General features: G+C 45.5%; 1 protein-coding gene across 4 annotated transcripts; it reads right to left on the reverse strand.

The window, feature by feature from the left end:
• Positions 1-2,187: 2,187 nt before the first annotated feature.
• Positions 2,188-53,053, reverse strand: MGAT3 (beta-1,4-mannosyl-glycoprotein 4-beta-N-acetylglucosaminyltransferase). Of its 4 annotated transcripts, none has more exons than XM_028745590.2 (2): positions 51,887-53,053; positions 2,188-9,833 (listed from the first exon to the last, which is right to left on the reverse strand). In XM_028745590.2, the coding sequence occupies exon 2, from the start codon at positions 9,830-9,832 to the stop codon at positions 8,327-8,329; it is 1,506 nt and encodes a 501-aa protein (XP_028601423.1). In that variant the 5' UTR covers position 9,833; positions 51,887-53,053; the 3' UTR covers positions 2,188-8,326. The 4 variants fall into 4 exon arrangements, with proteins under 4 accessions (XP_028601423.1, XP_077791081.1, XP_077791082.1 ...); XM_077934955.1 differs by lacking the exon at positions 51,887-53,053 and adding an exon at positions 33,914-34,297; XM_077934956.1 differs by lacking the exon at positions 51,887-53,053 and adding an exon at positions 33,715-33,869.
• Positions 53,054-53,812: the final 759 nt, after the last annotated feature.

Genomic DNA, 53,812 nt, shown 5'->3' on the forward strand with positions numbered 1-53,812 from the left:
CAACCCCAGAGTCAGTCACGACTGGACTTAATGGTCAGGGGTCCCTTTACCTTTTATACTTATTCCAGAAAAATTGTTCTTTATATTCATAAGCCAGTTCTGGTGTTGGTTTGCTGTTCAATTATTGTTATAACACCTGATACTTTTTGTGTATACTTTTTACCTTTGTATTGGAGGTGTTTTCCTTCGCATGCCATGTCAGAACTGTCCCTGCTTGTTAGAAGCTTCCAGAAACAAATGACATTAGTCTCCCTCCTCACAACAGTGGGAGGGATAGGAAGATAGAAGCGCCTCCTTCTTTATGCTACACTGAGAATGCTTTGTGATATGCTGTCTCAGAAGGATCAAAATAAACTAAAGGCACTGGTGACTTCACCAGTAAGCCAGTTCAGTCTTACTTGCTTCATCAGCTCCTAGAGTGTTATCATAAGTTGGGTAGTAATAACCACTTTGGCTGTTATACAGCATGGAATTGAAACCTATGATTTTTAAAAACACTTTTCCTAAATGCCCAAGCAATATTGAAATAATTTCTGTGGAGTGTAAAATATCGAGCTTATTTTATTTCATAAAGGAATAAGCACAGTGCAAAAGTTTAAAAATGCAATTAAGATCCCAACTGGCAAAGTTTGCCACAGAAGCTGTTAACAGGTTGAATATTTACAGGTTTAATAATGACACCAAATCCCTTTCTCTGAAGTTGTTACCTACAAACCTGGAGCTGAGACAGTGAGCCATATAATCAAAAGCTTTGCAAAAAGAGGAAGCAAAGAGAAAATGTGAACCTTCAGTTCTCTGGGGATAAGATCTATTGTCTGGACCAAAAGTTTCACACTGTTCCTCTTTTGTCACTGCTCTTTTCCTCCATCAGTGGAGTCACTTTAAGCTGCATTTAGGAACATAGGAATCTGACTTATACCAAGAGAGTCAATTGGTCCACTTAGCTGATTATTGACTACAGACTGGCAGTGGCTCTTGTCAGGCAACAGTCTCGCCCAGCCCCTACCTAGGCTTTGTACCCATAGCAGGTATCTATGATTGAATCATCTGTACACACCAACATTTCCTTACCTAGTTGTATTAGATTGAAATCCTAACCTCACTGAATTCAATAGGGCTTACTTCTGAGCAGTGGTCCAGATGGCACTGCTACTTGCTATGCATAGCAAAAGATAAACTAACAACATTTGCAATCCTACATGAAGGGGAATTGAACCCATGTTATCATTTTCAGAAGTGAGTAAATTGCTCCATGCAGGACACTGGGCAATTCATACTATGAAGTAGTGTCGGGCAGCAGAAAACATGGCATAGAATTGTTCTTATAAGAGGGAGTTCATGCAAGATCACCTATTGTCTGTTAACTGAAGTTTGCTTGAATAGGTTGATCTATCTAGGTGCTTCCTAATCCTTCTCTCATTAATAACCTATGTAAACAGTTTTGTGTGATTTAGTTGACCTGAGAGTTGATTTAGAGAGGTACATGGTGTGACGGAAGATGTTTGTTCACTCAGTTAATTTTAATTGTATATAAATAGTTGCAAAACTGATCCGGGGATTGAAGGGAGAAAGAGGAAGGGAAGTATGCTGGCGATGAATGGGTCCTAACAAATAAGCAGGCATTTACAATAGGTGGGTTATTTGCAGAGGGAAGGAAAAATGTTGCTACATAGTATGAACTTGTCCTATTTTAAGACTGCTGTTAAGTAAGCCTTCAATGACTAACTGAACTTTTAACTAAAGACTGCATTAATTCATTATTTATTCATCTGTGTGTATATTGTCATTTATTACCACATATTTTGTATTATGTCTCATTTGCTCCTTCTCCTATCAGAGACAGTTGAGATGGATGCATGGCACCAAATCTCTCATTCCTGTTTGTCTGACAATTCTGCGTGGAATATTCAGGGGAGGGGTATACATGTATATATCCAGTTGGGAATCATGTGGTTGAAAGTGGCTACATACTCTGCTATATCCTGCTATGGAGAAAACACAAAATATCTTTAACTGTGCATAGGCTTCCTCAGTTGACTGGGCAATTGTGCTTTCAGGCTAAAGGGAAGGAATATACAAACACAGTCAGTTCCAAGCTGAAGGAAACAAGCAAACTCCCCTCTCCTCTTCCACGAACATCTTCCAGTTTCAGTTGGAAAATAAAACCACCACACATGCTCATTTCCCTTTCATGGTTTGTAATTTGTTTTATTTCTTCCTTTAAACATCCCTTTAAGGGTGAAATGAAATCCAACCATTTACAGAGAAAATGATTTCAGAATGTACACTTTGATTTTTCCCTTACAAAAAAATTATTAATAATTGGTATTTATAAATTAGACTTTAAAGGGCTTCTTCAACTTATTTGGCAAGTCCCATGTATTCCTTAGCCAACAGGGGGCACAAAAGCTATTTCTTTGTGCTGGGACAAGAGATCCCGTATCCTTTCTTTAAGAAATGAGCTATTTTCATTCAGGACTTTCCACGGTAGAATACTGCTCGATTATTCCCTCAGGAATCATGCTGGATAGTGGTGTGCACCCTTGTTGCAGGTTTTTCTTCATATCTCTTTTAGGCTAATTTACCAGCCTTGTTCCCCCCACCCACACCTATGAGAGAGTTCTGCATCAAAATTCTCTGTAGCTTCTCTATGGCAGGGGTGGCAAAGTCATAGCCTTCCAGATGTTATTAGACTACCACTGCCATCACCCCAGACCATTGGCCATGCTGGCTGGGGTGGCTGGTGGTTGACTCCAACATCATGTGGAGGGCCACTGGTTTCCCAGCCCTAGGTTTATAGCGTGGTTATGGCCCTTAATGCCTCCCTCTCTTCCCCCCAACAAAACTCATCAACTCCATATTTTCCCTTTTTAAGATCCTTCAGAGTTTGAAAAGCGCTCCAAAAGTTGAGTGGAGTACCATTCCTTTTTTCCAAACCATTCAGTTTAAGGTCTATAAAGCCATGGCACCTTGTCCCTTCCAATCCAATCCAGAGTGTGACTACTTCCACGATTACTCCAGATCTCCACCAGTAGAGGACAGACAGAGAAATGAAGTTCGGCAACTGCCTAGGAGCAGGCAACGAGTGAAAATTAATAGTAGTTCAAGTCTGAGCTCTAGATTCGCAATGAAAATGCCGTAGTTTCACCAGAAATGATTCAGAACATCCTTATGTGCCTGCTATAGAAAAGAAGTTATGAATCTTCCAGTTTTCCTTTTTCAGCAGCTGAATACCCAGTCTTAATGACAGTATCGGGAAGACAAGGAGCTACACAGCAGAGAGAAAATATCTCTTCCATACAGAACTAAAAAGAATAGCCTATCCAGCTCTCTGCGCAGTGCCAACTTTGTCCCTTGTAACTGGATAAGGTGTGAAGTAGCCCCCAAGGTCACAGAGAACATATGAACATGAGTAAGAATTAGTACAAATTGATAACCAGTCACATAAGTTGCTGCCTGTATTGGTCAAGGGATGAAAAGATCCTTACAAGTAGGTCAAAGGAGCTGTTCTCTAATGCTTAGTTCATATAAAGAGCAGATAAGATGGGGAAACTGTTCCTGGACCATACCCATTATGTACTGCAGCTATGGGATCTCATAGCGGAGTGCTATTTCATTGGTGAGGGTGGGTAGGAATCCCTAGAGACACAAAACAAACAAATCATGGAAAAGTCTATGGTGGCTATAATTCTTCTCCCTCACATCTTTCCCTCACACAGGGAAGCTAGTTTTGTTTTCAAATAAGGAAAAGCATTCAACCCCCCACACACCTTGCAACTTAAAAAGAGGTAGAGTCAAAGACCAATTTCACAACCTCATTTTGTACAAATCAGGTTTGAAGACAGAGGAATGTGGCACTATGGGAGACAGAGCTTCTCTGAACAAAAGGGAAGTTATCCTCTAAATCCTGTCTACAAAGTGGGCACTCTCTCCACAGTTACTGGCCATAGTTGCTGTCACTGGCCATGACAATACTTCTGGAGGTCTACTAGGGATAAGTGAGGTGGGTCTGTTGTGGGGAAAATGGGAAAGAGAGACTCCCCAACTTCCCCTAGCTATTCATGGAGTGAGGAGACTCAACCTAGCTCTGCTACAAATTATATGCTGGCATTCATGAGGATAGTGCATCATGATGCTTATAGTACATACTATTGGAACATTTGCAAGTAGCAATTATGCAGCACTATAACAAAGACTGCTCCAAACCTTTCTGCATAGCAGGAAAGAACTCTGCTAATACTTTTAAGTCAGCCCACCCTTTGCCCATTTGAAGTGGCATGAGTTATTCTAAAAATCAAAGTTCTTTCCAAACACTCATCAATACAGTTAAGACACGACGTCACTGCAGCTGCAATGCTGAACACAAATTCTGTGTATACGTTAAACTGATGGAGGGGCAGGCACTAAATATCCACTTGCACAGCATCAGCTACTCGTTAGTATGCAGCCACTGGCACACTCCAAAATGAGGCTGGCTTTGCCCACCAACCACACCAAGGGCTCATCCACACTTCTGTCTGCCCCACTGCTTTCTTATGGGAAAACCCATAGTTTAGTGCTGAATTGGAACAAACCACAAGTGGCAAAATCACTCAGACCTCTGGCTAGAAAGCAGGGGACAAGAGGAAGTGGGGACAGACCCTTAATTACCTTTGTAATGATGTGCAAGGATCTCAGATTCTCTACGTGATACCAGCTGGATACAGTCTTGTTACAAGATGGAGGGTGTGCACACCCTGATTTTTCTACATCGGTTCCTCTACAATTGTGCCCAAAGGTTCTTCCATTAGGGCAGGTTCTTCAATCATCTCAGAGCTCTCCTCTTCTACCTGTTGCATACACATTTAATATTTGACTTACTCATTTTCCATTGACTCTGCAAGTCAAGGGGTAAAATTAGGTGCCCAAATTACTGGCTTGCCAAGATACTTCCCCAACGTTGTTTCTCCTTTAGCCACTGTTGGCCACCCCCCACCGGAATGCAGAAGTCCAAAGGCTTTTCTATTAGTGCAAAGTTCCTTAATGTGGGACTCTGTTCCCACTACATAATAAATAAATAATAGAGGGTTCTTAAACTGGAAATGTTAAAAAAACACACCATCATACGCAAAAGGCAGTCCTATTTTTTAAAAAGCAAAGCTTTTACTGTAAATTCTCCTTTTCTTCCCCTACCCCCAACCCAAGAGGTCAGTTTCAAGTTTCACTTTGGTGCAGTCAAAGAAGGGGGACCAGAACAAAGAGTTCTTTCAGCGTCCCAAAGGAATTCAGCGCTAACTTATCCAATTACAATGGGATCTGTTGCTTGCACACAACGGGGCGGGGGGGGGGACCCCCCCACCCCAAGGAAGGGGGAGAGTTGCAGAAAGTATAACGGGGCTAGGAACAGCCTCGCTGTCTGTGTGTGTTGCGCTTTTCAGTGACAGATGGAGCCTAGAGACAGCAGTGATGGGAGTATTACGAATTCATGAGCAGTAATTGTGAAAGCCCTAGATGTGCACAAAGCATGCCCTGTAGAGCAAGTGCAAGGACTGAAATGAACAGCGGGCTGGATTGGAGGAAGGAGCTCGGTTTGCAGGAAAGCAGCACAGTGCTGAAGATATGGTGAAGTCATCCCCTTGGTCCTCATTTCTTGACGGGCTATTTTTCTGAATTTTGTCCCAATACGCTGCAGGCTCACAACCAAGCACTGCAGCATCGCCAAAGCTCACATTCTCCATGTCCCAAGAGCTGGAGCCCATCTCTCCCCCCTCCCCCTCCCTTGCCTCTCAACACACATCAGTAGTGAAGGAACATACTGCAAGGATTGTGTTAGGCAGGCTGGGTCATAAGAGCTGAAGGTCAAAGCTTAGATTCCCATTTCCTCCCAAGACTGAAAGAAAACTATTCCCTCTGTGTAGTGGGCCTTTGAATGGCAGTACTGGGAACCAATGGTGCTTAACTAACCTCCATTAGTCACCAGCAACTCCTTTGCTATTGCTGCACATTCATTTTGGAATAGCAGCTTGAGATCTGCTCCATCAACTCTACACCCCACTGTGCCCGCTGTACCCAGTATGCTTCAGGATCCCTCTCCTTTAACCCAATGAAGATCTTTTCAGAGAAAAAGCATGCAGCCCATTCCATGGGTCATTTTAGTGCAGCCTTCCCAAACAGTGGCCTCAAGATGCTTTGGACTGGAATTCCTATCAGCCCCAGCCAGCATGGCCAATGGTCAGGGATGATGGGAGTTAGAATCCAACGATACTTGATGGACACCTGGTTAGAGAAGGGTGGTCTAATGCTTCAACAGAGAAAGGAACCATGTACAAAATCTAGCATTGCCTTAGAGTGGTGCACAGAGTTAGGTTGGCAGCACCAGCCAATCCATTCACCCATCCAACAAAAAGAAAAGGGGCTTCAAGCGAGCTCAGCTTTAGGCCGGAATTTCCTTCATTTTAAAGGCATAAAGGTCAATTCATACAACCATTTTTACATGGCACAGCTAAACGCAAGAGGACTTTGGTTGGTACAGGGAGCCACTTCTCCCACCACCCCTTGGCCAGAAAGTTTGCCACTAGAAGAGGTGCTTGAGCTATCCAAGCATTCACAAGACCAGCAGCTGCACCAAAAAAGAAGAGTCAATGCAAAGAGATTTCATCACATGAAAATGGTAGAGCATGAACTGGCTGAGCGCATCATGGAGACAAAGCATTAGGAGTGATGCCAAAGGAAAACTATAAAGAAGACACAGCACTTTCTGTGTCTTTTATAGGGATCAGGAATAATGCATTTGAAGGGCAGGAAAGACAAAGGGAACGAGAGAAAAAACACACACACCACACATCAGAGTAACATACTGTTCCAGTGGCAAGGAACCTGTGTGCACCTCCTATTGCTGCACACACATCACCCATTTTTTGCAGTTAGCATAGTAGCTCACTGTTTAATATATTTCCTTAGCAGCAAACATAACATGGGGTTTACAATACATTTCACCCTGACTCCATATAGTAACTTAAAAGAGACAAAGTGGAGCCCCTTCACCAAAGGAGAAAGGATGCACACCGTAAATGGAATACTTAAACGCTTGGCTCTTACATCAGCCTCATCCGCCACACACCCTGTCCCCTCTCTACTTGCCTATGCAAACCATATTATAGGCGTGCAAGTGCTAGACTTCCAATATAGCACTGTCCTCAAAATGGTGGCATCATAGAGCCAAGTACCTTTACACCTCTCCTGTTCCAGAAGTAGTAGGATGGGCGCTGTAGCTTTAGCATCCTAATATCCCCTTTCCTTAAAAGCAACTCTAAGCATGACATGCACACTGTTTTAATTGAAAATGTAAACAGCAGATTTTGTTGTGGAAGAGAGAAAGTAGGACCTCAGTGGGCATTCCCTTTGCAAGTCTGTGGGCTACAGCCCTACTGTCACGTTCCTTCCACATTAGAGACTGGCTACCAAAACTATCAATTTAATGAGCAAAACCAGACAGCTTTTCAACCTCCATAGCCTGCCACTTTGCAGAGAGTTTTTCCCTGAATGTTCATCATCATCAGGTGGAAAGCAGAGTTCTTTGGTGCTACCGTACTCCCAGTTTGTGTGCATACCCACACTCAAATGTAACAAACACACGTGGCAAAATATACATATCCTAGACAGACATGACTCCTGGAGTCACCTACAAAAATTCTTTCACACTTATACACACATTTCCTAGTGAAGCTGCCACCCACCTGTTCTGGCTCCAAATAAAGAGCATTGTATCCAGGGACACAGTGCTCTTTGGCCAAACACCACCACATGCTCTTGAAACGACCAAGTCAAGAAGAGTCCACACATCTACCCTGACCTCTGTCCATAACCTCTATGGGCTGAACAAGTGGCAATATGCTAGGAGAGCAGAACTTAATTGGACACCCATTGGTTTCAAATGACTCAGATGAACATTGGCTTTTAGCAATGGAGTTTGACATCACGCCCACCTAAACTACAAAGACTCAAGGCTTCTGCACCCTCACACATCCAGCTGTGTGCTCCTTCTCATCTCCATGTCACACTACCTGTCTTAAGAGTTTTCTTCCATCCCACAAGAGAGGTGAAGGAGCTGTACCTCCTGCTGGTTCTCAGGGCCAGTTCCTGCATCCTCTGGTCCTTGCTTACATGGTTTGGAAACTCCCCCACACCCAGACACACCCAAGTATATTCTCTGGGATGGGGCAAACAGAGGCTGGAGAGAACACACACTTCTCCAAGAGGAGTGGGTGGGGAGGGGGGGGGAAGAAAAACAAAAGACGTACCCCACTTCCCCCTTTTTCCATAAAGTCCCATGCAAGCCCCACTCCCCTCACCCAGCCCCCTCTGCTTTCTGGTAAGGGTTCTCCAATAAGTAACTAAACCTCTGGTAGTTCTTCAACAGATATTTGGGGGCATACATTTGTTCTTTGGGGTCCGCAGCAGGGTACTCTTGGGTGGTGCCATCAAACCACCCGCCAGTCCGAATTAGCTCCCGGATATAGTTAAGGTCCCGCTTGTCCTCGTAGTCACCCCAGCGGGGGAAATCCCCATTCTGGGCTGACACCAGTTTGAAGTAGATTCCTTCTGGTGTAAAGCACCAAGAGCAGTGCCAGCCAGCAAAATGGAGCGGGCTACCCAGTGACCACTGCACCAGGATGTGACCTGTGCTGTTTTCATACTGCCGAAAGCCTGGCATGGTGTAGTACTCCCTCCGGCGCAGGCGAATCCCATCTGTGGCGTAAACAGTTTGGAGCATCCCCACCGTGCAACCAGAAACCACCTCCAGGGTGCCGGGCTGCTTCCAGAAGAATCCGTAGAGGGATTTGCGCATGTGGAAAGCAAAGGGCTCCGTCCAGCCATCGTAGAGTTTGAGAAAGAGCACGCCATCGCGGGCCGGGATCTCGTCGGCGTCGTCAATTATGAAAACGTCATCGGGCCGCAGATTGCGGAAGCGGGAGATGCCATCCCGAGTCAGGAAAGTGCGCAGGTAGTCATCAGCAATCCAACCATCCTGGCGCCCGCCTGGGGGGAAGTGATCCAGGAAGACATAGAGCAGCTTGTGGCGGATGTAGTCAAAAGAGCCATTGAGCAGCATCTCGCGGAACTTGAGGGGGCGTGGCTCACCATATGCAGTGAAGTTGGACTCACAGACCACAAAGGCATCTACCACATCGCCCAGCTCGTGGAAACGCACGTCCAAGAGGTCAAATTCGTGGTTGACGTTGATGGCATTAATGACTCTCCGAGGAACCTCCCGTGGGGTCAGCCGGTCTTTAGTGGGGAGGTTCGAGTACTGGACCACGGTGGGCACCCCGCAGCTAGGCCCATGCCAGCCAGGCAGACACACGCACTCCACCCACTTGCGCCGCTTTGTCCCATTGGTGCTCAGAGGTTTCCGACCTGTCCGCCCCGAAGCAGCTCCTTCTATTTTCTCCTCTGGCCGGCCCGCTAGTGGCTTTTCCAACACCTTGGTGCCTGGTTTGAAGCAGACACCGCCAGCTTTGGTATGCACAAAGTATTCCGCCGTGTCTTCAGGCAGCACAAACTCGGCTCTGTGCAGCTCTTCGCCAGCTCTGCTTGGGGAGAGGGGCTGGAGCAGAGGGGAGTGGGAGTACAGCGGCGTACGGAGGAACTCCGGGCCCCCAGGCTCAGGGCTGACCTGAGGTGTGACGGGTGCATTGTTCCAGAAGAAGTTGGAGACCAGGTTGGGGCTAAGCGACGCCAGCTCCCTGGGGAATGTGACATAGGAGAGGGCCTTCAGGAAGTGAAGGAAAGAGATGAGGCAAAGACCAGCCATGCACAGAGTCAAAAAGAGTTTGTGGCGTCTCATCTTCATCCTGGGATGGGAGGGAGGGAAGACAAAGGGAGAGAAAGAGAGAAGTTGGGTTAAATATTTCCTAGCCCACAGAGATTGTTTAATCATTGGTTGGGTAAAAGGCAGCAGTGCCTTCAGGGGCAGAAGCCAAGCCCCACCACCACCACCCCACTCAGCAGAATGAGCTAGAGGTCCCCCTGTTGTAAACAAAAATTGCCCTTTTCCCTTATGGGGTATCCAAGAGCCCATATAGAGTCCTTACATAGGTTCCCTATTGGTAGGAGAGAATAACAGAGGCCAACCAGAGAATATTGAGAAGCAAAACAGCTAGTAAGCTTGATTTTTATTGATCTGTTGCAACAGGGTGCTCCCCTCACCTGCAGGAGAGAGGGACCCAGAAAAATGGCATGCAAGGCCTTATAAAGACTTTTGAAATTGCCACCCTGTAGATCAAGACCACCCCCAGAAACATCATACATACATCACAGAAGGAGTGTAACCTTGTCAACTTCGCCTTTGAGCCAGTGCCACCGACTGGGCTCAACCTCTTCAAACCTAAGACCACCCCCCAGATACATCATACCTACATCACAGAAAAGGCGGTCTAAACAGAAATTTGAATGTTGTTTTTCTCTCTCCTGTCCTTGTTTATCTCCTGTCTGGCAGGTTACTTGATTGGATTGCCTGGGGAGCCGGGCCATTCTTTTGTAGTGATAAATACTTAGTTCCTGGGCCAGGTCACAGGCTCACACCCTATTCATATCTTAAATGTGCCCTTAAGACAGGATTTGTGAGGAAAGAGACAATGGGAGGTTTCCCACTTTGACCTTGCGGAGAAAACATTGGCGCAGTTTAGGAATCAAAATGGTTCCAGGTTGGTCTTCCTGTGCTGATCTATGTACGTGCTTGGTTGGTACACTTATGAACATTACCATATATCTAAGACCATATCACACCCCTAACACATGAGAGCTGGATTACCACATTTTGAAGAAAGTGAAGGAATACAAGTTTATGATCTAAAGATGGAGCCCTCCATAAGACTATTAAGTCCAGAGTCTAAAATTACTTAACTGCACCACAGTTAAAATGTTTCAGGATGGGAAGCATAACCAGGGTTAGGTTTTTCCTCCTCACAGATTTAAGCCACAAAGGTTCAGCAAAGGGCATGAACTGAGTCCCAACAATCCTGTAGAAATGTACAGCTCATGAAATCAATCCTAGGGGAGATAATAATTCTGTAGAAACTTACAGTTCTTGCAGCTCTCCTCTACCAGTAAACCACAACCCAGAAACCTGGGCTTAGCTCGGTTTCCAAAATAGGGCGAAGCTTATATAAAGTTCTGCATTAACAAAGACCACAATGCACACCTAGCTGGCAGGAAAGTCCATTCATAAATAACAGGCTTAGCTTTTAGTTCAAGCTCAGCGTAGGCTCGGCTTAGGTTTTAAATGCAGCTTATTAGCTTAAAGTGTAGGTGCAGACCTCAGTTGGAAAATCAGCCTACAGTTTCAAATGCTAGAGTGCAAGTATTAAAAACGAGGCAGGCTTACAGTGAACCAAAGCTTTGCCTTCCAGAGGGACTTGTCTTTTTCATTCCGGTTTTCATTCCCTTTTTCATTCCTGTTCACTTTCTATCCCCAAGGGACTCACCTGATCAACCCCACCCCCCATTAGACCACCATTCACTACAACAACTCCTGTAGTTGAACTACACACCCTTTTTTTTTTAAAAAAAAAAAGAGTCCCCTAAGACTATTTGGCTGCAGCACAAATTGGGGAAAGCTAGCCAGGTATATAGCAGTGAAGGCAATGCTCACAAGGAGCCTAGTTCTCTGGGCTCAGCCCTACTACAAGAGAAGCAGGAGTGGGAAAGGAATGAGAATAGGATGTTACCTACTCATTTTGTTTTACTGCTATTTGGCATTATGAGCAACTGGAAGGAAAATCGATTCTGAACTTATTTGTCTTTGCCCTTTGATAGGTATTTTATCTGGTTGCTGTCAATCTGTGTAGATAATGTTTTCCTGCCCTTTTGTCTTATTCTGATGCAGTTTATCTGGCTAAGTTTGCAGCTCACAATTAGCTACTGTTTCTGTTTTATCTAGCTGAGGGGGATCAGCCTGTGTCCCAACAATTATAATGATATTCATGTGTGTGAGTGAATCAAGCAGTTCTGGGCAGGGGGAGAAAGAACAGCAGGGGTAGGAGCTTCATGTCTTGCTGTTCAGTGAAGTGTCTTCAGTTGTATATGTTTTCTTTTTTAAGAAGCGCACTGCTTAAAAGGTCTTGTAATGAAAGGCAGTCTATATCCGAACTAAAGCTTTTTGCTGTTGGGGGCAGATACCAAAACAAATGATCTAAAATACTTTTGGTGATATCTAGGGATTGCTATGCTGCCATTTTGACCTGGATGTGATTATTCATGGTTTAATAATATCAAGATTTGACTCCTGGGACATGACTTACACAGCAACGGCCCTGAAAAGCAATGGAAAATGTAAACTGATATAAAATGCTACCCGCCTGGTTATTCATTTGCGATAGGTGCTGTTTCTTAAACTTTTCATAATCTGCACTGACTTCCTGTTTCTAGGTTCAGCTCCAAGTGCTGGTTCTGATCTTTGCAACACTTAAAAAAAACTTGAGATCAAAGTAGTTTTAAGGTCTGCATTCCCCCATATGTACATCCTTTTGTACTCTGTCCAGCATCTGAGTACAGTGGTGCCTCGCAAGACGAAAATAATCCCTTCCGCGAGTCTCTTCGTCTAGCGTTTTTTTCCGTCTTGCGAAGCAACCCTATTAGCGGCTTAGCGGATTAGCGCTATTAGCGGCTTAGCGGCTTAGCGCCTATTAAAGGCTTAGCGGCTTAGCGGCTAAAAGGCTATTAGCGGCTTAGCGGCTTAGAAAGGGGGGGGGAGCGAAAAAAAATTGCAAGACTCGCAAGACGTTTTCATCTTGCGAAGCAAGCCCATAGGGAAAATCGTCTTGCGAAGCAACTCAAAAATGGAAAACCCTTTCGTCTAGCGGGTTTTTCGTCTTGCGAGGCATTCGTCTTGCGGGGCACCACTGTACACTGGCCAAAAGACGTGTGGAGAATACATGCCTACTAAGAACAGGGCCTCCTTGGTTGTGATGGCAGTTGTATAGTTTGCCACCAGGCCCAAGCACTCTGTTCCTAGAGTTCCCAAACTATACTCCAGGGACCATCAGCAGCCCACGAGCTTCATTTAGGCAGTCTCCAGTGTCTGTGGATTTGTGGTTGGAGACGGCACTCCCATCGCATTAAATATTCTTTTAATTGTATTTGATTTCTTAATATTGTTGGTGTTTTATTGTATTATAATTTAGTTCAAATTGCAGTACAGTGCAACATATCATAAATAAAGAAAAAATATAATTAAAAACCATACAGTATCTAGCACAACAAATTACAATTTCTACAACAGGCGGAAAAGTCATTAAGTACGGTAGTCTGCCAAGACACTCAGCAATCTTCAAATAGTCTGTTGGGGTGGGGAACCACTGATTTAGTTTTTCAGCTTTGATTTTTTTTTTACTAGTAATAATAATAATAATTTATTTATATGCCACCCATCTGACTGGGTTGCTTAATTAAAACATTAAGCGCAGTAAAACATCAAACATTAAAAGCTTCCTTATATAGGGCTGCCGTCAGATGTCTTCTAAAAGTCAGTTGTTTGTTTCCTTGACATCTGACAGGACAGCGTTCCACAGGGTGGGTGCCACTACTGAGAAGGCCCTCTGCCTGGTTCCCTGCAATTTCACTTCTCGCAATGAAGAAACTGCCAGAAGGCACTTAGAGCTGGATCTCAGTGTCTGGGCTGAACGATGCGGGGTGGAGACGCTCCTTCAGGTATACAAGTCCCAAGCCATTTAGGGCTTTAAAGGTCGGCACCAACACTTTGAATTGTGCTTGGAAACGTACTGGGAGCAAATGTAGGTATTTTAGGACCGGTGTTATATGGTCCTGGTGGCCGCTCCCAGTCACCAATCGCCACATTCTGGACTAGTTGTAGTTTCTGAGTCACCTTCAAAGGTAGCCCCACATAGAGCGCATTGCAGTAGTCCAAGTGGGAGATAACCAGAGTATGTACCACCCTGGCAAGACAATGCACAGGCAGGCAGGGTCTCAGCCAACATACCAGGTAGACAGCTGCCCTGGACACAGAATTGACCTGTACCTCCATGGACAGCTCTTAGTCTGAAACGACTTCCAAGCTGCGCACCTGGTCCTTTAGGGGCCCAGTTACCCCATCCCTTCCCCATTTTGTGAGCTGCCTCTTTTTCAGTCTTAAAATAGGATAAGAGTTTAAAATCGAGGGTACTGCTTTTGCTGCTGGGGACTGATACTGCAGTAAGGTTGATACTGTTCTTCCAGGTGTCAGAGAGAAAATTCTGTCTTTGAAAGGACAAGAACAGCTCATGCAAAAGAAGAGCCCGTTTCAGATGTCACCACATTTGCAGAAACCGCTATTTGCAAGAACTACTATTTGCAAAAATTGCAGGCCAGCTGCAGTGCAGAAAAGACAATTAATGTGAAGGACATCAAGGCTAGTTTAAGGATGCTCATCAGTAATTGGAAGGTAAAAAAGGCCTTACTTTCTATTTTTGGTAATGTTTGCAGGATGTGGCTGAAGATGGAACAAAACCCACAAAACTAGTTCAGTACACCTGGGACGCTCCCAGACTCTAACTGATATTCATAATATTGGATTTTAAGTTATTATTGTTATTATTATTTATTAAATGTGTATAGCGCACTTCATCCAAAGATCAAAAATAGAAAATGAGAACACAAAATACATAATAAAAGCAATAGAAACAAACCAACAACCTTCCCCGCCCCCACAAACATGCTTTTGCCTGCTGCCTGAAGATATGCAACGAAGGCGACAGTCAAATCTCCCTGGGGAAAGCATTCCACAAACAGCAAGTGTTGCCACCCTCCAAACCTCTTGTGCAGGTGGCACCTTAAGAAGGGCCTCAGATTATGAGCGCGGGGTCTAGGTCAGTTCACTTTGAATTGGGCCTGGAAACTAATTGGCAACCAGTGCAGTCAGGCCAGGATCAGTATAAAGCAGGCAACTCTTTATTTGCGCATGGATTGAATTTTGGACATTCACACCCGTCAGTGGAGTGCACACAAGCACGTTCTGCCCTCTTCCAGGTCCAAAATGACCTGTGCATCGGTGGTTGTGTGTCAATGAAATACATGCAGAATGGTCACCACCTGTATGCTCAAACCATCTTGCCTCCATGAGCAATCTGGCTGTTGAATTCTGCACCAGTGGAAGTTTCTGAATCACTGTAGTTTTAGTCATTGAAAAATTGATCCAGGAAGTGGTCAGCTGATTCTTAACCTACCAGTGGAGTGACCATCCTATCTATATCTAGAAACTGGGTCCCCATGACCAGTTCATGATTTTTAAAATTAACAATCATTTATAAACTTCTCTTGACAATATTAGTCTTTTGTTATGGGGTAACAGGACAATCCTATGCAGTAAATTCAATAGAGTTTACTTCCCAGTATGTATGCTTAGGAATGAAGTTGTATTGTATGAATATGCTTGGCTAGACATCTACTGGTTATTCTAGCAACATATTTTTATTTTAAATGTCACTGAAACATTTTATTCAGAGATTTCTTTGTTTAATCAGCATATCTCTTCATTTTATGTGTAGCCCATATGAAATTCTGAATTATTGTTGTTGGCGTCCATCTGTTGGGAGTGCCACGTAATCTGCCTAATTTAGAGGCATCTTCCTACTTGCTCTGGTTCATGGCTCAAAAGGCTTTGGGAACAGCAGACAATCTGGCAAATAAGAGTTACGTCAGAGCTTCTGCTGGGTCCTATATCACTTGTGGGGGTGAGAGCTCTTCTCCTTCCAGCCTGGTGAGTACTTGAAAGCCTCTAAGCTTTCTAAAGAAAGGGAATAAATATAAAAAGCATAATACAAAGACTATTGTTTATCTTCTTTACCTCCTTGGACTCTTCACATCAGTGTTAATCTGATGACGGAGACAGGCAAAATACTGCAGCAAAGGGTCTCAATATATTGTGGATAGTTCTTCTCTTAACGCTGCTTAAATTGGATTTTGGTTTTGGTGTGTTTTGCAACAGTTTCACATTACTGCTGACTCAAGTTGAAATATTTATGCACTGGCATCCCTGGGGCATTTCCCAAACTTTTGATACCTGTGGAACAGGGTTTTAATTCTTTCGTTTTTCTTTGATCAAAATTGAATTTCCATCCTAAAACTTTAATAAAGGGTAAATGTATACATTGTCTTAATTTGATCCCAGAACCATGGGCAGGAATATTGCTTGGATATTCAGTGCATTTCATATACTGTTGCCTCTCATCATTCAGGGACAGGGCCATGATTTCTAGTGATGCTTCTAGAATTCCCTCATACCCTCCAGGTGTCACATGGCCTGCACTGGGGAATTCCTGCCAGTCTTTAACACTGGGGATGAGGAATGTGTGGCCAACGGCTGTGTTTGCACTCCAACTCCCATCTGCCCCAGTCAATATGGCCAGTGGTAGGAGATATTTGGAGTTACAGCCCAGCAACCTCTGAGGCGCCACTAGCTCCCCATCACAGCTTATGCCCGACTTTAGATGAGGTCGCCCACTGCCCATAAAGTGGCAGAAAGGGTAGTGAAGGAAACTCTGTGGAGTCCCTGTCTACACAAAGAGGAAAAGAGTGATGGATGCATCCAGGAATGCACCTTAAACTACTTAGGAAATATGCTCTGACTCCTCTTATGGTACACTAATGGAAAGGAGGGGCCATAGATCAGTGGTTGAGCCCATGCTTAGCATGCAGAAGGTTCCCAGTTCAATCCCTGACATCTCCAGGTAGAACTGGAAAGACCACTCTCCAAAATCCTGGAGAGCCAGCCGGCCAGCAAAGACCAGAAAAATCTAGATGGACCAATGGTCTAACTTGGTAGAAAGCAGCTTCTACATGTTTACAAGTGATGCTAAGCTACTGCCACTTGGCTCTTTACCTTACACATGTTTCCTGCCCTTTGTGGTCAAGTCCACCTTTCTAAGATTTCTAAGAAATCGTTGCAAATGGCTCTCATTTTATTTCAGCCACAATGTCATACAAACTATGATAGCTTAAAGAGCAAGCAAGCTAGCCTGCCCACTTCGACACTTTCCTCCCCATCTTCCTTGCTTGGAAGCATCATGCAATTAGAAATTAATAGGTGCAAGAATCAAAGAGATATAAGCAGAACCGATAATTTTCCTCTTTTATCTGTCTCTCCATGACTTGTTGCCAAGAAAATGAAGCAGAAAGAGCCAAAGTCCACCAGCTCTACTCAGGCAGGCAGCCTAGGTTGCATTCTCCCCAGGATCAAAACGGCCTGCTGTTAATGGGTTTCCATCTGATATCTTCTAGTCAGGAGTTAGGCACTATCAGCAGGAGTTGCCGGAAGATAAACAAGGAGCGATCTTCAGAAGAGGTTATGGCAAACCTCCAACAGTGCAATCACAACAGCCCTTGGGACTACGACCTAGTTCTCACTGAGTGGTAAGATTTCAAGTGGGAGAATTGTATGACTAAATGATCCTCCATACAGTAATCCTGTGAGCCCTCTGCCTTCAGTGGTATACAGTACTATACAATACTCAGACAAGGGGTTTTACCACTGCAACAAGGCCTAAACATCCAGCTTTCCCGACAACCAGATTGTCTCCAAATCCACCCACTAGGAACACACACACCTTCCTCCTTAATACTGTTGCAAAAGTTGGGTACCATCCCCACCCTCTGCCCAGTGATAGGAAGATCCCAGGGGGTTCTAGGCATCCCCCTCCCAGTCTGTGTTCCTTTGGCGAATCCCATCACCTCAAACAGACACCCCAACACCTTGGCAATATGTGTCTCCCCAGGCCAAATGATTCCCTTCAGATGGCCCGTCAGCACCTTTTGTCATGTTAACAGATTTGCTCTTCACTAGACCAGTCAGGCTGGTTTGCATAAGACAGGAGGAATTCCTTGTCTGGCACAACTTGTAAAGGTAAAGGTAAAGATACCCCTGACCATTAGGTCCAGTCGTGACTGACTCTGGGGTTGTGGTGCTCATCTCGCTTTATTGGCCGAGGGAGCCGGTGTACAGATTCCGGGTCATGTGGCCAGCATGACTAAGCTGCTTCTGGCGAACTAGAGCAGCACATGTAAACACCTTTACTTTCCCGCTGGAGCAGTACCTATTTATCTACTTGCACTTTGACTTGCTTTCGAACTGCTAGGTTGGCAGGAGCAGGGACCGAGCAACAGGAGCTCACCCCGTTGCGGGGATTCGAACCGCCGACCTTCTGATTGGCAAGTCCTAGGCTCTGTGGTTTAACCCACAGCACCACCCGCGTCCCAAATCTCAATTAATGAAAATCCTACCATTTACTAATTTCTAGGGTTTAGGGGGATCACCCCCCAAAATCTATAACAATACTCTTTCCACTACATCTGCAGGCAGAGAAGGGTTCACTACATTCATGTATTAACTTGAGGGAGGCCCAAGAACTATGGTGATTAAGAAGATACTCAGCATAGGAAAAGACAGGTAAAGCATCTGCTGGGAGAGACTCCTGTCTGAAACCTTGCAGAGCGGTTGCCAGTCAGTGTGGATAATTCTAAGTTGGAGTTTTGCCCTTCAGGCATAGATGTTCTTCAGCAGTTTTTAAGATGAAGGAAATTCCTTCATGTCCAGACACAATTATCTATGCCTGAAGAAAAGAAAAACAACCATCTAAATTTGCAACTAGTAAAACTTATCAAGTGGAAAGCATTTAATGTATCCTATTACAAAGGTTTTTTTAGAAAACAAAACAAGAATTTGCTTTAATAATAAAAAGGCAGCAGCTTGAAGTAGACCCAGACAGAGGTTATCAAAAAAGGCCAGAAAACCTTGTTCTGTTTCTTAATGCTTGTGAAACATGAAGACCTTTGGCAAAGTGCATTCACAGCTATCCTAGTAGGAATACACCGGGGCCATTAAATTCAGAATGATTTTCAGAATGACAACCCTGGGTATCAACGGAAATGCAGACCAAAATGTTCCAGTGAAATAAATGCTGCTTCCAAAGTAACTAAAGGCAACAAACCTATGCATGTGCGTAGGCAACTTCCAAGAAAGGCTCATTGACTTTAAAAGGAGAGACGTACGATCCAGTAAGTGTGCATAGGATTGCAGGCTAAATGGATTATGTCAAATTAAAACCATAAATCAGTAGAGATCTCTAAGATGTAATAAGTTTCAAGCCAGAGGGTGTGAGGCTGCTTATTTAAACTCCAGTTCAGGAGTCAAGAACAAGTTGCCAGAGTTCCTTTCGAAATTTTTATGCACGACATTTAATTATGTGCATAATGTGCATAATTATGTGCATAATGTGCATAATTATTTTTATACACAACATTTAATTATGAAGGCAGTGGACAGTATGGCGAGGTCTATGCAAGCTAGGGGACAGGGCAGAAGATGACCAGCAGAAGCAAAGACTAAAGTTATCTTACATCTCCTTCCTCTACCTTATGAAGCAATTCATTTCCAGATAAAAGAGAAGTAGCATTGCACAGCAAATAGAAGTCTTTGGTTTGCCTCCATTAAGAACTCTCTAGACAAGGCACTATTTCTTCCACTCAGCTCTCCATTGGCAATACAGGCATAAAACTGGCCTATCTTACAAGGCTAGCATAGGGCTGACCAAGAATGTGTGTGAAAAAGTGATCTGAGCTATATAGCCGGTTATTATTGAAAACCAAGGACAAAGTTTCTTTCCTGAAGCCAAGACAGCTAATGCCAGCAGTTGTTTGTGTAAGTAGCATTGCCAATAAGAACAAGACTGCCTATTCACCTAAAACCGCAAGCCAGGGGTCAGCAATCTTTTTCAGCAGGGGGCCAGTCCACTGTCCCTCAGACTATTTTTTTTTTTTGGGGGGGGGGGGAAAGAACAAATTCCTATGCCCCACAAATAACCCAGAGGTGCATTTTCAATAAAAGCACATATTCTACTCATGTAAAAACACCAGGCAGGCCCCACAAATAACCCAGAGATACATTTTAAATAAAAGGACACATTCGACTCATGTAAAAACCAACTGATTCTCGGAATGTCTGTGGGCTGAATTTAGAAGGTGCTTGGGCTGGATCCGGCCCCCAGGCCTTAGTTTGCCTACCCATGCCCCAAGCTTTGGGGAATCCTTTGGCTAGATGGCCTTAGCAGGCTTGCCAGCCCAAGTAGCCCTATCAGTGTTGCTGCTGCCCATTCTCTTGCTCCGTGCCTCAGCTCAGTCTGCGCCACTGCCCAAAAAGAGAAGGCAAGGTGGCACAGGCTGTTTCTCCTGGCGGGACCCATCAGAGGACAAGTGAACCAACAACATGAGCAAGGAGTAGCAGCAGAATCAAGGGACTGCCAGTTGACTCCTGCTGGGATGTAAGCGTCGCTCGAGGCCACAGGCTTCCAATTCTGGCCCTGCATCTAACTATTAGATCTACTTGCCCAAACACAATTTATCTCTGCCCATAGCTCCTCTTGTTCAGTCTCCTACTAACGAGGTAGCAATAGCACCGCGCTGTTTCTGTCCACCCAAGTGTCCCTCCTAATAACCTTTCTCATTCCATGCCACCAATTAGTGATATTCCTGCGCACACAAAATATAACCTCACCCGAGCCACCTCACAGGCCAAGAAACATTGCTTCCAAGAGTGCACACAAACCCCTTTGTTCACCAAGGCAACATATTAAAGCAGGGGTCAGCAACCTTTTTCAGCCGTGGGCTGGTCCACCGTCCCTCAGACCATGTGGTGGGCCGGACTATATTTTGGAAAAAATAAAGAACAAATTCCTATGCCCCACAAATAACCCAGAGATGCATTTTAAATAAAAGGACACATTCTACTCATGTAAAAAAACACTGATTCCCGGAACATCCGCAGGCCGGATTGGGAAGGCGATTGGGCCGCATCCAGCCCATGGGCCTTAGGTTGCCTACCCCTGTATTAAAGCCTCCCAGAAATCATCTTTTGGGCAGAAGAGTCTGCCACATTCTCAGTCTGCCGCTCAGCTATGAAGGGGATGAAGGCCCATTTTTCACTTACAGCTAGCCGGTCCAAGCAGAGAAGCCTTGATGGAGCTCCACTGGAAGGCAGGAGTGCTGCTCACATGACACCAAGTAGTTCTGGTGCAGGAGATGAGCCCCCCCTTAGGTTGGTGGTGGTTAGGCCTCAAACTTTCCCCACAGTTTCCTTATAACTACAACTGGGCCTAGGCCTGTGGATGTCACATTGTGAAAGACTCTTTTCATAGCATCCTGCTTGCAATCTTTTTTTGTTAAAAAGTTTGAAGACATTGGGAAGCACAGGAAAGCAGAAGCTTTCACAACTTGGTAGCAATAGTATCTCACCCTCTGTTATATACACATATACCACAACGAGGACTTCTGAAGAAAGCCCAGAAGTCCCTTTTCACAGCCGCAGAATTGAACACTACTGATAATAATTTTTATTAGTTTTCAATCACTATCCAATAATAGCCTCATTATAACAATACCAATTTATAATACAATTACTAATACCAGTCATTCAAATACTGAATTATAAAATTTAGGTGTCCCCCCGCATGCTAGAATGGATGGTTTGAGGATTTTATTTCTGCATTCCAAAACATTGAACACTATTATGGGTCATGACTGTTGAAACACTGGTCTAAAAATATGAGGCAATCTCTCTCTCTCTCTCTCTCTCTCTCTCTCTCTCTCTCTCTCTCTCTCTCACACACACACACACACACCATTTTACAACACATGAGTAGAGACCCTGGCCCAAAGAGGATTATTTGATGAGGATACAGGATTGTTCAAAGAAGGGCCTGCTTACCTGCCTGCTAACAGGTTTTTGAAGACTTGAATAATCATGGGCCTGTGGATAATTAGAAAGACAGAAGCACAGCACTAAAATCCATAAATTGGCAGTTCAGCTTGGGGTTTATTTAGATATAGGAGCCCCCACTGATAAGCCCCCCCAAAATGCTTCTGCATAGTTGGTGCCATTTTTCTAGAAAAAGAGGTGCCAGGACTCATCATGAACGCCTCCCTTGTTCTCTTATGATGGCAATGGTGCCCACCTGAGAGGTGCTGGAACTGAGTTATGGCTGAAAAAAAGCCCTGGGACATATACCTCACACTCTTAACTAGGGCTGCCATACGTCTGGAATTTCCCGGACATAGCCGGGATTCGTCCGTCAAAAATGTTGTCCTAGGCGTAATTTCCGGAAATCGGCTCAACAACTTTGCCAAACCTTTGTGTCCGGATTTTCACTTTGTGAAATGTGGCAACCCTACTCTTAACCATCACACAAGTTCTCAAAGAGAACTTGCCTGGTGGGCAACTTTGTTGTTAAATCTGAATTCACCTCTGAGAGTATATAGCATGTAGCACACACTAGAAACCTTGGTTTCTAATCTGGATTTGACCTACCCACTGGCAGATGGATTCATATCCAGTTGTCTCTCTCCCCTGTGGGAGACATCACTGCAATAAAAAATTCTTTCCTTGGGGAAACTTGAATTATAGAAACTATTTGTCATAGCACCCCAAAGCTATGAAATTAAGATCAGCCTGCCCTGCTCCTAACCACACACAGAGTCACCTCTGCATCCTCACATACCAGAGATTCCTCATCTCAGAGAGGAAGAAACACTTGGCCTCTGGGTGGGCTGACATTCTGTAGCCTTCTCTCCCATTTTTCCTTTTTCCATTTCCTGAGATTAACATTGCAATGCAAGAAATGCCTCTGAATTGCAGGCGCGTGAGGCCAAAGTTCATCCAATGAAGCAATCAACAAATTTCTCCTTCGCCCACAATTAAGAGAAAAACAATGCACAGGTGGAAAGGAGACAACAGACCGCAGGGCTAGTCTAAGTCACTTTGTTGTCTGAGACAAAGGAGATGGTGCCCTTTTCTGTTCCACACACAGAAGCTGACTGGTCTGCCAGCTGACTCTTAATTCAACACTGGTGATGGGGTAGTGCACGGGTGTCAAAAACAAGGCCCGCGGGCCGAATTCGGCCCGCCAGACCTCATCATGTGGCCCGTGTAGCTGCCGCCGGCCGCCAGCCTTCACCTTTTATTCTCGCTTTTTTTTTTTTTTTTTTTTTGGACACAAGAAAGCCGCCTCTTCAGCGCATGCGCGGCAGCCTACAAGCCAGAGAACACCTGCCCTCTAGCAGCGCCGGCCGTTCTACACAGGAAACCTCCACTTTACATTCATGTAACGTCCTACAGATACAACCGGCCCTTTGAGGGTGACCAAACTGCTGATGCGGCCCCCGATAAATTTGAGTTTGGCACCCCTGGGGTAGTGCATCTAAAGCAATGGGCTAGAATAGCAGAACCAGGACATGCCATGTAGTAGTCAACCATTTCCCCTCCGTTGGAGGACATAGCTGTGTAAGGGAGGCTTAGGGAGATCGGAAAAGAGGCTGCCACCATTGCCTCCAGCAGCTGCTGCCTGAACCCGAACCAGTCCTGACAGAACGTATGAAAATCAGAGAACTTAAAGGATCTTCCCACCCCAAAAAATAACTATGGAAACCAGAGGTCTCCAATAACACCTAGATGAAACTGCTGAGTGGGGTTATCTGAAGTTTTGGAGTACATTGTCAGCAATATGATGACAACACACAGCTCTACTTCTCCTTTACATCTGCAGGTATGGATGTGCTGGACCTATGTCTTTCCTTGGTAATGGACTAGGATGAAAGCCAAACTGAAGCTCAGTCCAGGCAAGACTGAGGCACTGCGCCCCTATCTGGACAAGGATAACCTAATTACTGTTATTTATGCTCTGCTAACAGCTTGGTTAGATTACTGCAACACATTATATGCAAAGGCGGCCAGGTTACTCATGGGGGCAAGATGGTTTGAGCATATTATATTGGCTGCCAATTATTAATTATTTCCCTTCACCATGGAGGTTTTGGGGTGGGCTACAATTTTAAAAATGCAATTGTTAAAATAAAAATCAGTTAAAACAAATAACAGAATAAAAGGGTAGGTCCTAAAATATGGGACGCGGGTGGCGCTGTGGGTAAAAGCCTCAGCACCTAGGGCTTGCCAATCGAAAGGTCGGCGGTTCGAATCCCCGCGGCGGGGTGCGCTCCCGTTGCTCGGTCCCAGCGCCTGCCAACCTAGCAGTTCGAAAGCACCCCCAGGTGCAAGTAGATAAATAGGGACCGCTTACAAGCGGGAAGGTAAACGGCGTTTCCGTGTGTGGCTCTGGCTCGCCAGAGCAGCGATGTCACGCTGGCCACGTGACCCGGAAGTGTCTCTGGACAGCGCTGGCCCCCGGCCTCTTGAGTGAGATGGGCGCACAACCCTAGAGTCTGTCAAGACTGGCCCATACGGGCAGGGGTACCTTTACCTTTACCTAAAATATACATGAGGTGTCAAAGGCTAAGGGTAAAGAGGCACATCTTCAGCATTCAATGAAAACTCCATAATGATGGTGCCAGATACACTTCTGTGAGGAGGGGGGATTCCACAGTTTAAGGGGTGCCACAAGGGTTGCCCTCCCCTGAGCCACCATCACCTCCAAACTTCTGAAGGCAGTAGAACTACCAGAAGGGTCCCCTCTGCCTGTCTTCAAACAAGTGAGCCTGTGGGGAAGGCACAACAAGCCCCACAATCAGCAAAATATTACTAGTTTGTGCTGTGGTGAACACTATGTTCAGATACATATGTCAGGTCAACGATGTACTGAGACAGTTTCATGGTTGTCATGAAGTCTTTGCCCATCCTCAGAACAAATATTGGAAGTCCCTCAATACAATCATGAAAGCGTTCTCCATCACCACATTCAATATTACATTCTGCCAGCTTGGTGAAGGAGTTTGTAGTACAATAAGGTGGACAGTGCGCTAACAACATCCCCTTTCTGTTTCACTGGCCACAAACACCACAAGCCATCACTTGAACCCAGACACAGTGTGTATCAGTCTCATAGTGAGGGAGATGGATTTTTTTTTTTAATGGGTGATAGTGACCTCCCTTTCCTGCCTCTCTGACCTATCGAGTGGTGTTGTACTGAGCACCCAGGCAGAGACAGCCGGGTTAGAGATGAGGAATCTGTGGCCTTCCAGATGTTGGACTCCATCATCCCTGATCATCATTGGCCATACTGGTTAGGGCTGATTTGGTTTAGAGTCCCACAAGGAGGGCCACAGGTTCCTCATTCCTGATTTAGTGATTTCAGCATGTAACAATCAACTGAGCCAATTAAGAGATTAGAAATCCATGCTTTTTTTTTTAGGTCAGCAATTTAATGAGCACCTTTTCCTGCAGCAGAATTTTGATTGCTAATAGTATAACACAGTCCTGTTACCTGGTAACCAAGAAACAGAAGTCAGAATTAAGCTACGGCAGAGAAGAGTCTGGGTTGTTTCCCAATGACTTCTATGGGACACAAAATAAACAAACCTTATGGGAGGGGCATGTAATTGTTTTTGTTCATTACTATGTTTTGTGTGTTTCTATTGTAAATAAAATGCAGTGATCCTTGGATGAAGGGTGGTATAGAAATTGATTAAGTAAAAAAAATAAAAATGTAAGGAGACTGGGAAATGAGAAAACATCCTCTCCAACTTCAAGATACTGGGGTCACCAATTACAGGGAGCAGATTGACTTCTCCAACTAGCATCCCTGAATGCATCCTTGGTTTTCTTTCCCACTTAAGTCAATGGTTCTGGCACTTGAGACATGGTCAAGGTAGGACAAAGCCTGCCTTCTACTTGTGACACTGAGTCCCACTGAGTAGGGCCCTTCCAATACATAGATTCACTTTCCATCATACCCTTTCTAGTATAAGTAGCCAACATGGTGCCCTCCAGATAACCTGGAACTACAACACACATCAACCACAGCCAGAAAGACCAATAGGGATGATGGGTTCTGTAGCCCAAAAACATCTGGAGGGAACCATACTGACTACTCCAACCAACATAATGGCTGGTATTCTGCTAGCTGCTATTCCCTAATAATTTTTCAAGAAACAAACTCTTTTCAAATTATTACCTGAATTAAGACACCTAAATCTCCTTCTGAAAATTAAACCATTTTACGGGTTCATTCAACAGACAGCTGTAATTTATTTGGTACACAGGGAAATGACTGGATCTAAGCTATTTTAGTTCTAAGCTATTATAAATCTGTGCTTATTGTCATCTTCCTAAGCAGTAAGAAACTGGGGCCAAGTGCAGTAATACACTAGAGGTTATCTTCTCCTTCCCTAGAATTAGGCCTTCTTATTGTTCAGAATTATCAAGTGATTTATACCATCCTGTACTCACATCCGAAACATAATGGAACTTTAGTAAACAGGTCAACAATTACTGACATTGATGTTCACCTTGGGAGCTGAACAAACAGAGGATGCAAACAACTTCATGTTATTCCTTACCAAGGAACTGCCCTTACAAGACATTCTCCAATATGTGATCTGGAAGCACAAGAAAGTAATTGGGATGTGTCTTGCACTCAGATGTCTGTGCACACCAGTACAAGACACTTGAAAAATGAAACAGCAACCTGGGAACCACAGAACCTACTTATGTTCTAAGACATTTCTGCACCTGAGGCAGAAAATATAGAGAGGCTTTGCTCCTCATCCTGCTGCCCACCAGTAGTGCCAATCATAAAAATACCTATAATATTTTTCATTAGTTTCCAAAGATTGCTTGAGGACTCCTTTTGGCATAATGGATGTTGCCTTAGAAAAATAAAACTTAAAATTATAAGAATGAAAACATTAGGAGTGCAATTATGCGCTCGTGAATAAGCCCCACTGAACATAGTAAGACTTTTGAGCAATTGTGCTGTAGGTGTTTACCTTTTAAACTTCAAAAAGGGTGTCTCAAAATGGCTTTAGGAATGGTTTTTTCCTCTTCAGTGATGCCAGTGGGTGTCTGCAGACCCAGTATGCCCTGTCCTTCAAAGGGAAATGAGGACAGATCATAGTGACAGGGTAAGTGATGCTCTACTTATCTCTTCCTACCCTACCCTGCTGAAATAACCACCTTGGGGTGGGGTTGCTGGTAAAATGAATTTACCCCACAAATGATGTGCTAATTTTCAAAATATCACATGTGTATTGTACAAATGGCAACTGCATGTTTCCATGCAGTTGCAGTTCACACAATGAAATGATTCTTAAGACCATACAGGTTAAATGTCAAATTCATTCTACACTAGCAACACAACCATATGTAGTTCTATTATGTTTCTGCACACTAAGAGACTGGGTTCTGAACTTCACCTCTACCCCAAGCCAAAAAGAATACAGTGGTACCTTGGTTTATGAACTTAATCTGTTCCGGAAGTCCGTTCTTAAACCAAAGCATTCTTAAACCAAGGCATGCTTTCCCATAGCAGCGGGGGACTCAATTTACAAATGGAACACACTCAACAGGAAGCGAAACATGTTCTGCTTCCAAGGCAAAGTTCACAAACCAAAACACCTACTTCCAGGTTTGCAGCATTCTTAATCCAAGTTGTTCATAAACTAAACTGTTCTTAAATCAAGGTACCACTGTATATAAATATACTTCCTTCCAGAATGAAGTCACCAACAGGCCTGCCTTTCTTCAGTTTTAGCTGACTGCCCTGAAGTAACTCCAAAACTGTTTGACTAACAAAGGTAACAATGGACAAAGAACAACACATTACATGCAAATGTGTATTAAAAATCGTGATGGCTTCTTCTTCTATGGTTCTCTGGATGCGTTGGACTACAACTTCCATGATCCCTGACCATTGGCCAAGCAGGTTGGGGTTGATGGGAGTTGCAGTCCAACAGGGGCTACAGGTTCTCTCTTGCTGCTCTAGAGAAAAGCCTCTTTGGACGATGTGAAGTGGAGAAACAGAGGGCCGGGATGCTTAACTCCCGATTACCCACTATTTTTCTGCTACAAACTCTCCACCTTCTTTATTTCTTCCTTGAAAAAGATACATTTTTGTGTGATCAAAGTGGAGTTGGTCCCATCCAGTCACTTCCTTCTGTGCACAGACATCTAAATACAAACCGGTTCTCTCTTGTAAAATTCTCCTTTGTCATATTAACAGAGAGTCAGTCTTTGATTGGATTATGTCACCCTGGCAGGTCAGTTCAGGCTGAAAACACATCCTTCTTTTACTGCCGTTTCTTCTCTGAAGAACTCCATGTTTATGCCCTTTTATTTTTCACTTTGCATTTGATGGACTGGTCTATGGACTTAATGAGGCCATATATCTTCGTTTTGGTACGGAATGTTTAGTTGTGTTTTGAAGACTAATCCTCCGGGCCAGATACAACATTTTAACAAAGCTGTTCTTAAAGACAAAGCAGGAAGTTATCTGTCCTTGTTTAAGCCCTACTTCCCAATGAATGCCCATAAAGATACTTTAGTGCTTGTTTTTCAAATAAGGAAACCAACTTGGCTTTAATGGGTTCTGCTGTGTCCAGCCAGATCAGGCCACTTCAGTATTGCTGCTGTAGCAACTTTCTTTGGGATAATTGGGACGTAACCACCCAAAAGTCACAAAAAGAGGGAGGGGGGCAGTGGAATGAGGTGCAAAGACACTTTAAAGGGCATAATGATGCAGTTTCAACAGTTTCAATGATTTCCTAGATCAAGTAGCTCCTGTAATTTTGCTACGGTTACAAGGCACCTTTGCAGGGGGGGGGGGGTTTTAAAAATGGCCTTTAGAAAGCAAAGTAGTTTTCTTAATGGATGGCTTTTCTGTGGGGCAGGTTTCTGGAAAGAGGGGCTCAGAAAGAGGAAGGCACTGCAAAGCACAAATGACAGGATCACTGCTGGGGGGGGGGGCGCGGCAACAAACACAGGCATACCCTGGTCACTTGAGGTTTGGCAGCAGGATCACTTTCCCACAGTAGCAGCTCTATTACTGTTTTGGAATAGAGCAGTCACTCCACCTCCCCTTCCCTCTCATCCCCCCTCCCTTTCTGTCTGCACGGGTCCCAACTTGGCTCCTTCTCTGCTTCAATGAATGTTTGGGGATAAGCCAATCCTATGCAAAAAGCATTCCCTGTCGCTCTCTCTCTCAACCCCCCTCCCACTCACTACACACACACAGACAGGGGGAAACCTGACTCCACACTTTAATCTAAGGGGGTCTCTCTCTCTCTCTTCCTCCACCCCCACCCTTTCCTCTAATCACAATCCAAAGGTAGCAGGGGAGCAAAGCCCCTTCCAGTATGCATGACTTTTGCTCGAGGGAGATTCACTTGATCCAAGAAGTGGCCTTATTTATTTTTCCAGCCTTCTTTTGTTCTCCATTTCCTCCTCCTGAGCTCTGGCAAGACCCAGCAAATCACCTCAGCCCCAGCAATTCTATAAGATTAACACACACACCCCACGCGCATTTTTAAGAATCATGCCGTTAGCCAATGGGAGAAATAATGAAATACCCCACACTAGGGATGACCATGGAATCTGTTTTAAATGGATTTATTTATACATGGAATTTGGAGGTTCTGATCAGACCGTGTTTTGCTCACATCACTGCTTCTTGTGTAATATGCCAATTTACGTCCAAGCTGCTTGTGTATTGTTGTGGTTGTTTAAAAGTCCAACTAATTATGTGCCAAATTAAATGGGGTGGAATCTAAAGCTTCATGCTGTACTATATTTCTCCAGCACAATTCCACCCACTCACACAGTTATACGTATTGTCGTATGATGTGCTGGTTATTTTAGGAAGCCAGGAGTGGATATGTATACATCATTATATGTATAATAGTTCATATTTTTTAGCAAGAGGGTCCTTATCAAGATTAGGAAGCAAGACAGGAATTAGAAAAAATTCATGCAGATAAACTCGTCATTTGAGATTTGCAAAAAATTCCATCCCTCCCTGTGCTGCCACATATGTAACCAACGAAGTCTGATGAGTTGACTTAAAAGAGGATGTACTGCCCACCTAGTAGATTTCTGCTTGGGCGAGATCCATCTTCTTGCAAATAATGGCCTTGCAGCTAGAGGACCCTGACCAATAGGATTAAAGTTCTGTAGAAGCTAGCTAGTTAACAGTTTCTGCACAGTAGTGACCAGCACAACATACCCCCAAACCAGGTTTTGCAATTGCAAAACCTAAAGCAAACATTTTGTAGCATATTAAACTCACAAGCAAAGCTTAGGCACTGAGTTTTAAGAAACCTCTCAGTTATTTCAGAGGAAAAGGGGGGGATATAGACTGAGGGTCTTTGAACTATGCAGTGGCGTAGCGTGGGGGGTGCAGGGGGTGCCGGCCGCACTGGGCGCAACATCTGGGGTTAGGGCAAATCCACGGGTTAGGGGGCGCAAATCCACAGGTTAGGGGGCACAAATCCATGGGTTAGGGGGCGCAAATTACTTGCCTTGCCCCGGGTGCTGACAACCCACGCTACGCCGCTGGAACTATGATAGAAGTATCATCCATATGATTCAAGCAGAGTGCAGATTTGGCAAAGATTCCCCTGAACTCCAGTACTTTGGCCACCTCATGAGACGAGAAGACTCCCTGGAGAAGACACTGATGCTGGGAAAGATGGAGGGCACAAGGAGAAGGAGGCGACAGAGGACGAGATGGTTGGATAGTGTTTTCGAGGTTACCAGCATGAGTTTGACCAAACTGCAGGAGGTAGTGGAGGACAGAGGTGCCTGGCGTGCTCTGGTCCATGGGGTCACGAAGAGTCGGACACGACTAAACAACTAAACAACAACAAAGAGATGTATGTTTTTGACCTCAGATATGACCTTCTAATAGTAGGTGGCGAGAAAGCCAGGAGGACTAGGATCACGTTCACAGGATACATTGAAAACACTACGTTATCACCTTAAACAGTTGCGGCTTCCCCCAAAGAATTCTGGGAGCTGTAGTTTGGTAAGGCAGCTAAGAGTTGTTAGGAGGCCCCTATTCCCCTCACAGATCCACAATTCCTGGAGTTTCCTTTGAAGAGGGATCTATTGTTAATGTGGCTAATTTTCATACTCAAGATCAGCCTCATTACAGGGTGGGCTTCAAGCTGTCATGCGCCACCACCCTTCAGGCAGGGATGTGGAAGTGCAGTTTTAGTGGCAGGAAATGCTGTGGTCAGATTTTGTTCACAGTGTGCTGCCTGTGATGCAATAACTTCACCATTGGGATTTGAGAAGTGTTTCCAAAAGAACACCGAGTCAGTTCAGTATTAAGCACAAACTACTTTCTGGAGACACCCTACAACCTAGGAAGCCTGCAGCGCCTTATACCTTACAAGGGCAGGGACCATAGCTCAGTAGAAGAGAACATGCAGGAAGCCAAAGGTTCAAACCCCAGCATCTCCAAGCAGGGCTGGGGGAAAACACTTTTTCTGAAATCCCAGAGAGCCGCTGCCAGGCAGTTTAGAGAATACTGAACAAGACAGACTGAGAAAGGAGAACATGTCAAACCTTCAGAACATTTCAGTCTACCAGAACACTCTGCCACGGATACCAAGGTGGACATACTTGAGCAAAGGAGTTTCAAACAAAACATTCACACAGCATAGTTGCATAAGTGTTACAGTCTTGTTAGCCCTTTTGACAGATCTGAAAAAGGCTGGAGTTACAACAATGGAGTAGCAACATTTACAGAGCTTACCAAATCAACAGAAATTATATTAGATACTATGTTTCCATTTTTCCACAGCATCACTTAAATTATTAAAGGTGAAAAAGTTTTCCAAATGCTCTTTTTAATCACCTGTTTTAAGCCCATTTTATTGCTTCATTATGAATGCAAATGGGGAATTTATGATAGATAATAGTACAGTTATTGACCCTTGGGTAGCCTCTCAATCGACCCATTTCAGTTTTTGTTCTCACAAGGTGAGGGGGGGACTTCAATTACTGGTGTCCTCTCAATTTTTAATAGCAGAAAAGAAGATGGGGGGGAAATAAACTAGAAATTATGCCCTCCCCTCCCGCAGGAACAGAAACTGACACTGTGGGGATAGGATATCACTAATCCTCCTCCTACAGTCATTGGGAAGGAAATCAGGCCAGCTCTACAAAGGGAGAAGCTTTAATAAGCATTACTGGAAACCTTTGCTGAATGGAACTTACTCGGGAATTAATACAGAAGGAGTTTGGCCATAAGGAAGGGCAACTGGACAACTGGGCGCTTTATCAAGTGCTTGTGTGGAACCTCCCATTTTAATTCGGCTTCCAGCTAATTGAGGAAAAGCAATGCCTCAGCAGCACTCAGGAAAAGGAATCTAGAATGGAAGCAGCCTTTTGTCTCACGGCATGCTGATATTTTGCTGCAGTGTACCCAGAGGCCATTTCATACATTACAGGAAGTGAAAAAAAACCACATTTCTATGGCCAGCAAACTAGTCTTTTAGTGGCTTAAAAACATCTGTGCTTCAGAAAACTTGTGGTGAAATGTACGCACCAAGCCTCAAGCCAACTGCATCTCCCGAGAGTGGGTTCACTACTTAATTTTAGATGTGCAAATGCCCTTCAGCTGTTGACAGGAAATGTGTGGTCCCACTGTGCCAAAACAAAGTCCTAAAACGGCCAGTCTGAACCACTGCACAGCCAGTACACCTAGTTTGTCTGCAAGCCACCAGCCCAGTCTCCACCGGTCTGGTGGCTTCCAGATGTTGCGGACCACAACACCCATCAGCCCCAGCCAGCAAGGGAATTCTTTGAAGAGCATCTACCAGGCAAAGAAGGTGTGGGGGGGAGAATGCAAAGAGGCAGTAAAGCCACTCTGATTTCAGCTGCTGAGATATAAATCACCAGGACCAAATAGCACTATCTCCAGTATTTACAGGAAACCAGAAGATGCTGTTCCACTGCACAAATAGCCTATAAATGATGCACAAGCTTGTTTAATAATGCAAAAGCCATCCTATAGCTCTCCTGGCCGTTCCAAATGCAGGTGTGGCCACAAAACAATGGCAGGAACTGGTAGGAAAGGAAGATTCATTTGGATCATGCACTCATGAAGCAAAAAGACTTTAAAAAAATGACAACAGGGCCAGTAAGCAGTGGGGAATGTCCATATGGCAAAGGGTTTAAAAAGATCCTGCCCCCCCCCACAGTTACAATCAAGGAGCTGCTGCAGCTGCAAAGAGACATGGCTAGCCACAAGCCTGAGATACTAAAACAAAAAATCATGCTCAAAGTAGGAATGGCAGAAAGATTTGCTTCAATTCACCTTTAAAGGTGAAGCTGCTTTATCTACACTTTCTGAAGCAATTCAGGACCCGAAACAGTCATCCTTCCAAATTTACACTTCCCCAAATTTTGCTAAGCAATAATGTGTACAACAACGCACATGATGCAGTAAAATGTGCACAAAAATGCATATATTAGCAAACATAACATAAAATTGCATTATATTGGGGAAAATTGCTTTGCAAAAATGTGTATGTTCTGCAAAATTACGGTACATACAAACATATTAGGAGAAATTTGCCGGTGAAGTTCCATTAGGTCTTTAAAAATAATTTGCAAACTGATGTGGAAATGTGCAAAAACTGAACGAAAGACTGGAAAAGTGAGAAACTAAAATTGACACATTTGCCCACCAGATTCACATGTCATTTGAACATTGGATTGTAGCAAACACCTCTCTTCAGACTCTCTCCTAGGGCTTCAGTTTAGGATGATGGAAACAACACACACAGGATCACAGAATTGTAGAGTAGCAAGGGATCCTAAGGGTCATTTAGTCACATTCCCTACAATGCAGGAATTTCAACTGACAGATGGCCACCCAATCTCTGCTTAAGAACCTCTAAGGAAGGAGAGTCTGCAACCTCCCCAAGGAGTCCATTCCACTGTCAAACAGCTCTTACCATCAGCAAGTTATTCCTGATGTTATTCCTGATGCCATTGGTTCAGGTCCTACCCACTGGAGCAGGAAAAAGCAAGCTGGCTCCCTCCTCTAAGTGATAGCGCTTTAGATAGTTTAAGACGGCTATCATATCTCTTCTCAGTCTCATTGAAAGAAGACAAAATAACTATGCCAGGTATTCGAGATAAGACATCACCCACCTAGGTTGCACAAGGCCCAATTTACACATTGCAGAAGAGAATAAACCTCCTCCCATTTCTACCACAAATTGACAGCATCTCTCCCACCAAAAAACTGTTCCCAATCTCTGCCGATCCAGATATTTTGAGTGAAGAAGGAAGAGGAATATGTAACAACGTTGTTAATTAATAACTGTACATTGCTTCACTCTACTTCCTCTGGGGCATAAAAGATTGACTCTATTCCTGAACCGGCCTGACCTTCGTAATTAGCCTCCTTTATGGCAATGCCTACATTGCTCTTTTGTGCTGGGCAAATAGTCAGCACAGAGCATCCTGCCTTTCCCCAAAGGGCTACCCCTTTAAGTAGTTCTTGTATGTCCAACGTAACCCCAGCCAGAATGTGCTTGGTCTGTTTCCTCCTCTCACTAGCAGGGATGCGTCAATTTCGGTTTCTTATTTTTTATTCTTAATTTCAGTTCTTCTTATTTTCACATCTGTTTGCATTAAAAAAAAACAACCTTCATGAAAACTAATTAGCATTAAGTGAGAATTTCTCCAAATGGACTCATTTTTGGAAAGCCATTTCCCCATATATATTGCATTTTGGTGTGGTATTTTCACCATTGTATGTATTTTAATGCAGACTTCACCTCAGTATATGCACTATTGTATATGTCATTGACTGGAAAGCTGCACTACAAAATTTAGAGAATTGCAAATTTTGAAGGATGGCTCTGTGTTTCATTTCATGTATCATTTTGGAAAGTGCAAATAACCTTTAAATGTGAACTGGATCTTCCAGGTTTTTTTTAATCTGCCTTCTCATGTGAAAGACTATGCAAGTCTCTGAAAGAAGCAATGTATCAGATTCTTATCTGGTGAAAACAGGCTGTTTATGGCATCTTCTGTTATGTAGTCACTGGGCATAACTTTATGACCACTGCTCCATAGCAATTGTTGTTCTACTTCACCGTATAGATGGGTTTATGAAGCAGTTGTGTATCCTTCTGCTGTGCTGAAGAAGAATTCCACGAAACAGTGGGGTATATCCGGAATCACTGTTCACAACGTCTGTTTGCGAACTACTTCGGCAGTGTTGGACGCCATAAACAAAGCTTTACAGCCTGTTTTCACCAGATAAGAATCTGATACATTGCTTCTTTCAGATACTTGCATAGTCTTCAAAGAGTTTCAGAGACTTATAAGACTTATGGTTATCTGGTTTTATGTTTTCAAGAGAATCCATTAAGCGTGCATATTTTGTGACTTTTAGAGATTCATAAGTTTTCTGTTTATGTGTTTTCATATATTTCATATTATATAAAGAGTGTATATTGATATCGTATCATTGTATTTGATCATCGTGTTGCCTTGGATATTACTATTGTTTGCAACATGGGGTTAAATTGTTTGGTTACTTCTCATGTTAAAGGGCCAGAACAAGGGTAATCTTGTTTTCTGCTTGGTTCGTAGAGAATTTTTGCTCTATTCTAAATAAAGTGCAACAGGTTCTATCTCTCTCTCTTGCCAGCCTCTGCCTCTGCCTCTCCCTAAGAGGTTCTTCCCCTTTTGTTTCAGGCTTCAGAGAACTGCCACCTCTTTTCAGTACTATGGTGCTAAGCCAGAAAAGGGAGGTCACCGATTAAGACAGGGGTTTTGTGCAGTGTCTCTTGTATTATTATGAACCGTATGCTACCTGTCCTGATTCTGCTCATATACTAGTCTGTCATTAGGATTAGCAAAGATCATTAATTCCCATGTGGTTTACAAGTGTCTGGCACATCAGAGCACCTGAAGTTGCACTCAGCTCAGTCCAAGCCCAAAGTTTCGCCTTTTCTTGATCCCAATAATCCTACACTCACCAGTCCTGAACACCTCAATCCATAATCACAGATGTAAGTCAGTTTTAGCAACAACCTCTTCCTAGGAAGCAACAACATCATTGTTCTGTCAGATGGGCAAGGAATCTCTAAAAATTACCAGCATCGAAAAGTAGGGTTCCCTACTCATGGGGAAAACCATGAAGTTAAAGTGGTATTAAGTACAGTATATAGCTTTGAAGCAGATCTATGCCTTAGTGCCCAAATGGAGAGAAACTCAATACCCTCCACTCTTGCACAAGGAGAAACAGGCTTCTCAAGGCATCAGTGTTTGCAAGACAGTTGTTTTCATAGCCTTGTTTTCAGTTCCATTCTAATTATTCTTAGTGCTACGATAACTATCTTACTGTAACTAAAACCAACATAGCAATTACACAAGGAAGATTGCAGACTAGCAAGAGATTTTATGCAGGGTGGCTACTTAAAGGAGTGTCTCTAACACTGTGGTTTTGTTTGTTTTTAAAAATTAACAACAGGTGTATCCCAGGTGAACCTTCTCCAGTCCCAAACATATTCACGGGAACCGTAAGTCCATCCCACTCATTTCAACAAAACCTATTTCTAGAAGTCTGGGCGTATGTGGAGAGATAGGTGCGCCTAACACTGTCAATTTAATGAGGCTTAAGCACACCTAACTCTGAATAAAAGCAAATTGCAAAAGCACTTTATTGGCTGTGAGTCTAAGTAAAGGTAAAGATAAAGGTACCCCTGCCCATACGGGCCAGTCTTGACAGACTCTGGGGTTGTGCGCCTATCTCACTTAAGAGGCCAGGGGCCAGCGCTGTCTGGAGACACTTCCGGGTCACGTGGCCAGCGTGACAAAGCTGCATCTGGCGAGCCAGCGCAGCACACGGAACGGCGTTTACCTTCCCGCCAGTAAGCGGTCCCTATTTATCTACTTGCACCTGGGGGTGCTTTCGAACTGCTAGGTTGGCAGGCGCTGGGACCGAGCAACGGGAGCGCACCCTGCCGCGGGGATTCGAACCGCCGACCTTTCGATCGGCAAGCCCTAGGCGCTGAGGCTTTTACCCACAGCGCCACCCGCGTCCCCTGTGAGTCTAAGTACATTACTTGAAATTCCACTGAAGCCAAAATGTCATCTTTAGAGGGCACTGCCTACCCAGCAAGGTGTGGCAGAAAGAAGTGAGAGACAGAGCCATCTTGATGGAAGGTGGCACCTCTAGTGAGGGAATATCCTCTGCAGGGAGGTTCTGTATATGTTCTGGCACCAGGTGAAGATTTTGGCATCAAGTAAATACTCCCCATCTTTTTTAAAAAAATGTTTTTAAAGTGTTTCTAAGATGCACTGTTGGTGAATTTCAGTTCTTATTGGTTTTAATCCATTGATTTAATCTCTGATGCTTAATTTTATGCTGCATTTGTGTTTTTGTGCTTTAATTTATTATTTGTATTCTAAGCCACCCATTAGTTCTGGTTGTAGGGCCATAAATAAGTGGAGTTTGCTTCCATATATGCTAATAGGGGAGAGAGTGAGAGTTCTTGTTTCAAAAGTTGCATTTCTACAAATGCAAGTACAGTACTAGAGGGCTTGACATTCTGCATTGCTTCCCCCGCCCCCTGAGCGCCCTATCCCTTTGCAGTTTTATTGGGAATTGTGCCAGTAAGTTCAATGGGGCTGCTCTTAAGTCAATGCACAGGATTGCATTGCAAGTGCTTTCAGATCTTGCAGCCCATGCCTCCATGCACTCTTACTGTCTGTTGCCAGTCAGTGTAGGCCAGGGATTGGGGTCTGTGAGCTTCAGTCAGGTGGTCTGAGACATGTCTGTGAAGAACAGTGGGTGCAGCGGCTGCTAGTCATTCTTAGAACCTGGAGGTCCTCCGGGAAGGTGAGCAGAATGGATCAGAAGTGATATGGGGAAGAGGCATTTGAAAGGAAGCAGTGAGAAAGATATCCAATAAATGGGAACAAAGGTGAGAAGAACAAACCTGAAGTCATAGGAGTAGGAGGATAGCAAAAAACCCTTTCCTAATAGGTCTGTCCTGTACATGGTAGTTACACCCAGCTGCTGCTTATCTGTTGTTGGGTAAACTCATTAATAAGCTGCTGTCATTGTTTTCTGCTGCTCCAGAGAAGCGGACACGGAGCAATGGATCCAAACTACAAGAAAGAAGATTCCACCTAAACATTAGGAAGAACTTCCTGACAGTAAGAGCTGTTCGACAGTGGAATTTGCTGCCAAGGAGTGTGGTGGAGTCTCCTTCTTTGGAGGTCTTTAAGCAGAGGCTTGACAACCATATGTCAGGAGTGCTCTGATGGTGTTTCCTGCTTGGCAGGGGGTTGGACTCGATGGCCCTTGTGGTCTCTTCCAACTCTATGATTCTATGTCATCTTTTATCTAAAAAAGTTAATGGGAGGCTAGGATCAAGAAGTTCAGTTTTAATATATTTGTTTTTAATGGTGGCAATCTGTTGACGCCAAGAAATAAGGAATTTCCCCACCCTTCAGCACAATGTGAGAAATAAAAATACAGTTAAAACCACACAGCATTTAGCGTAGTACATTACAAATGCTACAACAGGCACACAAACCATTAAGTTTTCTGCCCAGACCCTCTGCAATTTTCAACAGGTGTGGATGGTACTGAACTAGATGAGGCAGTGACCTGACTCAGTAAAAGGCAGCTGGTTATGCACTGAAGTCAATAGGGACTACTATGAAGCAATGGGGTATACAGCAACTTCAGTCCTATACCTGGAAAGATTTTACAATAGTCAAAAATGCACCCGTCAGCCTCAACTGTGAATAACATAAGACTGATACTTGCAAGCAAAACAAATCTTTAAAAAGGAACGTTTACTATCCTCCAACACTACTAATTATTATTCCCAAGAAACACAACCACCCAAATTTGTACTCTTTTTTTGTTATTTTTATTCAGTTGTATCCCCCCCCCCCAATTGGAGCTTATTTCTTTTCTTACGTTTTTGATTGAGTAAATATATATAAACACGTTTTAAAAATACAGGAAGAGGACCCTCACTGCAGATTAATTTCCCTCAGTAACATGGCCCATAGGTTTCACTGTTAGGATATAATTAATTACTTAATGTAAGTAAGGCTGCATTGATCAGGAAACAAAACTCTGGGAAGATACAGGAATGGATAGGAGCAGAAACGAAAATAAATAAAAACAGTAGAGAGGTTAAAGTGGAACAAACCCCACTTCTTACCTACTGAGAAGCTGATTTTCTACTTCTTTGATTGAGCCATTACCCAGAAACTCCTGGCTACACTCCTTTACTCACCTAGTTGGGAGTACTGTATGTCTCAGGAATCAATGGGACATACGGTACTTCTAAACAGACACATATAGCATTACACTGTTAGTAGACTGGATGTTGGTCCCTTCTGGTATTCTTCAGAAGAGTAAATTACATTCTACAGAGCCTCTGTTTCCCATTCTGTGAAATGGTGGTAGTGCTACTTCCTTCCCACCTGGGGCTGATTAATGCAAATTGGCCACAAACGTGAGATTCCTTAGCTAATTACGCTTCCTCCCCCAGTGCTTGCTAATTGCTTTGCATTCCCTAAAGAAGTGGAGTGTATACTTAAGAGCATTGCCAAGAATGCCCAAGTTCTTCTGCACCCACTTTCCTTGCCTCAGCGTGATAATTACCATGCTTCAAAACTACCATAGGTGACAGTCCTAAACTTGCTTACCTGAGAGTAAGCCCCACTGAATTCAATGGGACTTACCTCTGAGTAGACATTATTAGGCTTGCAGTCATTTATTTGTCCACTCAGCTCCTAAAATACATTTGCATAGCCTCCAACATTACTTCAGTGAAAATAGGGACATCCTATTCCATAATAAGCGGACGCAGGTGGCGCTGTGGGTAAAACCTCAGCGCCTAGGACTTGCTGATTGTCTGGTCGGCGGTTCGAATCCCCACAATGGAGTAAGCTCCCGTCGTTAGGTCCCAGCTCCTGCCCGCCTAGCAGTTCGAAAGCACCCTTAAGTGCAAGTAGATAAATAGGTACCGCTTTATAGCGGGAAGGTAAACGGCGTTTCCGTGCGCTGCGCTGGTGCAGGCTCACCAGAGCAGCTTCGTCACGCTGGCACGTGACCCGGAAGCAGTGGCGTAGCGTGGGGGGTGTAGGGGGGGCCGGCCGCACCGGGCGCAACATCTGGGGGTTAGGGTTAGGGGGCGCAAATCCACGGGTTAGGGGGTGCAAATTACTTGCCTTGCCCCGGGTGCTGACAACCCACGCTACGCCACTGCCCGGAAGTGTCCTCGGACAGCGCTGGCCCCCGGCCTCTTAAGCGAGATGGGCGCACAACCCCAGAGTCGGTCACGACTGGCTCGTACGGGCAGGGGTACCTTTACCTTTATTCCATAATAATATTAATTTTATTATTCATACCCCACCCATCTGACTGAGTTTCCCCAGACACTCTGGGCAGCTTCCAACATATAGAAAACATAATAAAACATTAAGCATTAAAAAGCTTCCCCTAAAGGGCTGCCTTCAGATGTCTTCTAAAGGTTGTATAGTTACTTGTTTTCCAAGTCTTATATTTATTTAAGATATCTATTCCCCATTTTACCAAGTCCACAAGGCAGACTATAGCAAAACTTTTACAACAACAACTTAATAGTAAAGGTAATAAAGATAGCAAAATAATAATAAAGATGAAATTACAACCAACTAGATGAACAGCTAACAGAAAATAGCAGAAAACCCAGCAACTGATTACCCATGAGAGATTCAATAATCAGTATGTCACTCATCATTCACCCCTAAAAGATATCTGAAGGTAGTTCTCACTCGTGTCTAAAGGCTAACAGGGAAGGAGAGAGACAAGACAAGAAAATTATGTAGCCTTCAGGCTGCTATTGGGAAATTCTTTTCCTACAGTATCACCTGCTCTACCGCCAACTGTGTGGGACAATTTGCTGCCTGAGGCAAAGGAGAAGATGGCACACCCTACCCAAGCAACATACAGAAGCCAACCAAACTGGAAACTTTCTGGAGTCGTGGCTTCCAACAAGATCTCCTGAGATCTCTCACGAGTTCCACAAGATCTCGTGAGACATTGGCAAAAGCCACTGCCCCCACACAACCCAAGCAGCAGCAAGAGACGGCAGGGCGCCCACAGGGTCACCACTGTGTGGGATTTTGCCACCCCATGATCTGTTGGGCCTTCTGGAACCTACAACTAACCTAAACACTGTCCAGGATAGCATATCTGAAGTCAGCAGGCTAGTTTAGGGGCCCCAGGACAGGCCACTGTCCACTTTTTCCCTAATGGTAGGGCTGGTCTAGAGGGGGGCAGGGTGAGACAGCAAGCAGAGAACTCTTGTCAATCAGGAGCAGGCTGAAGTTATCCTTGGATCTCCTGGTAGATATCTGGGTGAGTTGCGGCAGGTTGGCATGGATTTCTGCCTTCCAAGTTATAACAATAGCTTGTAGAAGTTTATTTTAAAGCAATCTCTGCCATGATGACGTCTGTCTTTGGGCTAATTGCTTATTATTCTCTGAGTTCCTCTCCCTTTGAGATGCGCTGCTTTCCTCATATTGTTCGTTTTCAGTTACAGTGGTGCCTCACAAGACGAAATTAATCCGTTCCGCGAGTCTCTTCGTCTTGCGGTTTTTTCGTCTTGTGAAGCACGGCTATTAGCGGCTTAGCGGCTATTAACGGCTTAGCGGCTATTAACAGCTTAGCGGCTTTAAGAAAAAGGAAACAAACTCGCAAGAACTCGCAAGACATTTAGTCTTGCGAAGTAAGCCCATAGGGAAATTCGTCTTACTGAACGACTCAAAAAATGGAAAACCCTTTCGTCTAGCGAGTTTTTCGTCTTGCAAGGCATTCGTCTTGCGGGGCACCATTGTATTTGTTTAGTATCCTTACCAGCAAGGCTGAAGCCAACACAACAATCATCCATAAAAAGATTGTTGACTTTAAAGACATTTTAGACAGTGTATCTATACTGCAGGCTCCTTTCTGTGTATGTTAAACATTTGCTGTCATTATGAAACCTACAGCAGCCATAACTTTCAAGTGAGCCCTAATGAATCAGGAGTCCAAAGGTTACTGGCATCAGGGTTTGAGCTTTATATTTTCAGAAAGGCCACAACAGCCAGGGAGAGGCATCATTAGAAGGGCTATTTACTTTTCATAAACCTGTTTATGACTTTGGCATACAACTGGGAGTTCACATGATAGGGTGCTGATGACATGATGAAGAAAAAGAATTTTGTGCTTACAGAAAAAGAATATTGCTGGAAGAAGGCTAGGCTAGCATCCTTCTATCAGACATTTAGTTTTAGGACTTCTTTGGATGAAGAACCATTCAATCGTGTGAGCTCTGACCTGCAGTCTCAAGTAGACATGAGATAATCCAGGCGTAACATCTCATCTGCTGCTTAGGAGATGGAGACTTCCCACACCATACATTTAAAGAACCCCCCAATGAATTCTGGGAATGGTGGGTTACCTCTCACAGAGCTACAATTCCCAGCACCCTTAGCAAACTACAGTTTCCAGGATATTTTGGTGGGGCTGGGCATGTGCTTTAAAGGTAAGGTTTGTACGCAGCAGAAGTCAGGTCTAGGAGGTTTATGTTATGCTTTAAATGCCATTTTAAACTGATGACTTCCTTTTTAAATGCTCTTTTGATTTTGTTAGCCACCTTAGCTATTTCACATTAATTAATGGGGTTGCTTATTCTGATGCACTTTCTTAGAGAAATACAGTGGTACCTCAGGTTAAGAACTTAATTCGTTCTGGAGGTCCGTTCTTAACCTGAAACTGTTCTTAACCTGAAGCTCTACTTTAGCTAATGGGGCCTCCCGCTGCCACTGCGCTGCCGCTGCACGATTTCTGTTCTCATCCTGAAGCAAAGTTCTTAACCTGAGGTACTATTTCTGGATTAGCGGAGTCTGTAACCTGAAGCGTATGTAACCTGAGGTACCACTGTACTGCGCTCCTGTGAGGTCTGTGCAAAAGGCCTAGATGGACTCAGGATAGCACCGGCCCCTGAGGTACCACCGTACTCTAAAATGAACTATCCACGGGTTGCCCTTAGAACAACAATCAGCATTGCTGCAGCACATAATGTTAAGCTGGCAAATGAAGCTGCTCATGGAGGCTGTACGTTTCACAGACAGGGAAGTGTTTCTTTGGGCATGAGGAGCAGAGCATATTCCAGAAGCAATACTTCCGTAGATGTGGAGAATGAAGGTGGCACATTGGGGAAGGGCTGATGCTCAGAGGTTAAAGCACTTGCAGAAAGTCCCAGGTTAAATCCCTGGCACCTCCAAGTAGGGCTGGGACAGACTCCTGCCCAAAAGTCTAGAGAGCAGCTGGCAGTCAGTGTAGACCAGGGGTGAGGAACATTTTTCAGCCTGAGGGCCGCTTTCCATTCCGGGCAATCTTCCAGGGGCCACAGGCCAGTGGCGGGTGGGGCTCAGGCAAAAGTGGGTGGAGCAACAAATGCATATCATACCTTTCTACAGTAGGCTGATTTATGTACACACTCCTGCACTGCAGGGCAGGGGCGTAGCATAGGGTGGGGGACTGTCAGGGTGCTCACCCTGGGTACATTTGGGGGGGGGGCGCAACTTGCACCACCCACGCAGCCGAATCAGCCCTATGCCACTTTGCAAGGCTGGGATCTGATCAGATCTCAGTATCACAACGTGGCTCAAGGAGGGTGGCGTGAGAAGGACGCCATGCACCGTTTGATCCCAGCCTTGTCCTTGAGGGGCTGGGATGGAAGGCTGCATGGCATCCTTCTCACGCCATCCTCCCCAGATCCTAGCCTGTGCCACTTTGGGAGGCTGGCATCATTCCAACCTTGCAAAGCGGTTTGGGGCTGGTGTCACTACGTGGGTGGCAAGGGCTGGTGTGCAGCAGGCTCCCTTCATCCTCCATGCTCTGCGCCATGTCCCCCTGGCACACACATGTGCCCCAAGCACCATAAAAATACGCTCCACTGCTGCAGGGGATTGGGTTAGATGATGCTGAGGGTCCCTTCTGACGCTACAATTCTGTTAATTTATACAGAGGCACACACAAGCACATGCATGCATGCACACTGGATGACAGTTAAGAGATCAGCTCCTCTTACAACATTAAGAGGTTACACCTGAAAACGTTTTCTTTTAGGGCAAGAATTATTTGTGCACAGAGGACACACACTCCCTCTGTTTCTGGGCGAGTCATTATTCTGGGTGTCCCTTCTGACAGGAAGGTGGCAAGGCCCAAGAAGCTTTCTCCTCCAAGGAGTAAGTAATTCTGCAGTGACTCATCAGAGAGGCAACAGGCAGCCTCCTTCTTGGATGGGTACTTCGGACTCACAGGAGCTTTTTCTGAACAGTACAAGGCTCTGCATGTCTACTCAGGAGTTAGCCCCTCTGTCTTACTCCCAAGAAAGTGAGCATAGGATTGTAACCTACCGGTAATTCCCTTAATTTTCACAGCACACCTGCAATTCTCCCAGTTTGGGAATGAATGGTCTAGAGCAGCCTTTCTCAAATTTGGGTCCCCAGATGTTGTTGAACTACAACTCGCATCATCCCTGAGCGCTGACCATGCTGGCTAGGAATGATGGGAGATGGAGTCCAACTACAGCTGGGAAAGTTGAGAAAGGCCAGTCTAGAGACACCTCAGAACCTACATCTCTATGTCCTGGGTGAATACAGGGAGCTGCCTTATTTTGAGCCAGACCATTGGTCCACCTAGCTCAGTAGTGTCTTTTACAGCCCAACCTGGAACTGCAGGGCATTGAACCTGGGACCTTTGGCATGCAGCGCCGACGCTCTACCACTGAGCTACGGCCCGTATGAGCACCTCAGGGCTTGTCTCCATTAGTGCAACTCCACTAGTCAATTTCATCTTGGATTCAAGCCAATACACAATTAATCTGCTTGATCAGGACCTTAGACTGAAGCGATCACCATGCTGGCATCAGCTTGGTTATCTGGACTGGGGTCAGGACTGTGTCCTTCTAGGCTGTGCCTGGTTTAAATTTCCTGAGTTTTCTCTTTTTCTTTCTTTTTCTTTCCACTTTATTCTTCCTTATGTTTCATTCTGTTTCTTGGTGTCCTCTGCTCTGAGTTAATGAGGAATGCAGAGGAAGGTGATGGATGGATGGATGGATGGATGGATGGAAGGAAGGAAGGAAGGAAGGAAGGAAGGAAGGAAGGAAGGGGAAAAACCCTGTTTGAGATGCAGGGAAGGGAAGATCTCCCAGGGTGGGGGGCTGGAAGAAGAAAGGGAAGCTCCCAGGTGAGAGCTGGGAGCATGTGCCAGCTTTTATCTGTGATAACAGTTAAGATCTACCTCCGATAGGGGGCTTTGTATTTTTTTTCCCCTCTCCCTCTTTTTTGCTTTTGTTTTTAATTTTTATTTAGATTAGTTTGTTATTTATTGTATTGTATGCTGGAAAATGTCCATAAACAAAAAACAAACAAAGGGACACAATGTCCCTCAGTCATTCTTCTCATGACAACCTTAAGGGCAAAGCAGAATGGCTTGACCACTCCTAGCACACACCTGCCAACCTGGTGGCACACCAAGCGGAAAATACTTCTCCCCCTGCTTTGTGCTCACCCCCAGCAGGGTGGAAGAGGAGAAAGCACTGCCCACACCCACCAGCGTGCAACCGCAGGCGATGCGCAGTGAGTGTAAGCCTTGGTGCACATGACCTGACCCAGAGATGTGAGCCGGGCTTGATATGCCAGGCAATGGCCAGCCACCCACCCACCCTGGCATGGCTGCAGGCTGTGCCAGGCTTCCTCAGCACTGCCACCTCCTCCTCAAACCGTATCCCATTCTGACTGGGTCACAGATTCCAACAATGTACAAAGAGCCCGTTTCAGAGAGCGCGGCCCCACCTCCAGCCTTGCCAGCCTTGGCAACCGTTAGTCACAGCCCTCTGGGGAAGCTGTGCCCATTGCCCCTGTCTGTTTCAATGGGGCTTTTACAGGAGAATTTCCTGGGCGGATAGTCCCCACTGGCACTTATCCTGCCCCCCCCCCGACTCCATTCCTTCATCCAATCTGCCCATTTTGGCTTTTTTTTTTAATCTTCAAGATGTTGTTCTTAAGAAAGCTTGTGACAGGAAATCCAGCGGCAGCTTGATAAGACCTCTGTCCCCGTGCAGAGTTTTATCCCCCAGCCAAAAGATTAACACACAGCTGTGTGTGTGTGTGTGTGTGTGTGTGTGTGTGTGTGAGAGAGAGAGAGAGAGAGAGAGAGAGAGAGAGAGAGAGAGAGAGATGGCATAAGCTGCAATCAGGTTATATACACACTCCTTAACTGTTCAAGTATAGCAGACGTTCCTACTATTTTATGTAAACCGCTCAAGAGATTGCTATTATTTAATTAAGCAGTATAGATGCTGTGAAATAAGATCTTGGGTATATGCATATTTAGCCATTTTTAGGTCAAGGGCGAATAGAAGCATGGAGCATTTCTGAGGGCTGAGTAGTGTGTAAGTCCTCCACAGAACGGTTGCAGTGGCTGCCCAGAAGGTACAAGATAAGGAAGAAGGAAGAGGCCCTTGAGGCCTTCCTCAGTCTGCCACAACCTGGTGCCCTTCAGCTGTTTTATACTACTCCCATTAGTTCCCAGTCAGTGGTAGTCCCAAACAGCTGGAGAGCACCAGACTGGGGGAGATTGTGCTACATGATGGGCTAGGGGAGAGTCAAGTGGGGGCGATGGACCAAGGATCAAACAAAGGGAGGTTCTGCTTTTACAAAAGTCCCCTACGTACAAGAACATGCTGCAAACCTTCTGGCTATAGATTCACACATCATCATCATCATCATCATCATTATTGCTACTTTAGTTTAATTTATGACCTGCCCTTCACTCTCTAAGGTCCCGAGAAAGGTTACAACAATTAACATACAATGTTAAGAACAGTTCAAAACTGTTCAAAACAGCTCACAATTGCAAAAATAAGATGGATCCCGAAAACACACAGCTCAGGTGTCAAAGTCCAGGGCAATGAGGTGTGTCTCTGGAATTTGCTGAATCCGTGTTGTATTCAGTGGCAGTCCCACATAGGTGTGCACTGCAATAATCCAGCCTGGAAGTGACTAGAGCATGGGGCACAAATCATTGTTGTCCAAAAGAGGCTCTAGCTGGTGAACCAGCTATAGCTGCAAAAAGGCACTGTTATCCCCTGAGGTATCCTGAGCCTCCAGTGACCGTGTTGAATCCAGCAGCACCCCAACCAGCAGACCAGCCCTTCCAGAGCAATGCAAATCCATCCATAACAGACTGTCTTCCCACCTTCTGGGTGTGAGAACTTGGGACAAATAACACCTCTGCCTTTTCAGGATTCAGCTTCAACTTATTGGCCCACATTCAGCCCATCACAGCTCCCAAGCACCTTTCTAACACCTCAGCTGCCTCTTCTGGTTCAGAAGGAACAGAGAAAGTCAATTATATTGGCTATCTATCCAACCTTTCTTTTAAAAGATCCAAAAAAAGAATTTCTTTCACCAGCTTTTAAAATTATTTGTTGCTGAGTTTCTCTCATGGCTACCAAATTTCTTTTTGTCAAGGCTCCTGTGCCTTTAACAGCAAACAGAAATTCAGCAGGCAAAGCATGGAGATGCACTGGAGATAGGAAACCATTCACCAGCTAAATTTTGCTTCTCCCAAAGATGAAATAGGTATACAAACTGTGCTGGAAAGAGTTGGCAACCCTAAAATGTCTCCTAGTCCCTGGCCACTCTGTATGCTTTGTGTATATCCCATAGTAATGTGCATGCACCACTTTCAGCATGCCCACAAAAATACTGGCACAAGGAGCAAATAAGGACAAATAGAAAAACAACCCTAAACCAGCACTTTGATAAGCACATGAACTCTGGATAGAAAATGATTATACCTAAGAGACTCTGATTTCTGACAAAGTGTGTTCAGTTTCCAGTCTCCTGGTTGTCTTTCATGAGTATAGTGTGTGTTTATATCAAAATAAATCCTAGGATGCAATGCAACAAAAACCTATTTCTTCAGCTGCATCTCTGCCTGCCTGCCTGATATTTTCTATAAGGAAGAGGCCATAGCATGTCCCTGAAGCAGCTCAAAGTGCTTGAGGGATACGGTGGCATTTCAAGCAGGCACCACAGACGCAAAGAAACATGATGGTATTAGAAGCAGCTGCTTGGACAGCAATCTGGGAAAGGGCCTTCTTAATGTGAGCTGGCACCCGCAGGGAAAATTGGTCAGGTTCCCTCTCCGCATTCGGCTGGGTGCACTCTGCATCCAGTTTTGGGTCGTCTGCATATTTGCAGAATCCAAACCAAGGGATATAGATATCTGGCACAGCGCCCCAGCAGGAAAGGATGTCACACCTGCAGCAAACTTCCTGTCTCTACTGCAAAGCTACCTTGAGTCAGTCGGTCCAGCTACTAGGCTGGGAGCTTTGCCACAGCCTGTGGTAATTGTAGGCTTCAGTCCAAGTCTACTGTTTACAACAAGACTTCACTGCAGAGACTCAAGGATTCTCAAAGGGCATCAGGGAAGGGAAGATTTGGGCATTTCTCCCCTCCAAAAGACACAGACAAAATGCCATCTTCCTAGACCTAGGGTTTGTTTGTTTTTTAATGCCCCTGTCTCTATTGCCTCACCAAATGCTGCACAGATTATCCCCACTTTTACTTCTCTATTTGGAATGGAACTTATCTTTGGAGGCGGGGCTTCAGGGAAAGGGGCCTTAGCTCAGTGGTAGAGCATCTGTTTTGCATGCAGAAGGTCACATGTTCAACCCCCAGCATCTCCAGGTCAGGCTGGGAGAGAATCCTGCAATGAAACCCTGAAGAGCCACTGCCAGACTGTGAAGACAACACTGAGATGGGTGGCTCAATGGTCTGGCTTCATATAAGGCAGCTTCCTATGTTCCCCTCTTCTATCCAGGCTGAGTACTGACTACAGTCTTTCAGAGATTTGAATGAAGTACAGAAGAACCACACTAACATGCATATTTTAAAAAAACCAATCCATCCCACTATAGGCAAAGCAGATTTTTCAAGCAATGCAAATTCTGCTGGACCAAAGGCCAATGGGATAGGAAAAAAAGAGAGCATGCGTACCATCAGGCGGCGATAGCTCTATTGTACTATTTTCAAGTTTCTGAAAAAATGTCACCCATGCAGCCAGTTCCTAGTTAATGTCAAATTTGACCCCAGATTTGCAGCACACATGGATCACATACCCTATGGCGTGCCCTGCCATCCAGCGCAGGGGGAAGGGAAAGGTACTATAGATTAAAGTGACTAGAGTTTGGTGGATTAGATAACGTAGAATGGAAATGAGATAATCAATAGGAAAAATTAGGTAAATGAAGAATTTCCAGGTGACACAAGGATTTGTTTGGGAATGTGTGGCCACTCTGCTGATCACATAATTATCACTGCCTCTCTGCTTTCCTGCATTTACTTTTTCTTCTGCTTACAATCCCACCACTCTAGCATGTGCACATAATGAATCTGATGGCATGGGTGGTAGTCCATTAAAGCTTGTGCCATTAAAAAAAATGCTGGTGTGGAGGGAGAAGCACAGCAGTTCCAAGGAATGGGGGAATGGGCTGCTTTTCTTGATATTTGTGATTCCTCGTGATCTGAGCTCGGCTGTATAGGGAGTTGAGGGGCTGTAGGTCAGGGAAGAGCCATAGGTCAATGGTAGATCACATGCTTTGCATGCAGAACCAGAGAATTGTAGAGTTGGAAGGGATCCTGAGGGTCATCTAGTCCAACCTCTGCAATGCAGGAATCCTGCCCACCACCATCCCTGGGTAGCCATGAACCACCAACCTTTTGGTCAATTGCCAGTGTGACTTGGTAGGATGCATCTTCCTGTGCTCCTAGGTATGGGAAGGTAGTGAGCCTTGTGGATGATTCAGTTTCTGCTGAAATGTATGTATATTTTGGGATTTACAGATGACTCAGCCCCTTCCACTCTCAGCAGTGACTGCGGAGGGGCATAAAGACATCTGAACCTCCAGGAAATTTGTTGGTTAACTGAGTAACCCTCTCAGCCTAAGGTCTAGCTCAACATGCAACTTCATCCCATGATGACTGCAACATCAAGTGATGACTGGCATGTGTGAAAGAGTCAGCTGCAATCTATCACCACAAATGGTTATTTATATCACAAAATGCCCCAACTCGGATGCTATACTTTTTCAGTGTAGTCAAGTTCATATATTCCACTCCCAGCCATGGTGCATTGACTCATGTGATGTACATATGTGCAAAAGCAGCCTATAAATGATTGTCAAGTATGTCCCTGGTTCAGATCTAACTCAAACTCACCAGGTTGTCTTTGGCAAGCCACCACTGGCCTTCCACCTACAAATATGGGGATAAAAATACTGGCCTTCCTAACAGGGTTGTTCTAAATACTACTGAGATGGTTTGTGTGAAGAACTTTCAACAGGCAAAAAGCTCTGCTATGCTATCCTTGCTGCTGATGGGGACAGCTTTCCTAATTGTGAAAATTCTACTTTGGGGGAATATTTGCTCTTGCCCGATCTATTTAGTGGTCCTGAAAATGTGCCAAGAGGACAGCTTTAATGTGGCCCAAGAGGAGAACCCAGCAGGTAGAACCCACCAATCCCTGGAGAAAGGAAAGTCCAAGTCTTCTTTCTCTTCCATCCCTCCTGCTTGCTCTCCCCACCCCTTCTTTCCATAATACTGCCTAAGTAGGTTTACATCTGCAGCACAGGCTCCACTCCCCCCCCCCCCACAACACCTTTGTTGTGCTCCTGCAGACAATCACATCTCCCTGGGATGGAGCAGCACCGGATGGTCCCTCCTTCACCACAATATACAGAGAGGGAGAGCTCTGTCTGTCTAGCTGTGCATCTTCAGACATTGCCAGTGGCCCTATGTATAAGCCAAGGGAAAGAAGCCCAGCTTCTGTATCAAACCCTGTCTAGGGATCATTTAAAATCAACAACACAATGAGCAATATGCTTGAGGGAGTGGATCGGAAAGGAAAACCTCTGTGCTTATTCTATAGAATAAGTGTTCAAAATCGCACCTCTCTTTATCTCATCTCTCTCCCCCCCCCCCCCCTTATTTACTGCCTATAGCACGGTGCAGGCTTGGCACAAATACACCATCAGTGCCCTCCTGGCATTGAGAGCTGGGCAGCAGATGGGCTGTTGCTGCAGTGCCTGCGCTTGTAGGTTCCCAGCCTTGCTTTGAGGTGTATCTCTCTCTCTCTCTCTCTCTCTCTCTCTCTCTCTCTCTCTCTCTCTCTCTCTCTTTGTAGGGTGGGAAAGGCAGAGTGGGCTTGCAATCTAGCCTTGGCTTTGCAATGCAGGAGATCCCCATCATCCCCCACCTCCAGAGAGAGAGAGAGAGATGCTGGGGTTATGGTCTTTCAGAAGGGGCAGCATCTTCTCTCTGGTCATGTCTTAGCCATCCCTGCAGATACAGGTGGGTCGTTTCCCTACAGTGCTAAGGAAGAGAAGGAAACCCAACCCCCCCTCCCCAGTTCCCTCTTTTCCCCATATACTACAATCACAAGCAGCAGCAGAGATTGGGGGAGCGACGGCAGGGTCCCTGCCACCCCTTACTCTCCCAACACATACACACACACACACACACACACATCTGCAAACCCCCCCCCCATTATTTCTAAGCCTCAGAGTGAAGTAAGGCAAGTGAAAGCTCAAAAACACTTGGGAGTTTCCTCCTGGATGGATGGTGCAGAGTGTCTGGTCCCCAGAACACCATTAGCTCCCTGACTCAAAGAATGGACTGATTGTGACCTCTTCCCGCACCCCTACAGTCTTAAAATAATTGTGCCTCCAAAGAAGCCCCCCCCCCCTTTCCTAACCATACACAAAGATCTGACGATCTGGTGGGGGGGGGAGGGACGAAGCGAGGAGGCACAAGTGGCAAGGGAGACCCTTGGGGTCAGGAGCGATGTGGGGTGGAATGGGAACACACGTCAAAAGGGAAGATGGGTGGAATGGGGCAGGGAAGGGTGGCAGTGAGATGGGGAGTGGGGGGTTCGGAGTGCAAGTTGGAAGGGGGGGCAGGGGGGAAGGAGGGCCGGAGAGGAGAGCATGACGGCGGGTGGGGGGCAGTGAAGGGGGGGCATCTCCCACTTACCCATCGCCCGTTGTTTTTCAGCAGCGGCGGCGGCAGCGGCGGCGGCGGCTCCTCTGCCTCGCGGGCCCCCGGTGGGGAGATGCTGGACTCCGCAGCAGCCTCTCGCCCCATCCCTGATTCCGGCAGCCGTGGCCGCCCCCCGGCATGGCTCAGCCGGGGCGAAAGCCCTCCACCTCCCTGCTCCTCCTCCTCCTCCTCCTTCCCCCCTCCAGCAGCAGCCTCTGCAGGGGAGGGAGGAGGCGAGGGACCCACACACCGGGGTGCGGAGCGTGGTTTGGGGGAAGAGAGAGAGAGAGGCGAAGGGAGCGCAGGATGAAGAGAGGGGAGGATGATGAAGATGGTGGTGATTATGAAGGCGCAGAGAGAGAGAGAGAGAGAGAGAGAGAGGGAGAGAGGGGGGGGCAGGCGGGGCAGGCGAGGCGATGGATCCGGGCAGAAATAGGGAATGTGTGCGTGGGGGGGGGGGGAGGAAATCACCTCCTCGCGCAAGAATAATACTAATAGTTCTAATAATAATGTGGCCGAGGCTCCTCCCCCGCCTCCTCCTCCTCCTCCTCGGAGCCGCCAAAGGAGGGAGCCCGATGCTAACGGGGAGAGAGAGATCAGGTTGGGAGGGCTGCTCTCCTTCCCTCCCGCCTCGCCTCGCCTCGCCTGGCAGGTCTCTATGCTGCTGCTGCTGCTGCTGCAGTCATTCAAAAGCCCTGCGTGCGTGAGAGCGGGGGTCCGTCCGTGCCCCTTCCGCCCGCCGCTCTGCCCCCGAAGGTTCCTTCTCAGCCCCCCCCCCAAAAACCTCCTTCTGCCAGATCGCCGCAGCTCCTTCCCCACCTTCCCGTCCCTCCTCCGGTTTAAAAATATCCCGCCCCCTACCCCGACGCAAAGTAGGGAAGGGAGCGGACGGGGGAGGGAATGAGGAGAGAAAGGACTCGTCGGGAGGAGAGGGATTAAGTCATCCGAGCATCATCGTGACCCCCAGAGGCGCTCTCTCTTTTTTGCATCTAGGTAGGAGTCGAGGGTGGGCTCCCCACCATCTTCAAAGCGAGCTCAACCCGACGCCCCTCACAATACAAAAACAAAAAAACCGGGACGGATATTTGAGTGTGGAAATCTACGCCTAGCAATTGGCGGCGGCTTTTGCAGCTTAAAGAGCTGTGTGTGTGTGTGTGTGTGTGTGTGTGTGTGTGTGTGTGTCTTTTTGTGCACTCGCGCTCCTGTTCTGCCTCTGCAATGGAAGGCAATACAAAGGAACGCCTTGTGTTTGGAAGCCGAGTTGGGAAGGGGTGGGAGCGGCGGGAGGGCGGGGAGGAGACGGCGGGGTGGGCTCGGTGAGTGTCTGAACTGGGCACGACCACTTGTGCTGGGCGAAGGAATGCGCCAAGCTCGGGGACGAAGGGGGCGGGCGGTGGGGAGCAGGCCCTTTCCCAAGGCACCTGAAAGGGCAGGGAAGGCTGCCAGGACGGTGCAGCGGACAGCTGGGAGTGGACCCGGCAAGGCCTGGATTTGAATGTGCTGCGCGTTCAAGGCACCGTCTGTAAAATGGGCACAACGGACACCCTGTTCCAGAGAGGGCCGTGGCAAAAATAGGTGGGTCGGGTTGCAGTTTGAGGCACAGCTCCACTCCAGTTCAGACTGGCCCACCCATGGGGGGGGGCGCATTTTATGAGCCTTCCAGCAAACCCTCCTTGCTACCTATCCATCACCAAAGAACAGGAAATGGAAGGCACATATTTACCTAAAATTTACATAGGCTAACTTATATGTATGGATGCAAATTTAGACATTGATACAGTCATTCAGTACATCTGACCAGTGTGGCTGCTCAGTTTGCTGTCAATGGACCACCCTTCAAGGTCCCTGCTCTCCCTCCTGATGGATCTTGAACTATAGATTGGCCTTAGACTGGACAGTGGCCTTAGACTGGACAGAGGA

This window comes from Podarcis muralis, chromosome 10 (assembly GCF_964188315.1).
Source record: "Podarcis muralis chromosome 10, rPodMur119.hap1.1, whole genome shotgun sequence".
Classification (NCBI taxonomy): domain Eukaryota; kingdom Metazoa; phylum Chordata; class Lepidosauria; order Squamata; family Lacertidae; genus Podarcis; species Podarcis muralis.

Bases quoted from the DNA above. Each gene is read 5' to 3' on its own strand.
- MGAT3 (XM_077934955.1), bottom strand. From the start codon at position 33,969: ATGGGAGGAGGTTTATTCTCTTCTGCAATGTGTAAATTGGGCCTTGTG. The intron at 9,834-33,913 runs GTGGGTGATGTC...CTCCCATCCCAG, and splicing joins TTGGGCCTTGTGCAACCTAG to GATGAAGATGAGACGCCACA.